Source organism: Polyodon spathula, chromosome 29 (assembly GCF_017654505.1).
Source record: "Polyodon spathula isolate WHYD16114869_AA chromosome 29, ASM1765450v1, whole genome shotgun sequence".
Classification (NCBI taxonomy): Eukaryota; Metazoa; Chordata; class Actinopteri; order Acipenseriformes; family Polyodontidae; genus Polyodon; species Polyodon spathula.
The window spans coordinates 5,845,532-5,904,168 of record NC_054562.1 but is presented as its reverse complement, the minus strand read 5'-3'; the positions used below and the strand labels follow the sequence as shown (position 1 = coordinate 5,904,168).

At 39.7% G+C, this 58,637-nt stretch overlaps 4 protein-coding genes across 6 annotated transcripts; 2 read left to right on the top strand and 2 right to left on the bottom strand.

Annotated features, from left to right (window-relative positions):
• Positions 1-7,418: 7,418 nt before the first annotated feature.
• elmod3 (ELMO/CED-12 domain containing 3) lies at positions 7,419-23,123 on the bottom strand. Of its 2 annotated transcripts, none has more exons than XM_041232404.1 (12): positions 22,930-23,123; positions 20,698-21,651; positions 19,974-20,051; positions 19,421-19,490; positions 18,109-18,171; positions 16,262-16,353; positions 15,737-15,857; positions 15,074-15,196; positions 14,415-14,545; positions 13,566-13,642; positions 13,122-13,249; positions 7,419-12,829 (listed from the first exon to the last, which is right to left on the bottom strand). In XM_041232404.1, the coding sequence occupies exons 2-12, from the start codon at positions 20,722-20,724 to the stop codon at positions 12,591-12,593; spliced, it is 1,149 nt and encodes a 382-aa protein (XP_041088338.1). In that variant the 5' UTR covers positions 20,725-21,651; positions 22,930-23,123; the 3' UTR covers positions 7,419-12,590. The 2 variants fall into 2 exon arrangements, with proteins under 2 accessions (XP_041088338.1, XP_041088337.1); XM_041232403.1 differs by having other exon boundaries at positions 15,737-15,860; positions 22,930-23,118.
• A 1,487-nt stretch (positions 23,124-24,610) lies between these two features.
• On the top strand, positions 24,611-39,732 carry LOC121302412 (set1/Ash2 histone methyltransferase complex subunit ASH2). Of its 2 annotated transcripts, none has more exons than XM_041232368.1 (17): positions 24,611-24,694; positions 25,513-25,579; positions 26,209-26,354; positions 27,841-27,929; positions 28,133-28,227; positions 29,438-29,533; positions 29,930-30,025; positions 31,096-31,168; positions 31,764-31,781; positions 33,509-33,602; positions 33,843-34,060; positions 34,954-35,121; positions 36,253-36,446; positions 37,022-37,114; positions 37,592-37,690; positions 38,861-38,920; positions 39,275-39,732. In XM_041232368.1, the coding sequence occupies exons 1-17, from the start codon at positions 24,636-24,638 to the stop codon at positions 39,380-39,382; spliced, it is 1,773 nt and encodes a 590-aa protein (XP_041088302.1). In that variant the 5' UTR covers positions 24,611-24,635; the 3' UTR covers positions 39,383-39,732. The 2 variants fall into 2 exon arrangements, with proteins under 2 accessions (XP_041088302.1, XP_041088303.1); XM_041232369.1 differs by lacking the exon at positions 24,611-24,694 and adding an exon at positions 24,926-24,985.
• A 1,157-nt stretch (positions 39,733-40,889) lies between these two features.
• LOC121302510 (U6 snRNA-associated Sm-like protein LSm1) lies at positions 40,890-45,630 on the bottom strand. Its single transcript, XM_041232524.1, has 5 exons — positions 45,553-45,630; positions 44,957-45,003; positions 44,094-44,162; positions 42,879-42,994; positions 40,890-41,388 (listed from the first exon to the last, which is right to left on the bottom strand). The coding sequence occupies exons 2-5, from the start codon at positions 45,000-45,002 to the stop codon at positions 41,218-41,220; spliced, it is 402 nt and encodes a 133-aa protein (XP_041088458.1). The 5' UTR covers position 45,003; positions 45,553-45,630; the 3' UTR covers positions 40,890-41,217.
• Positions 45,631-45,792: 162 nt separating this feature from the next.
• Positions 45,793-51,567, top strand: bag4 (BCL2 associated athanogene 4). Its single transcript, XM_041232523.1, has 5 exons — positions 45,793-46,082; positions 46,969-47,094; positions 47,704-47,916; positions 48,652-48,909; positions 50,533-51,567. Exons 1-5 carry the CDS (start codon positions 45,912-45,914, stop codon positions 50,989-50,991), a joined length of 1,227 nt encoding a protein of 408 aa, XP_041088457.1. The 5' UTR covers positions 45,793-45,911; the 3' UTR covers positions 50,992-51,567.
• Positions 51,568-58,637: the final 7,070 nt, after the last annotated feature.

Genomic DNA, 58,637 nt, shown 5'->3' with positions numbered 1-58,637 from the left:
GTGGCCACCCAATCTCACAGAGATCATCCTAATCAGGATAATATATTACATTGCCATAAGACCTGACTTACCTATGGGACACCCTGCATCTCACACACATCCATCTTTTTGTCATAATGCTTAAAACAGAGGATTATAAAACACAGGTGCCAGTAGGACTGGCTGTGGATAAAGTGCTGAGATCAGAGTCTGTGGTGTGCACCTCAAGCTGCTCTGTGCAAGGTAGGGTAAGGTGGAGGGGTCGTGTTGAATTGAGCAGTGGTTGTGGGTTGGGCTGGCTTGGCGGAGACCATCTGCAGATCTGTCTTTCTCATTTTCCTTCTTCCACTTGGTGCGGCGGTTCTGGAACCAAATCTTGAGTTGCGTTTGAGACAGGTGCAGGGCGGAGGCGATGCTGAAGCGCTCGTACACTGAGAGGTAGTGGCTGGAGCGGAAACAGGTTTCCAGGACACGGAGCTGCTGAGAAGTGAACGCTGTCCTTATCCTCCTGGACTTGCAGGATTTGGGTTTGCTGGGGCTGCGCTGGCTGGTCTCTTCCACATGCTCATTTCTAGGGGGGTCCAGCGCTGTGCAGTGTGTTTGCTGTTCAGGGCACCTCAAGATTTTCGTTTCCCTCTCTGTTGAACCCAGGCCAGTCTGTGTCTCACAGTTCAAATCTCCTCTGTTTTGATGTTCATTTTCTTGTGGTTCTGTGGCTGTTTTTTCTGAAAGATGGTAGAGACATGATTTAGGTTCTTTAAATTCTGAATACAGCAATGTTACAGTTAAAAAAAAGAACAATCTTGTGTGCTTTAGATAAGACTTTAGTGAAATTAGCAGGACTGCTGTAGTGCTGACTGAATCATATTGGCTAAAGTGGCTTTTTAAGGGGGAGACGAAGAAAAAAACAAACTCGGAAGGTCTATCTGCAAATTAACAAATTCATAATACTTTATAACAATTTCTCTAATCTTAAGACAATAACATAAAAACATGTTTCTTCCTTCAGCTCTAATGTGCTATATAGACTCTCTTTATCTTTTGGAACATGAGGTTTCTATTAAAGGGGGTATCAAATGAAGCAATTTTTTTTTTAAAGTACACTGCCTGACTTGGCAAAGTAAGTATTTATGGGGGAATTAATTCAACATCCATTGTGATGCCAGAACTCATAAATGCTCCTGTTAGCAACAACCCTGCCAGGAATATACGGCGCGTAATGTGCTTTTTAACAAGGAGCACATTCTACTGTATATTTATATGCAGAATTTTTAATTGGGGTACAGTTATTTTTTATTGCTTTTCACTTCCCAGCATGGTTTTCTATTTAAAACGGAAGTCCTTGTATTAGTACCTGCACATTTGAGAAGTTCTGCTCCAACGGGTAGGTTGGAAGATAATCAGCCAACATCTGCCAATAAAAGCAGTAGTGCCCCTATATGGTTTTTCAATTGTTTTTTTATCAAAGTGGACAGCCAGCAAGGTCTTGTCAAGTAGTAGAGTGCATTTAACTATGAGCAAATGTATTAAACAGCTACAAAGGAATAACATTTAGTGTAAAATGTAACATGATGGAGGGGTCTATGAATCTTTAACACTTTCCTCAAGAGTACTGGATATATGTACTATGTATGCACCCACGTATGTAAGTATGTAAACCAAAATGGTCTCACGGCTCCACCTAGTGGTAACGTTCGCAAACAGGATAAAATCTAATTTTCATTACAGGAATCACATGACTACTCAAAATAATGTCTCGATAATTGTATTAGTTCGGTGATGGTACCGATCCCTACAACTTTACATTTTCAAACGTCATCCTTAATTACACAACTTTCACAAACTGTTTTACATATTAGCAACAACAACAAAACAAAATACGACCAGGCTAAAAGCGCGCCATGTTTACTGCACTAGACAACAAATGTATGGAATCCGACCAGATAATTTGCAAAGTCACAGGATCTTACCTCGTCTGGTTTGAAAGTGGTGTTGTATAAACTGGCCCCCTCTCTCAATGAAGTGTACAGTCAAGCAGCATCTGCAAACCTGTTCACGCTTCCCGTTGAATTTGATGGGATCCAAAATATCTTCTACAGAAAAAGACGTTTTTCTCATTTCTAAGACTTTTGCCGGTGGCATTATATATACATATATGTATGTATGTCAAGAAGATGATGCTATTGCTCTGCAACAGAGCCTTGTACCTTTATACTCTCCTGGAGAAAAAAAAAAAAAAAACAGCGCACGACCCTCACGCTTACAAAATGAACAATTTAAAACACCTAAATGATTTATGAACCAGGGCAATAACAAAACAAAAAAGTAATTTCAAACAGGAAACCTCGTTTAACATTAACCATTTCTTTATAAATGCAAACGCCTGGGCAGATGAGGCGCTTCACCCTTCGAACCGCTGCCCCCCTCCCTTCACATGCTAATGCATTCACACGGGGGGGTTAAAGTTTGGCTTCTTTCTTTAGAAGCATGCACTTCATTGTTTAGAGCAGTGTGATTAATTTGTAATCCCTGTGATTTTAGGCTCGTAGTCACGTGTTTTTTGTTCAACAAAAATTCTAGTGGTTTAAAGAGCAGTGGTATTTAGATCATAAACATGTAGACCCTTTGTTAAAGCCTTTAATTTATTTGATTGGTTTCTGCTGCTGGGCTCCAAGCATTCTTTGGAGATGTTTATCCAGACCCACAAATCAACATGATGGGAAAGCCAGCACACTGTGCCAGTTAGCAGATGATACAACTTATAGTGACCTTGACAACCCACTTCTTTGCCTTGTATACAAGGGCAGGCTTTACCAGCAGCAACCCAGCAAGTGTGTGCTGGTGCCGCTTATGAAATGAAATACAGTCGTCTTTAATATCCTTCTCTTTCCATTAAAAAATATCATCCACTAGTATCATTCAAAAATATCATCCACTATATAATTTTACTTTTTAGATGATATTTATTTAATTAAAAAGGGATATTAATATACAGATAGTTAAACTTATGATGTAGTTGTTATGATATTTCGATCAATGTTTTGAGTTGATTTATAAAAATAAAAATATCACTTAAGAAACCAAACTTAGAAAATTTTGCTGAAAGATATACACAATTTGTCAGATTTACTAACACAGACCCCAAATAGCATTAACCTTGGACTTGACCAGATAAGGTAGTCCAAGATTGTGCTAATTATTTTCTGTGAAATCAGCTATAAGCTTTGGCCAATGCATCTTACATATCTTTTAGCACTAACCTGTGACCATGGATATAACTGGCTATGAGGACACCGAGGCTGTGTCCTTGGCTGGAGTGTAGCGTTTACACCATAAGTCACACATAACAGGTAACATCATATATTGTACTTATTTGGATATTCTTGTCTAACAGGTTGGCCACTCACACTGATTATATCCGCCACACATCAACATGATCTGAATTTGTTCCTCTTTATTTAAATACATTTTTATTCATGTTATAAGCTGACAAAAATCAACTCAGAACATCAAGCTATTGCACAGCACATCCAAGTTGTTTAATATTACATTTTGTACATATGAGTCAGTGTTGGGTTTTACTTAGCTCTGATAATAATAATAATATTTATATAGCACCTTTCACAGCAGAGCACCATCACAAAGCGCTACAAGATACAAGACTAGGGTGGGTGAACTATGCATCAGCTGCAGTCACTTACAACAACATCTCACCCAAAAGACAGAGCACAAGGAGGTTAAGTGACTCTCTCAGGGTCACACAATGAGTCAGTGGCTGAAGTGGGATTTGAACCAGGGGCTTCCTGGTTATAAGCCTGTTTCTCTAACCCCTGGATCACACAGCCTCCTCAATGTACTCTCTTTTTTTACAGCATAAGGTTCAAAAGCTTAAAAAAAAAAATCCTAAGTGTGTAATTCCTAAACAAAGATATCTGAGCAATATTTTTTAAAAAAATTATTAAATAACATTTATAGAAATGTATACAAAATATTTGAAATCAAAACAAACATACTATACCAAAACCCATAGTTAAAGAACACATTGCCATCAATGACTTCAAAAACGCTCAATAAAAAAAAAGTTAAGAATGGACTGATTTGATCAAATGTTCTAAAAGAAGGATGTTCAAGTATTTTAAAAAATACTAACTTCCTATTTATACAGTCAGTATTAGCAATCCAGAGTATTTCATAAAATTTGCCATGATTTAATTTGGTAAAACTGTGTGTTCCATCACTTTCCATGACTGTTAGTTGAAGCCAATCACTTAGAAACATAATTCATGAACCTCTGCTTTTTTTATTTACGCAAATTAACCAAACGATAATATACAACTGTGGGTATTAAAACTTAAGGGTAGGTCTATAAACACACATTTCCCTCAATACAGTCCCTGTCCTTGATTAGAATAGTGTTTTATGAATGTGTACAACCTCAATTCAGCACCAGCCCATTGGGCAAATTAGCAGATGGTACAACTTGTCATGACCTTTTACTACCCAACTCTTTGTGTGGTGCCCAGCGGGAGGGCTTGCTGAGCTGTGTTTGTAGTGAAGATTATGGCCGGTCCGCAGGAGTGTGCCTGCAGCCTGGGGTTTACTGCTGGCAAGAGGCCTGTCTCCACAGGAGGCTTCCTTTACATGGAGATGTGCAGCACAGAAGGGCTGCCTGTAGTGTCATTGAGCCCTGGTGAATCACTGTGACTGAAGCGAGGGCCTGCGGGGAAACAAACTCGGTTTAACACCCGCTAGCTACCCAGGGACTACTCATTAAAGACAAACTGTAAGAGGGGAAAGTTAATAAAACTACTTTATATTCAGCAACAGCTTGAGTTTAAAAGCATCGCTTACGAATCAGTTATCACAATGCTAAGAACAATAAAATGATACAAAGAAAAGGTTGAAAGGTTGAGCGCTAAATGAAGATTCACTGAAGGGCAGTGTTAATGTAATCAAGAGTTAAAATTGGTTACTTCTTATGATAATCGTAGCCAGTCAAAAAATTTTAACTCGTAACAAATTAGAACTACCTGTATGATGAATCTGTATCTCATCACAGTATGTACAAGTTAGATTGGACATACAGTAGCACCTCCTTGTATCTCCAGATTTAATAACTGGTGCTCACATTTCATCTGTACCCAGTTGCTGGGGACATGCATCCCCTGAATAAGATAGTAAGACAATGACAGTGTGTTCTTTAAGAAACTCCTCCATAGCCTTTAGTTTCATTTTGGGTATAACCTATCCACCATCAACTTGGAATAAGGGTCAAATGAAGACATGAAAACAGGTTTACTTTGCATTGAAATTTCTTTACTTTGAAATTTCTAAACCTGAAGAAAACAAATGAACCCATAAATACAAGTGTTTTATAAGGAAGGCAAAGAACAGAAGTTTGATGTATCAGTAGATCAGATCTTTCCAAGAGGTATTCATGGAACTCAACTAAGCATATCTGAAAAACAGCTTCTCCAATTGTGATGAAACTCAGTATTAACATTATTCAGCACAAGGCAGGTCCCCGAGAGTATTCTTATTTGTCCGTCTCTATGCCAACTTACCTTTTTACATGCACCTTAAACACAATAAATTATTCCAGATAGTGCAAATGATTTAAATGTACTCAACCACAATATAAACACCTAATTTCCTTAACTGATGAAGGTGTTCAATACCACTTTTCAAATTTTCATTAAACTATTCATTCCCATTTCGTATTCTATACTATCAAGAACATAAGAAAGTTCGCAAACGAGAGGCCATTCAACCCATCTTGCTCGTTTGGTTGTTAGTAGCTTATTGATCCCAGAATCTCATCAAGCAGCTTCTTGAAGGATCTCAGGGTGTCGGCTTCAACAACATTACTGGGGAGTTGATTCCAGACCCTCACGATTCTGTGCATACTGTTGATAAACATCAGTCGGTCAACTTTTTCATCTAATTTTGAATTTACAGCTGAGACGGGGGATGTATGTTACTGATATACTGTTTTATTTTTTTACTATTGCCACAAAGTAGTACATAGGCATTGCTCCAATCAAGAATTGAGCCGTGCCAATTAGATGCAAGTGGTTTGATTAATTGTGTCTATCTGTTTCTAGGGTGTATTACATGTCATTCAACAGTTTAACTTGTTTTTTGTTGTTGCAGGATGCCTAATCCAACCTGAAAGAGGAGATTAAATGCAGTTTCATTCTATTTAATAGAAGCTACCAAAGTATTTCCATCTGACCTATTTTGTATTTATAATCAGCTACTTATGTCTCAAATGTAGTTTTGAAAGTAACGCAAACATGTTTTTTTTTTTCATTTTACAACAGATTTGGTACTACATTAGGTTAATAGATAGTTTCAATGCCTTACTCAGAACATCTGTTACATTTCCCTAGTCAGTTCACCTCAGCAGTGTTTTATGGCTGAAAGCCTGCTAAGCATTAACAAATCCCTCTAAATCAAGGTGCATCTCTATAATTAAAGGTAAAGTAGTAGATAAAAGGTTCTACATTAATGGTGAGGCAATACCAACAGTGTCCGACAAGCCAGTGAAAAGTGTAAGGAGATGGTACGATGGGGATCTAAAGGACACAGTTCGTGTGGGAGAAGTTAGACAACAAGCAGTGGAAGGGTTGACGAGCATAGACAGCAGTGCTTTACCAGGCAAGCTGAAACTCTGGTGCTTTCAGTATGTTCTACTGCCAAGACTGCTCTGTCTCTATTTCTATTCTACTCTATCCGAGGAGTTTAAGTGCACCAAGGTCCGACTGGAAATTACATTGTTCGTTTTGTTGCTAGAAAGACACTCCAGGTACATCTGTAGAGCGCCATGCAAGTTTCTGAAAACTGAATTGCGAAAGTCTAGCACATACACAAACATTTTAAAAAGTGTTTATGTCCCACCCCTATTACTTCCGATTGGCTAGCTGTGGGAGAAGCTGCTCTTCTATTGGTTACAAAGAAAACAGACAGAAGCTATTTTTATATTTGAATAACTCCCAAGTATTGCTTATTATAGTTGTACTCTTAGTATGTTACTTAAATTTACTAGCAACTGTGTTCCAAACTGCACTGGAAGGATCATTTCCTTAAAGTATGTTATAAATTTGTTGAGGTGAGGGAGGGTCACTGGGAACCTTGTGTGTATCTTGAAGAATTTAGTGAACCCGTCAAGATGTTAATCACTGATTGTGTTCACATTAAATAAAACCAAAATCCTACAAATTATATTCCACTTTGTGCGTGTTTTGTGCGACAGGGAGGGGGCAAGTATTTTTAAGGACTACAAGTAGTTGTTTCTACCCCTGTGGTATACTACAAGTTGCCCTGTCAAGACTTTTGGGGAGAAAAAAAAAATAAAAAACCACCATATATGTATTATAAAAGTATAGCATAGTTAGGAAACTTAACATGGGACAATTAAAAACTCAGTGACCAAAGGCTAGTGGTAAAATATTAATTTATTATTGGATTTATACAGGAATTAATGATATTTACTTTGGTGTACTGTTACGTTAGCAATTATAGTTTTAAACGAAGTCCTTACTGCGCCTTAAAAGCGAAGTCCAAACAAACAAACAACCAAACACAAGTGCGTAGATCTCCAAATACATGAAGTAATTAAAAGTCCAAAATGATCTGCACACTGCTATTTGAAGAGTGGCGATAAAAATAAAAAAAAAACACTAAATACATAAATTAAATTTATTTTGTAGTTGTACAGAGTATATTTCATATTTTTAAGACACACACTTACAAATTTCTTACATCCAATAGATGCTGCAGAACTCTGCAAAACATTCCATCTTATAAATACATACTAGTGCTTTAACCTATAAATGTATCTCGATACTAACCATTTATTTATTCAGGACAGTAAGTGGGTCTGTTTTGGTAGCAGTCTGATCTTCTCACTCAAGAACATAGAATTACAAGACAGCAAAAGTTACATGCAAACTTGATATTTAGTCTGGGAGTATCCAATTTCAAGGCAAGAGGGTGGCAAAAGACAGCCTTTCAGAAGGACTACTTAAAATACACATTAAAACGAGTTAACCCAACAAAATGTGTGAAACTTATAAACAAGAGTGCTCCCCACATACAATGTAAGAATATGCACAATGGCAAAAGACCTGTCCTAAGGTTCGAATGGAGTTTCTAGGTTCAATTCTAATGTTCGATGAGCTATTCCTGTAGTGGCTAAATCAAGTTTACCTTGAATTGGTATTCCCGGAATTACCCTTGCCCTGCGTTAGCATCTTCTAAACTTTGATCAATTCCAAATAAATAATTTTGGGGGTTTCGTAAGTTGGGGACTGGCAGCATTCAAAACCGCTTTACATGGGTGGGAAAGAAATCAATCGTTGTATTTATCCCACTGAACCTGTTATTGCAATGGCAGCCAAATTGTACAGACTTAATTTACTGCATGAATATTATTTTTTAGCTTGATTGAAACTACAGTGCTGAGTTTATAGAATGCATAGACAGCTACCCATTGTTCCCTACACTGGACTGCATTCACACCCAGATCAGATCAAATATGAGTGTGTTAGTCCAGTTGTAAGTATATGTAAACACTCCAAGTCAGATCCTAATCATATCTGTATAAAATTAGTATTTTTGGGGCAAAACGCAGCTTTTCCATATGTAAATGCAAGAATAGATTTGAATTGTATTTACTATTTTTTTGTGGTAGTGTCAGATTATTTCACATTTACACAATGAAGAAATTGAATCAGGTGCTGATCAACTCAAAAGCACAGGACTTTGAATGCATCCCTGTAAATGTTGGCAACGCTACGTTTCAAAATATGAGGTAAGGAATGTACTTTGTTTTAATGCCCAGGTAAAGTTTCCTATTACAATCAATTGTATTTATTTATTTACAAAACAAAAAATAATGAATACACTTTAAACACTACAGATGCTACTAGACACTAGTTACCTATCTTTCTGCCATGTTGCAGAGAGCAGGGTTGGTATACACAAATGCTGGGGCCTATCTGTTGCAATAGGGGTTGTACACCCCCTTCTGCTGGAGCTCCAGCAGAGAAGCTGCTGTTTAAAACAGAACAAAAGGATGTTTCAAATACCCATAGAGAAATGTACAACTGCAACTGAGCAATCTGCTGCTCCTCGAACAGGAAGCAATCCTGTTGAACAATTAATTGGTTAACTATTTTTCAGCAATATAAAAAGCTCTTCCCCTTTCAGGCCCCCCTGAAGGAACAGCCCTTATGCAGCTGTAGGAAGCTTTTGTAGATTTGTTTTAAAGGGTAGTCAGTTGTTTCTTAAAAATGGTACACAGAACAGAAAATAAAAAATAAAAAAAAATACTGTAGACATATTATTTATGCAGCTGGTTTTACACACACGTGTGTTCTGACATGAAACACGCCTTCTTCAGAAGACCTTTCTTCAATTTAGTATTACTTAAGGATTTCCTGTGACTGCCAAGCCCAAGTTTTCTAAAGCCTGCATCCATGCATGTACAGCATATGCTTGGTAAACAAATGCATGATGGGACAGAAGACATTATTACAGAACATCTTTTTTTGTGGACAGTCATGGATGACAGGAACACAGTGTTGATGAATGTGCTAACTTAGTGTCAGGGGCATGCAAGTCACAGGCAAAGTGCTTGTAGTGAAATGTATACAGATAGGCCAGCGCTAAGTTGCACAACAGTGTCCCATGAAGTTGCAAAGTTTTGTGCAAATTACCTTGTGCCAGGCCAAAGGCCGAGTTCAATTTGAACCTGTTCTGTAATAATGTGTTTTTGAGATCTAATAACCCCTTTGGTGTCCCAGAGTGGCTCACCTGGGAAAAGCACAGCCACGTGGGGTGCAGGGAGAGTCATACAGTCAGAGGTGTACAGGTTCGTGTTCTTGCTGTGCAAAGTCACCGGTCTTCAATGGGGATTCCAAAGGGAGCGTCGCATTGGCTCTGGAGCTCCCGTGAGTCGGGAGGCAAAAACAACAGGGACTGTTTCTCCTCATCGCACTACAACATACGCTGCTGGCCAGGCGCCAATTAAACTCAAAAATGGACAACCGCAGGGCTGGTGTTTGTCTTCCAGGGGTTGGTAGCTCACTGGAATCTGCTCGAGTTCCCGGGTATAAAAGAGGAAGCTGGCTTGGTTGCAGGATCAGAGGACGCCCACTGAACTTTCAGTTCTCCCGAGTTGTGTGGGGAATTTCTCTCTTTTTTTTTTTAAAAAAGCCCTTCTTTGTGTATCAAGGCGCAATACCATCTCGGACAGTGCAGGTCCTCATGGTTATAACGTCTCCCACTTTGCAAAGCTGGCTTAACCCTTACTGCAATAACATTAGGGGCGTAACGATCAGCGAGTACTGATGAACTTTACATGATACATTGTATTGTAATGTGTATTATATACATGGCCAAAAGCAGTACAGTAGCTACTGTACTGGTAGCCCACAGCAACATTGCAAAGTGGTTTACTGAGTTTATACTGTAACCACACTGCAGGTTTGTCTAATAAGAAGTTAAACCACGCCATTACAATCATTTGAATAGGCCTCTTAATGTTCTATATTACTTCAAACATCCATGACTAACCCATGCCTGGTGTTCAGAACAGGGAGCAATGTGTGGTCATATACAGATGTATTTATTCTATCAAAGATATGTCTATTTAATATTCTTAACCCAAATCTGATGAGTAAACGTGATAAAAGTTAGAAGTGGTATCATGTCACAAATTAGCGAAAAGACTGCAGTAAGAAAATTCAAAACATTTTACATGTTGTTTTCATTAATGATTAAGCAAGAGCACGTTTTACATTAAATCTATTACAGCTTTGCAATTCCAATCAGAAATTAATGATTATATTGTAAAACTGTCATTTAAAATTACACTATTATTATAAGTATTTTAGATAGCTTATTACATTGGATCTTTTTTTTTAAGTGCATAATAAACTTAGCAGTTCAGAGCTGGTGACACGTTACAAGTCCATAATCCATAATTTTCAGCACAGTCACCAATTGGATTTGGTTTATGAATCTTAAATACAGACTTTCCATCTTTGAAAGAGATTAAATAGTGTTGTTCAGCTTCCAATGAAATAGCTACTACTATACATCGATTCAACCAGTCAAAAAAAAAAATATTGAAAAGAGAAAACCACAATCCTACTATAATGTACACATTTGCAAATGTTTCCAAGATTATTAAAACACAAGTAAAAAGTGTACACATACTGTATAATTAGGGATTCTGGTTTTCAGTGCTTTACCCTGACTTTTACACTATCCTTAATTCAATTCATACATGTTGAGGCATCTCAATCACAACTGAGAAACATGTTAGTAAATTGATTACAGTTTTTTTTTTTTTTCTGTGAAACAACCGAAATGGGCTTTCAAATTCACTTAGGCAGTTGAATAGAAATACCAAATCAAATAGTATTTAAATACGACAGGAAGCAGCAGCAGCAGTCAGTAGTGATGATGGTAGAATAGTGAAGGTTCTAAATGAAAAAGCAGAGTCTGAATCCCATGCGGACACAGGAATCTTCCCAAGAATTACCTCACTGTTAAAAGCCTTGCACTTTATCCAGTGTAGTTAACACCCAGCATGTAACACACTGCCCCCTGTTGATCTACACCAGCAGACTCTCAAACTCAAGGAATGGACATCGCTACCAGTTTAAGTGGCGTTTTTTTATTTACTGTGTTAGCCACGGGTTCAAGGGCTTTCTAACCCAGACAAAAAATAAATAAATAAAACTATTATACTGTTAAATATTTTATACATACAATATCTAAAAGCAAAACATAGACTTGAGGAGGTTGCATCAGTAAAACCTCTAAAAGTGAATGGAAATCCAAGGCTTGGCTAATGAATGCTATTGACCAAATTGTAGGAGGTTTAATGCATGTACCAGTAAGGGATTATTTGGTATTTACCCCACAAGATATCAACAGCATCTACTGTGGTTTGATCGGTCTGGTCTTCCTCATGAAAATTCTTTATGCAGGCATGCCAAGTAGAAAATCTTTCACTTATGTTTATTAATACCATCACAAAGCCACCTACTAACTACAATGTACTGTGTTGCTGTATCCAACACTAATGATGAATTGAGTAACTTTACCACCCATCCTGAACTTCATTTCCCCCTAGGACCATCACCCCGAAAATCATCAATATCCAAACCTATACCCACATGCAAAAAGCAATTCACATTCCAATAAGACAAGTTTTCAGGTGCCATAGAAAGCATTAGACAGAGAATGCCAATAAGAACAGAATGTCTACACAGTGTAGACAAAATAGGTCCTGCATTTGTATTGGCCTTCTATGAAAATTATGCATATTTGTGTGTGTCACTAGAACTGGCATTTACTAACAATTCACCAATGCTGGTGTAGCGCACACACTCAATTATTTTCCCATGACTGTACAGCTATTGCATGGTTCAAGCAGAAAGACAATTGAAAGTCAAAAACAAAAATTTAAAAAAAATCACACATCACATATGGTTTCCGAAACCCATGGTGACAACACACAAAAGGACTAAGGTGGGAGAGCTGTGTGTTTCTACACAGAACTGCTATTTGATTTGATGTGTGTAACGGAAACCTCAGATGAGCCTGGCCTCTCCCTCCATCTCAGGTGGGAGGTCACACACGCCAGTGAAGTTCAGCTCCTTGCCGTTGGAGGAGGGGTCTAGCCGGGGGCTCCTTCTGCCCATGCTGGGAGAGGGATTCTGGGAACAGGTCTCCAATGCCAGGGCCATCCCCCCTGACTTCCGCTCGCTCAGGAAGCTCTCCAAGCGTCGCAGAACCTGCTTTGGGTTCTTCTTGGCAAACACCTCCACCTCTGCAGTGAACAAGCTGGGTTTAGAGTACATTATGTGAGCAATCCACAGATTCAACTAGAATCAAAATGGGCATTAGTTTTCTGGGGCATAGTTAGCAGTATGGTTAAAATTCATAACCGTTAAAGACTGATTAGGTTCTTCCAGTGCTTGTTGCTCATAGCAGGGAGGATGGAAACTCTGGAAGGATCTGAATGCAAATGTATACCTCAGATGTTACTGAAGAAGCAACACAGCCAAGAGAAAAAAATATGGATATTTTAAACTGAAACAAACAATAAGTTTGAAACTTACCTTTCAATACGAAGCCAGAATCAGAGATTGTTTTGTGCTGTGTTTTCCAGATCTGGAAAAGATGGAGGAACGTGGCTACATAGAAATCATTCAGGACCCCAACAACCTGCTGTCTTCGATTGCACTCTCTGAAGAAAAAAAGTACACTTAACATTACAAAAACTTAACTTATTGATCAACTGGTTCACAAATGATTACCACTGACGATAAATCAGATATTTCTAACTGTAAAAGTGACATGAACCATCACAAAACAATTGCCAGAGAACATATGAATTACTTGTGGCTGCAGGGACATTAAATTTACATGCATGCTTGTTAAGGGAACTTTTAGAATAAAACAAAGTTAATACAGAACATATTTAACCTGTGACATTCACACTGAAAAACTGCAACAAATACTATTTTATCTACTGATTCCCAAATTAAGATTAAAGTACTTACTTAGACAGAGTCTCTTCTCGAAGAGCCATGATGGCAATCCGAGTGATATTAATGGACATCACACAGAATGGAAAATTCTGAAAAATAGAGATGTCAACAGGTCATTAGTACCATTCACATCTAAAGCATCTCCTAACAAATGCCCGTGGAGTGCAGGATGTGACCTATAGCCTGGAGATCGCAGGTTCGAAGCCAGGCGATGTCACTGCCGACCCTGACCGGGGGTTCCTAGGGGGTGGCGCACAACTAGCCAAGCGCCGCCCGGGTAGGGAGGGCTTAGGTCAGCAGAGGAATCCACGGTTCACCGCGCACCAGCGCCCCCTGTGGCTGATAAGGCGCCTGCGATTCTGCAGTGGAGCCATCAGATCTGTGTTGTCCTCCAGCACTATAGGTCAGATGGCCTCACTGTGGAACCGCAGTGCAAAAAAACGTCAGACTGGCAGGAGAAAAGCAGGGTAAAAAAACACTGGCGATGACTTAAAAAAAAAAAAAAAAAACCCACAAACAACAAATGTCCATGTAGCACTTCATCAAATACAGAGCAGCTGTGCTGATGGCAACCAATTGAGATTTGGACAAAAACCACACAAAAATACACACCAATTTTAATCAGTGTCAAGAGTATGTAAAGACAATCCTACACAAAACATGAGCTCAAATATCTGTCAATCATTGTGACTGTACATGCGTCCACGATATTCAGACACAGGGATAATAAGGTAATCAGATTGGAGTTTATTTTTTTGGTAATGGATTTTACAGCCAACAAACAGCATTAGTGCTGGAAAGAAGTGGTTTGTTGTTTGTGTGAAAGAAAAAGAAAAATCCCAGTTTGGAGTGGTTGGTAACCTGGGATGGGTGATGGGAGAGTCTGTAGATGTCTCGGGCCAGGGGCAGCGTCTGGGGATCCATCACCAGGTAGAGAGCATGCATGAGTCCCAGGAATCCAGTTCCCCGAAGGTCTGTCGCTGGGTCCGTCCCTAGAAACACAAGATATATGCTGTGAAAAGTCTGCACTAGTAAAATCAAAAAGAAAAAATGACTATCAAGTGAAAAGAACATAGTTGTATGTAGTAGCCATTGAACAAAACATGTGGTCTATTACATTGATCTAAAGACTGGTGGATCTAAATACCACTAAATCTTTTTAGATAATTAAAACAGTGCTTGTTTACCAAGGTTATAAAATGAGGTATGATGTATTTCTGTTTGTAGTGATCTAATAGTCATAGCACCAACCCTAATACTTAAATCAGACAGCCCCAATGTTTTTACACTGTGTTCTATGAAGTTATTACTTATTTTAATTGATGTCAAGCTGAATAAATGAATATCAAAATCTCAGCTACAAGAAAGAGACAGACGTTTCTGCATAAATCAGTGTGAAATGCAATTTTAAAGCTGCTGCAATTATTAAATCTGATACGCAGTCCGATGGTTGATATGAAGAGCTCACAATACGCACCTCTCAGCAGCCCAAAAGAAATGCTAAGATATGCATTCCTTACCCTGAAACCCCACCTGCTCCCAGTGGGATCCATATCGGGGGCAGTCAAAGCGGGCACCTGTCAGCTTCTTATAGATTGTCTGCAGCACCCGCATGTGTACCTTCTGGGTATTATCCAGGGAGCCTGGGAGCGAAGGGGAACAGGATCCCCAAAATATCAATAAAAGGTACAATATTTCGACAATAACATTTCATTTTTTTTTTTTTTTTTTTATAGAGTTGGTTTAAGAGTGTTGGTCAGAATATCAAAATGTAAAGACCTTGTCTAAGCTAAAATAAGTCACAAGGGAGGAATCTAAAGTGGGTCTCCAATGCAAAATGAGGGTGCAATGGGTTAATTGCATGTTAATTATTCTGTGCATAATTATTTTATAAATTTGATACATCCGATTGTCCTGAAGGGCAATTTGTATGATGCATAATAAGATAATTTGAAAGCCAAACATGTAATGAGATGGGGAGAGTGTGCATTCAAACCAACTATAGAACAATCATTTAACTACAATGAGCTTTGTGCTTTTGGTATACAGTACAAAAGATACATACCTCTATTACAATACAATATATCACGTAAAGAAAGTCACATCACGATTCAACAGTACATCCCTACTTCAATGCAGCTCTATGTAGTGTACAGAATGAAGGCAGCTGGTGGGAGACTCACACTGCGCAATGGTGAACACCAGGTCCCTCTCCTCCTGCAGCTCGCGGTGCAGCCGTGGGTGGCCGAACAGGAAGTGTGCGATGGCAGCCAGACCAGTCCGTCGCAGTGTAGGCTGGATCTTCTTCTGGAAAGAAAGTGGATAGAATTCAACATTACCATCTATGAATTGCATTTTTAAATAGACTCCTACCTCAGATGCCTAAACATGCGTTCTAGTTAAAACTCACTTTGATGCAATCGGACCATGTGAACTGCAACAAATGAACCAGGATAAGGGATGTTAATAAGACTCCTATTGCACAGCAGTTTCATCCATTCCAGGTTTCAACACAGGCTTGATCAGCCAAGTGTACAGGTAACAAGCTCAGGTGTGTCTTATTAAACTCAGGAATAGATCAAACTGCTTTGCAATGGGAGTCTTATTTTCATCCTTGAATTGTTTTATTATACAAGAATAATGTTAATAAAGCTAATAGGTAAGAAAATTGACTTGAAAGAATTGGTTACTTTTAATTCCAAGCTTACCATGTAGTCAGAGAGGTCTGTGGTCTGGAAGTGCTGCAGAGCCTCATTGAAAGAGATCAGAGGTGTGTAACCAGCAGAGTCTTCAGAGATCACTGCAGGGGAATATCAGAATATACTGTAGAGTGTGAAAAAACTGGGACGGCCATTTACTTCAATTAGGTTATTGCCTCAGTTGTTTTTACATTGCCTATGTGCGTGCAAACATATTACTTTTAGAAACATCAATATTAACTACCGTATTCCTTCGAATTTAAGATGCACTTCTTAACAATTTTTTGCTTCTCAAAAATAACCTGCGTCTTAAATTCGAGTTGTAGTGATGCGCGTATTAAAAAAAATAAAATAAAAAAAAAAACACACTCTAATCTCTAATCTCCATTTGTGACCCCTGGTCCTTGTTTCTTTTTTCAGGTCGAAAAAATTCCTTTTGACATTGTCAATACCTTTTAGAATATTGAATGCTTGAATCAGGTCGCTGTGTAGTCTTCTTTGTTCAAGACTGAATAGATTCTATTCTTTTAGCCTGTCTGCATATGACATGCCTTTTAAGCCCAGAGTGTGAAAGCATTGGACTGTACCAGCATTGGTATTACTGTGGACCTGACTACCGTTGTCGGTACTCAGGCCACGGACAGCAGCGCCCTCTGTGGGCTAAAATAAATCCCTGCAGAAAGGAAAATAAATAAATAAATAAAAATGGGCACCTGTGCGGTGTTTACAAATACACTTCTGTCTCCTGTGTCAGTGGCACTGCCCAAACAGAGCAGTGCAAACCCAGCGAGCAGAATGGATCCCCAGCAATTCATCACCCTAATGGATTTCCTGTGGAAAACCCTTACTGCGGTGTTGCAGGGGAGTGCAAGAGCTGCGGGACCAGACCCATGGCTACAGTGGCTCACGAAAATGAGGATCAGCCAGAAGCGTACTTGGAGGTATTTGAGGCTATGGTAATCTCTACCGGGTTGGCCCGAGAGCAATGGGCTAGCTGACGGGGGAGGCGCAGGCGGCGAGGACCCTGGAACTGGAGGCGATGATGGAGTACCCCAAACTGAAAGCTGCCATCCTCAACCACGTGGGTGCAACTGGAGGGCTACCGCTGCAAATTCCGAGAGAGCTTCTCTGCGGAGGAACACCCCAGGGCTATCGTGCACCACTTGCAGGATTACACCCAGGGATGACTGTACCCAGGAGCAACCACCACTGCCTGGCTGGTGGAGGTAGTCATAGTTGAGCGGTTCCTATAGTGCTTGGCATCACTCAGGAACCGTTTGGTTTTGTTGTGCTTTCGGTTTTGTATCACAATACAAACAATAAATACCTCTATTACTACATGATATATCCATTTTCAAACCAAACTGTCACCGTATACCCTTAGCAAAAGCTTACGTACGCCTTAAACCACTAATTTCAAAAGTAGGCGATTTGAATGACAGATGCTGTAGCTGGCAAATGACAGCATTCTTGCACTGCTTCAGTCAACGAGACCTATCAGAACAGGGTGAAACTACAGTACTAACGCACCACCGAGATGACCGACAGCGGCCCCAACCATTGAGAGCAGAACAGAGAAGGGACAGACAGCATAAAAACACTACAAACTACACAAACTAGAGAGGATTTGTAAATGATTATTTTTGCTAAGAAAATAAAAAATAGCGAGTGGTTTTACCGACGTTTACCGTATATAAATTTATTTCAGTCCAATGCATATTTTTGGGGCAATTCAATGTTTAACAAGCTTTACCAATTAATATCGAAAAATACCAAGCCTAGACATAGTGTAAAGAAAGATACGCTATACTCCAATTTATAATTAATGTCATGCATTCAGGCATAGTGACTCTCACCTGGATGAATAGACTCCAGTGCAGCCCATTCCTCCTGTGCTTCTTGTAAATCTGAACTCAGCTCTGGAAAAAAAAACCAAAACATTCAATGGAAGGCCCCTGTCCACTAGCAGATACAGCGTAAGAACATGGAACTCTAGGAGCCTGCTACACCACATCATCAGTGTTTCACATTTAAAAATCAATGAAATGCATCACATATCTTTCACCAGACATACATCCATTTTAATTGTTCTTCAAATAAAAGACACAAATATGGTATTGAAGGTACCTGTCGTATTTAATAACGAGAACACGTTTGAACTCTGTCGCAGCTCTCAACTCCCTATTACTGGTGGCGCATGCACTACACATGTCACGCAGCTGCTGAATGCAAACATGCAATCATTTTGAAACTATGTGTTAGCCTATCTGATATGCGTTACACACACGGTGCATTTAAATCAACGTGGGTTTTATTTCGCAGGGAGGTTCAGGTCACTCATCACTGTAATTTGTTTCCTCATAGCTCTGGGTTGCCAACATCCTCCAGAATCTCGGGACACTAAGCACACCTCCCTAAACTGCAATGTATTCAGTAAAGCGAGTGTGTTGTGGCACGTTGGAGAAACCAGAAACATCCGTGGTAACCTTAATATCACGGTATACAGCACATCATGCAAATGATCAAATAAAGGCTCAAATGAAGACTAATGTAAATCACTTAAATTACCGTAATTCACAAAAAAATAAAACCAACAAATCACACTTCCTTTCATGGAATGATTTAAACATTTGGTACTTAGCATTTTACTGTGCCAAACAACTTGGCACGTTTCTTTTTTACAAAGACAATCAGAATAATAATTTTAAAAACACTTTACTAGATCTACCCCCAAGTGTTTTGATGCTTGTTTTTTTATATTTTCATTTTACATGCACTTTGGTACAAATGAATTGATAAACCTGCCAATGTGTAGTTTTACACGCAGTAGAAGAGACATACAGTACTACTGGTGCTTTATTTTCTAGATGACTTGTGTAACCCGCTAATTGTCACCATTTATGCAGTACCTTTGAGCTCAAATTAAAAAGGATTTGACAGTGATATAATTGTTCTGTTGCTTCATAGGCAACTAAGGCAAATGTTTCCCCAAGGGGTAGCAGTGTGTGAGCAATCCTCCAGCCCCAGACGCAATTCCCTGAAGCTTTAGCAGCATGTCCCTTTGGAATCTCCCCCGTCACTGCAGTGTTTCAGACATTGTGCAAAAACAAGAACAGAACAGTTCTAAGCTCTTCTTTACATCTCCTTTAGCTCAAAGAAACAACTAGCCTTTCTTTTGCTCTTCATTCCCTCCTGCTGCGAGAGACTGCAAAAGGCCATTCTGCTTCAGAGATGAAATCTGAAAAAGAAATGCATTTAGTTTTTGTGCATTGGGGAGTGACTCTGTGTGTGTGTGTGTGTGTGTGTGTGTGTTTGAATATGCAACATGCAGTCAACATTGCTTTGCTTTTCACACTAGACAGGTGTTAAATGGTTATTTATTTCCTCTATTTGCCCTACACACCTTTGCACTTATCTAAGCTTAAACACCTAAATTATTCAAACTTGTTTACTTTGTTAGACTGCATACTCTTAATGCAATCTTGCCAAGACACCGCAGGACAGCCTTTATATTCTCATTTCAAGAATTCTCTTCTGTTAAAACTTAATTTCAATGTGCCTCTGCTCCAATTCTTACGTCAGGAAGTGTCTGTGTGTTCCTATGCTTGCACTCAAACATGCTGGCAGGAGTGTGTGTGTGTGTGTGTGTGTGTGTGTGTGTGTGTGTGTGTGTGTGTGTGTGTGCCAGTGTAAACCTATTTGTTAGGTGTTTAATACTCACAGGTACTGATTTGAGTGCCAATTTGCTGCTGGGTTGATCTTCAGTCTTGTGATACTCTGGTGTCAATCCATTTATATCCTTTAAAAAAAATTAAATAGCCAACTAAAATGGCTGACTAAATTCTCAAAGCTAATTAATTTCATTATTTCAGAAAGGAGAAAAAACACACTTAATAAAAGTTACCAAACTAGAAATAAACAAGTAAGACTTCATTCAAGTGCCTGCAATGTATTACATTGCTTCTTATTTGCTCAAACATTAAATTGGTGTTTTTTCGCTCCATTCAGAAATACATTGCGCTAATGGTGACTTTGAGAATCTACCCCGGGATATTTCTGTGAACAAAACAAAGCATTCCCCGGGGGCTTCACATAAGGGATAAGATTGAAGGGCTTGTAAACATGAAGTGAATGGATATTTGACCTGGCACACTTATACAGAGGGCTGCTAGTTAACTCGATTAGCATGTACTGCTGTATCCAAGACAGCACCAATTACTGATGACTCCATGGGCCATTTCTGGAGATAAACTTCCAAACTTCCAGATTTCCTTCTCGTCCCGGTGACAAATGAAACCCCCCTGCAGACTTGGAACACTGACCCAGTCATGATGTCCTGCCAGCCACATAACCAATGACAACATTATAGCAAAAAAATAATAGTACTCAAAATGTACAATAGGGGGCACTAACTACACAGAATGATATGTTTTAAAGATACATACCTCCATGCGATCGGTATCTCCTTCCATGGCTTTCCCACAAAGACATCTATACCCCCCTCTCTGGGTGCTCTGGTTCGTCAGCGCAAGCTGAGGGGCTCTGGGAGAGAGCCAGAACACAATTGGGCTACTATTACTAATAGTGGGACCTGCATAGCGTTACAAAATTGACACCCCCCAAACTGTAGTTGCCAGATCTCTGCATTCCTAGAGTTTCAAGCCCTGGCTGTTCCACACAGACCGATGGCAATGGAGCCACTGAAAGAATTATACTACTAGTGTAAAACAGAAAGCAAAGCAGGTCTGCAGCGGAATATACCAGCTCAATGAGGGATGAGAAATATATATATTTTTAATGGTTTCTTTGGATTGATTTAGAAGAGAACCATTGCAACCAAATTAGTTATTTTTGTCCTGGTATTATTAGGACACTGGAAAAGGGTCCACAGTAGCCTTCAAACAACAATGTAGAGAAAGCAGTCAGTTCTCATCAGGAAGATGCCATCCAAGGCCGTGTGACACCATGCAGGTTTTAGGTGTATATTAAGCTGGAACCAGCAGCAAGGGATTCTGTGCGCAGGCTTCTTGTTCTTCTTGTTCCTGCTGTCTTTATTACACTACCTCCACCTTTACATCTTTGGGTGCACTTAAAAGCACAGGGAGCGAGTTTCACAGATTGAACATGACCCTTAGTACAGTAACTCTGCCCAGGAGAAGAGGTTTGGGTGTTGAATATTAAAACATGTTCATCACGTGCAGGCAGCTAATAGATGTGTGAAGGAGTGGGGCTCATTTGTTAACTATATTAAATACAGCTAGCTCAAGGAGGCAAGGTGCTGGTGTACTCTGGTCCTGGGGTCCTGGGGTCCTGGGGTCCTGGGGGGGGGGGGGGGGTTAGGTTGCTCCTGCAGCAGACATTCAGCTACTGCCAAGATGACTGGGATTTACTGCTTTCAGCTGTAAAAACAAAACAAAACAAAAAAACACATTTTTAATCATAGGCAGTCAGATATTTAATTGTTTCAGGGTTTAATTCATACCTACAGAAGACTATTATTGTACTTCAGGGGTGCAAAAAGACTCCCATTACAAAGTAGTTTGATCTTTAAGCCTGTCTATGCATATGACATGACTTTTAAACCCGGGATAATTCTGGTCGCTCTTCTTTGCACTCTTTCTAGAGCAGCAATACCCTTTTTGTAGCGAGGTGACCAGGACTGAACACAGTATTCAAGATTAGGTCTTACTAATGCATTGTACAGTTTTAACATTACTTCCCTTGATTTAAATTCAACACTTCACAATGTATCAGAGCATCTTGTTGGCCTTTTTTATAGCTTCCCCACATTGTCTAGATGAAGACATTTCTGAGTCAACAAAAACTCCTAGATCTTTCATAGATTCCTTCTCCAATTTCAGTATCTCCCATATGATATTTATAATGCACATTTTTATTTCCTGCGTGCAGTACCTTACACTTTTCTCTATTAAATGCCATTTGCCATGTGTCTGCCCAGTTCTGAATCTTGTCTAGATCATTTTGAATGACCTTTGCTGCTGCAACAGTGTTTGCCACTCCTCCTATTTTTGTGTAGTGTGCAAATTTAACAAGTTTGCTTACTGTACCAGAATCTAAATCATTAATGTAGATTAGGAATAGCAGAGGACCTAATACTGATCCCTGTGGTACTCCACTGGTTACCTCACTCCATTCTGAGGTTTCTCCTCTAATCAGTACTTTCTGTTTTCTACATGTTAACCACTCCCTAATCCAAGTACATGTGTTTCCTTGAATCCCTACTGCGTTCAGTTTGAGAATTAATCTTTTATGCGGGACTTTTGTCAAAAGCTTTCTGGAAATCTAAATAAACCATGTCATATGCTTTGCAATTATCCATTATCGATGTTGCAGGTTAGTTAGACACGATCTCCCTTTCCTAAAACCATGCGGACTGACAACCTATTCTGTAACGAAATGATGTTACAGCATACAAGGCTGTTTACTTAACTTATATTAAACGCTGCAATCGTTTGGCAGAAATTGTATTTGTAATGAACTGCAGCCAGAATCAATTTCTTCCCAAAATCACTTCAAATGTAGATCGCACAGTGTCATGTGCATCATTTTTAAAGAATTAAACAAAACTTTTGGTAATAACACAGTGTCTTTTTTTTTAAACGCTATGTAAAAAAAAAAAAAAAAAAAAAGAAAGAAAAAGAAATCTCAGTTTTTACCTCAGTGTTTCTCACTCCCTCCAATCTCAGCTCCTCTTCCCCTCTCAGTCGCTGCTCGGTGGAGCCCCAACAGCTCACTGGTAGTTGTAGTTTTTTCAAACAACACTTCCCGCTTCGATGTAGAACTCGGCTGCTTTCGGAACTACACTTCCCAACATTCTGAGCGGCCAGGCGATCAACCGGCTGCGACGTGAAGAATTACAGTTAATGTGGTTTGGTGATTAGCGCTTCTTTTGTGTGACGTCACATCCGCTGGCTCAGTGGTTCTAAACAAGCTGGCGAGTCAGTGGCAAAATGCATTGGTGCGCTTTAAAACCTCTGTAAATTAAATTTTAAGATGTCATTTTTTTATATATAAATCAAAAAAAGAGTAAAGTGCATGGTCTAGTGTTGCGCTGCAGACTGCAACCACCATTCAGAAACTTTCTAAGAGAAAACTGCTGTTTCTAAATGACAAGACATGTCTGTTTGTAGGAAACTGTCAAAACATTAGGCTACTAATAAAAATATAAACACCACCATTTGTGTACAGACATGTCATTTGATAATGTTCATTGTTATTATTATATTACTGCATACTACAGAGAACAGCGAAGTAACTGGTAAAATGTACAGCAGAATAATACATCGGTGTTAATTAGTCCACGTATTTTTCATGAATATTATCAACTACCAGTATTCTTGTTTAAAAATACATTTTAAATCGTTTACATATATACTTTACAAATAAATTATATTTAAAAAAAAAATCCCAGCGTGAATTTAGCGAGAAACTTGCCTCGACATCGTAGGTTTGAAACGTTTCGGTTTTCAAGACACCAAATGTACCATCATACACGAATGGTTGTTATTCCCGTGATTTGAAAAAGTTTCCACTTTTAATTCGTTTTTTTTTTAAAGGCTAGGCAGTGAGCGCCATGTTGTTTGGAGCCGCGTAGCAACAATATCCAAGGAAGTAAGCATCCCATCGGCCCACACGTGGCTTAGTTCAGAGCGTCCAACAAATCGGGTTACGGGACGAAAATGTGGTCAACGTGTTTGTAAAATAACATCATAAACAGCGGGAGAGAAATGGGACGAGTGAAATGAACAGGGTTATATTATTACACTGGTTTAAAAAAAAGGGAATATCTTGTATGCAATCCATCACTAATTACACCACTGGTGCTATACCGCACATCTTCATTACCGGTATTTCATTTAGTTATTACCCTCATATCCTAGCTCCAACCGGATTGATTTCAGACATACTGTACAGTTGTGTAAATAATTGCAGTTGGTGTAATTTTGACAGGGTTGTGTTCGCAGTTGAGACCTTGAGACTCAATGAAACAATCCTGGAGACCAATTTATGAGCGGCTGTAGTATTCATGTATTGCACATTGCTGATACTAAAGCTTGCCCTGGATCAAACACACAGTTTGCATTCGAGCTGAGAAGGAAATTAGCTCCACTTGTAGCAGGCATGACTAGAAAGTGAGACTCCACCACACAGCCTTATCACTTTATGACGATCTCAGCTGCGTGTCTGTGCGTGGTGCATTTATTTTAAATATATCACACCGTGTTCCTTTATGATAGATGATTATGTTAATAAATTCTAATTGAATTGACGGGTCATGTTGAATTTTTTCCTCAGTTTGTCTGCTGGCGAAGCACCGCGAGAGTTTTGTTTTTGAAATCTCGCGGGATGTCAGTGATTGAAGATGGCGGCGGAGGGAGAGGCGGGATTTGCTCCTATTGTACAAACAGAGAGTCCAGATGGGTAAGTTGTGATCAAACCGGAGGGATTTTGTGTAGATTAAGGATAATATATGTGAAATCGAAAGAAAAAAAAAATAGGCGGGTTATTTGCTGGATAATTGAAGTTCAAGGCTGGAGCGTATGAACACACAATACAGTTGCAACTGAAATAAATGAATTAAGTTGGAAAATATAAGGAAATAAAAGCATCACTGTTATATTATTATAGGAGAACAGTACGAGAGGGCTGCAGTTATTCATAACGCATTATTCCAATGCACTGTGAATAGGCTGTATAATCTATTTGCTTATGGTAAGTATTGTAGCAACGATCTATCAGTGACAAAGCATGGTACTGCATAACTTTCTAGATTTATCAGAACAGGTTATAGCTAAAGTCAAAAGCTTCGTTTTCAAGTGTCATTAATCTGACAGTAGTAAACCTGACACGTCGAAGTCGCATGCATTTTCAATTCCAGTTCATACTGTATTCTGTACACCTTGTTACTGCTTGTTCTTGCAATGGATGTTAAAACACACTGACCTGCTGAAACTAAAAATAAAGATTTTGTGCGACGTACAGGCTCGTTTGCCTTGTTTGAGATGATACATGGTTTCAATTGTATGAGGGGAACAGTGACCTCTTCTCTATCTGTGTGTGTGTGTGGTTATTGATTCATGTGTGTAAATGGAATATTGTAAAATAGTATTCTATTCACCTGACAACGTACATCCACACATGACAAATGATTACATGTATTGTAGTAATAGTTTTAAGTATAGGTAGAGGATATATTAATCAATTTTGTAATGTTTTGAATCTTTGTTCATTCATTCCAGTGAGGCTGCTTTAGGTAGCTTGGCAGCAGTTATGGATATGGAATCTTCCAATGGGAAAGAAGCCATGGTAAGTTCCAGCTCCTGTTCTGCATGTACCATCTATCTGTGTGGTGGAGCACTCGCACAGTAACACATGCAGTCAAGGAAATCCCTCTGAAACACGGTACCGATCAGCAGACTCTTTACACTGTAAAAATACTGTACTGTTTGGAGTCAACCCTCATCTAAGTTACTCATTCTTTAGCCAAAGAAGGATGTGATGCCTCTTATTGGACTAACTAAAGAATAATTAATCACAAGCTTTCAACACCTCAAAGGTCTGATCATGTGAAAGTAGGAAAAAGAGATTGATGTTTGCAAAACTCCTTTTCAGCAAAATTGGACACAATTTATTATAGCAATGTCTTATATTTTCAAAGGAAAGTAAGTGGGGCTTTGATTAGAGGCCACTTTATTTTAGCTAAGCGGCTTACCATGGTGAAATCACATGACGGGACAAGTGTTTTAAAAACTAGACCCGTTTACTATGCAAGTTGGCTTGATGAGTATTAGTCCCTAGTTTGAATGCCAAATTGCCACCTGCGAAATGTGTTTCTAACTATAAAACAGTAATGGTTGGTCAAGGGGACCACAACCCTGTTATTGTGAATGAGCTCATGCTTTTCTGCTGGTCCTCAGTTATTGTCTTGTGTTCAGGATGGTGCAGGTGACAGCTCTGAGGCCATGGACACTCGGACTGGATCTGTGGACGAGGAGAATGGCAGGCAGCTGGGAGAGGTGGAACTGCAGTGTGGAATCTGTATGAAGTGGTTTACAGCTGATACATTCAGCATTGACACTGCGTATGTCTTAATGTTCTACTTTGAAAGTGCACAGAACACCCCGTAACTTCGCTACCAATTTCAGTGCCCTATATTACATGCTGGAGATCCATTGTGAAAGGGATATAGTGGAGGCGGCTGTACGTCATGAAACTTACATTATTTAGCTCATGAAAATATCAGTTTCGGGGGATATATGGAGGTGACTGTCTGTCTATCTGACCATCTGTCCATCTTTATGTCACACTTACATGAGTGAAAGTGTTTCTTGTGTAGACGAAATTCCACCAAAAACTCGGTCCTGGGGACCTCCTGTGTCTGCTGGTTTTCATTCCAACCAAGCTCTCAATTACTGAACTAGACCCTTAAATGAACTGATAATTTGCTTAATTAGACCTTTTTACTTGTTTTTAGCTCTTGAACAGTTGCATATTCCAAGTTAGCTGTAACATTTTATAAGTGACTTGAAGCAACTGTTTAAGAGCTGAAAACAAGTAAAAGTGTCTAAGCAAATTATTAGTTTAAGGGTATAGTTATGTAATTGAGAGCCTGGTTGGAATGAACCAGCAGACGCAGGGGGTCCCCAGGACCGAGTTTGAGAAGCCCTGCTTTTAGAGTTTATTTTTTCTCCTGTTAAACAGTAACTTGACTGAGACCACAGGCACCTAAACCCATAGGGCACCAGGGAGGCAAACTATATATTTTAATACAGTACCAGTGTTTTTGGTTAAACTGATTCAGGGAAATCTTTACTGGAAAATGTTGGCTATTATCTCACGAGAATTCGTAATGCAAGCAGCGCTAACAACACAAAAGAAAATATTGTCGGTAGCACACAGATTTTGAGCTGCTTAAATTCTGCAAAGCAAGGTTGTGTGGAATCATTTCCTAATAAAAATAAAAAATCTAAAAAGCATGGCTGTAGAGAATCAAACATTGTGGTATGTTGTTTATGCATGAGGAATTGCTGCAGCGCTCCCACCGAGAACGCGAGGCGTCTCGGCAGGTAGAGAATGAGACTCTGGCGTCATGCTGTGTTCAACAGGCTGTCCTCCCGGGCGAGTGGTTTATCACACTGGACCAAAAGAAAGCAGATTCCACATTCCTATTCGTCCAGCACACAGGAAGTATCTCTGCTTCGCCTTACAGGGGAGCGTCCTGAGTTTTCCGTGCTGTGATTTGGCCTCTCCTTAGCCCCCCGCACGTTTTGAAAGTGCATGGATGCCATCCTAGCTCCCTTGTGGCTGCAAGTGATCAGGGTGATGAATTGCCATATAACAAGGTATTGAATTTAGAGAATCAGAGTGTGACGATATAGGGGGGGTTTTGGTGTCGGTACATCTGTCCTTTCCTTGAATTTTATAACGTCGATAAGTGCTTTGTTGCTGATCAGTCTATTAAATGACACTTAGGAGTTTTAGAATTTTCTCAAAATGTGCCAGCAGGTTTTATGTGCAGACCCAATTATGCTTTAGGAAATTAAATTGAACTTGTCTTTTTCTTTCAGAACCTGCCTTCCCTTCATGACAAACTATGTTTTTCACTGCAACGTGTGTCATCACAGCGGCAATACCTATTTCCTAAGGAAACAAGCCAGTAAGTTGAAAGGCTATAAAGTACATGTACTATAATGACAACAAATGCTTGTGCGTGTGAAACAATCGAACCTGGGTTTCCAGTGATGAAAGGTAAATAATTTAGTCTGTAAATGCTCCCTTGCCTTTGGGTGGAACAGTTTACCTCCTCGTGAGTTCTCAGGCCAGTGCTGATGAATGTGTGTTTTTTGTCTCGTTCTTCAGACCTGAAGGAGATGTGCCTTACGGCTCTAGCCAACTTGACGTGGCGCTCCAGGAATCAGGATGAGCATGCCAAAACCATGTTTTCAAAAGACAAGGTAATTTTAAGGGAGTGTGCAGGGCTCTACATTTAGATTTTTAACTACTGGCCCCTTGGGCCACAAAGCTACTGTTTTTACTTTAAAAAGTTAAAGGGGGTGTAGACTTTTTTGGCACTGTGTGTGTGTAGTTACATATATATATAAAAAAATACTAGTTAAAAGTAACCGGCCCAGTCAGGCTTGTAGGTGCTTGTGGGGAGGCAAGGCAGTGCAGGAGCCTTGTAGAGCCTGTTCCGCTGAAACAAACGACAGGGGGCTATAATGCCTGCAGCTTTACCCTGGAGGTAACAATAGTTTTCTCGAGGGGCATTTATTTTTCCACTATGAGCGGAGTCTGCAGTACATATTTAATACACAAGTCAGTCAAAATAATGAAGTAAGGTTGGAATAGTAAATATGACTTTATATACAGTAAAGCCATACATATTTGCAAGCCTTTTTATTATGCTTTAAGCATTTGAAAAAAAGTAAACATTTTTGGCATGAATATCTTAGTGCTTTACATATATGAAGTAATATACTAATATAGTATGATGCCTTATGCTGTTACAGGGTGATGCGTTATGCTGTTGCAGGGTGATGCGTTATGCTGTTGCAGGGTGATGCGTTATGCTGTTGCAGGGTGATGCGTTATGCTGTTGCAGGGTGATGCGTTATGCTGTTGCAGGGTGATGCGTTATGCTGTTGCAGGGTGATGCGTTATGCTGTTGCAGGGTGATGTGTTGCTGTTTTCGCTGTACCCGGGTTTTCAGGTCACATTTCTCATGTCTTTATGCACAGGAAATGAATGGAAGCTTCCTGTTGAATTGTAACGTGCTGAAGCTGAGCATAATGGAACTGCAGTGATCACAGCGCTTTCCTCCTCAGCGTTGATATTTATTTAAATGCTTTTGTAGTCGTGCTTGAACTACAACTCATCCTTTTCTCTCCAGAAATGAAAGAAACAAATAAAATAAATAAATAAAAAAATCAGTCAATACAGCAAAGGAAACAGATTTCAAATAAACCACTCGTTCACCGGAAATTGAGACAGCAGTATCCTGTAATGTGCCATCACTTGGTGAAAGCAGCGTATACAATAGTTTTAAATCTTATCTGCTAGAGATTTCAATTAAAATCTGAATAGCCTCTTGTGTTGTTTCGGGAACAAAAGTCATATTCTCTTCTTACTTTGTTTTATTTATCTTTTTTTTTGTTTTGTTTGCAGGATATAATCCCTTTTATTGACAAGTACTGGGAATGCATGACCACAAGACAGCGACCTGGCAAATTAACCTGGCCAAATAACATTGTCAAAACCATGGTAAGTTCCTTTACTTTATAATTGATTTTATGTAAATACACTATTGTACAGTGTTTGCAAAAAATATTTCTTAAATGTACATAGACAATCTGAAAACCAGGCTTGCAAACAGATTTTTTTTTTTTTTAACCTAGTGGAGTACTATATATCTTGTTTTAAAAATGAAAATAAATGTTTGCTAAAACATGGTTTCTTTCAAAACCTAAACTTGCGAGACCTGTAATGTGAACAGATGTCTTTCCGAATATTACTTGGAAATGGAAACATTTCATGGATTGTGCCCTTGGATCTTAAAATTGTGTGTGCATAGAGACTTCAAATATTGTGCAGCAAATTTTAGTAATGTGCATTTTTGGTTTATTACTAATGAAATTTGATAATTGCAACTCATTTCAGAGCAAAGAACGGGATGTCTTTCTGGTTAAAGAGCACCCAGATCCGGGAAGCAAAGACCCAGAAGAGGACTACCCAAAATTTGGTCTCCTTGACCAGGTACTGTGGTGTCTATTTGGGGACAAAGACACCCGAATCAAAGTGGAAAACCAGTGTTAACAAATCATCTAACCAGATACATTTCCCTGTAAATTGCCCATCAACTGTTGATAAAAAGGAAATATACATTGAAATCAGGAAATGAAAAGTAGATTTGAACCATATAGGCTGCAATTGCATTACAGCTTAAAATTTTGCATTATCTGTTTTACATACAGAGAGTATTCAGAATGCTAACCTGAGAGGAGAATAGCCCTCCTATTTGGAAGAAATCCCAGCACCCAGTGTTGTGTTGTATTTATTTAGTTAGTACTGGAGCATCCCTCAGATGAAAGATATATGATATGTATTCTGTAGTATAAAAGCTACATCTCCCTGTTACAAGCTCATCTCTTACTAGCATCCACACTTTATACGTTAACCCTTTGCAGACCATTTATTCAGCTTTATTCAGTCTTTGAAATGTTTTCTTGACTTCTTCTGGAGACCGGAAACAAGGACCAGGGGTCACAAATGGAGATTAGATAAAGGGGCATTCAGAACAGAAAGTAGGTGGTACTTTATTACACAGAGAATTGTGGGAGTCTGGAAACAACTCCCCAGTAATGTTGTTGAAGCCGACACCCTGAGACCCTTCAAGAAGCTGCTTGATGAGATTCTGGGATCAATAAGCTACTAACAGCCAAACGAGCAAGATGGGCCGACTGGCCTCCTCTCGTTTGTAAACTTTCTTATGTTCTAAGCAGTCTCAGGTCTGAGTTGTAAGCATAAAGCACACTATTATTGTCCAAGAGTGCATCATAAAGGAACTAGTAAAACCTTTTGACCAGTGTTTCAAGTTGAAACGTTTGCTTTACCCAAGTCACTGAAGGTTTGATTACCCTGGGTCTGCAGTGTGTGTAAGACATTCACTTATTTAGTCCTTCCGTTTCCAAGACTCGAATCTGTCAAGGAATTGGAGACTGTAATCCTGAAGGAATGGTCATGTGTCCCTCCAGACAAACTCTCTGCACACACGTCTCATCATATAGGCACACTTTTCTTTTTGTTTACTGATTTGTTTCCTGCAGGATCTAGGCAACATTGGGCCTGCTTATGACCAGAAACAGACTGCTTCCGTGACCACAGCAGGTGGCCTGAATGGTATGTAGTGTACATGTACCTCTGCAAGTCTTTAAAATAGCTGTTCCTGTATGTGCTGTCTTAGGAAATAAAATACAGTGACCACTCCCAGATAAATTAATGAGAAACCGGCCGTTCTCAAACTGGGGGGCGTAGACTATCCTGGAAGGGGGGGGGAGGAGGGGCGTTTCAAGCGCAGGGTTCAGGGTTTTTTTTTTTTTTTTTTTTTTTTTAAATTGCAGCACACGTCTTAACCTAGGCTATAGCGTTTAAAAAAGCAGTTGAGCTTTATTGGCCGTTTTGATTGGATCGCCAATAAGACTTCCACCAATCAGAGGGTTGCATGCAGTACTCGTAACGATCCCGCCCCCTGTCAGACTGATGTACAGAACAGATTAAAGAAGCGCAGGACAATAGAAATAATGTGTCGCATATCAAAGTGGATATGAGAATGGCAGTGATGAAGCCAATGTGATCAGAAACCTACAGGAACATTTATGGAATTATTTTGCTAGCCACAGCACACTTCAAAGTTTGGATGTTACTTTTAAACTGTTGCACAATTTAACTGTGTTTTATTGAGGGGAAACCTAAATGGCTGTAAATTGTATTCCAGGTGGATCCTCTTTCGCAGGTGAATATTTGACATTGTGAAGCTGAAATTAAGTATATCGTCTCTGGTTTTGATCTTCTTTTTCTGCTTGCTTTTTTGATACCTGCAGAGCTCACTAAGTCTGAATCTCACACTGATATTTGATTTAGTTTTGTCTTTTGTCTGTATTGCATACACGTCAATGAAATACTCCGTTACACCTCTTGCCAGTTACACTGTTCCTATCAGTTTTGTCTTGCCATATTCTGCCTGGGTAATAAGTATTTAAGCAGTTTAAATTTGGAGTAAGTTGATGTCTCTCTGCTGCACTTCAATGTCTTTAGTCAGTCAAGTATAATGGTCCACAAATCCAAGAGTAATTACATTTTCAAATATATATATATATATATTAGCAAAACATTAGCAGAATGATCTTTCTAATGACCTTTTCTCTGTAGCCAGTAGTCTTTTTTTGTTTTTGTTTTACTGTTTTGTGCACTGGCTTTCAAAATAAAAGCACACCACTTCTCTCCCATCATTTTTCAGGAAATTTAATGATTGGGACCCACATTACCATGCCAACAAATTAGTGTTCCAACCCTAGTGCCATCTTTTAACATTGCGGTTTATAATTTAATGCTAAGCGGCATAGGTGCATGGAACAGGGTAGCAATACCAGAAGCTCTACAGTATATAATCTGTTTGAGACTGAAAAGGAAAAAAAAATATACCCTTGGATTTGTGTGATTTCACTTTGAAATGAAATGGAATTAAATAGGCAGAATGTGGTATGCACTGATGTAGTATTTTGAAACCCTTTTAATTTAAGGCTTGCAGCAATGTATTTGCAATCTCAATACCTCAAGGTGTTTCTTATCAGAATGCACTCTGTCGAGGCATTATGTAGGGACACATGCATGTAAGACATTGATAACTTAAGGTGACAGAGAGCTAATTTCTGTTAATTCTGTAATAATTTATATATTTCAGAAGACATGGTGTCTAGAAAATCTCCTTGGGACTAAATGGCTGTGGTGAATAATAGATACAGATCAGTAATGTTTGTTAGATGCTGTGGAGGTGCACATGGTATGCTAACCATATAGGAGGCACTGTGCACTCCTGATTTACATAAGTATTGTACTAACAGTAACAGGTTGGGCCAGTTCAGTCACCTTTTGTTAGGCTTCAAAGAGTTTATTGCTTAGAACGAAGAATTCAGTTCCTTGCAGTTGTGATGCTCCGAACAGCTGCTTTACAAAATGCTGTAGTTGAAGAAAGTGGAAATCTCATTGCACGTCATGTGGCCTACAAAATTGCCTTTTCTGCACCATTGCTGTTTATGTCCCAAGTGCCTTTATAACCGCCCTATATGCAGATTACGCAACAACCCCAGGTGGCTAGACTCGGATAAAACACAGGTTTTATCCTTACTGTCACAAAATATTAGTGCTTTTTATATTATTTCAACAGTTAATTCCTAAATTGAATAGTGTTCTTGTGTGATTTGTTCTTGATTGTACCCCACCAGTGTCTGTTGTGTATTGCTGATTGGTGAAACTGTGTACAAATCCCCCCCGTTCCTCTTCCTTTTTACATTTTATTTTAAACCCCAGTGAAGGTAACTGATGAAATGTTCATGTTGCGAGTCACATTAGCAGCGTACATTTCTTGTGTGGAATCAATTACCCTGCTTGCCTGACACACTGCTTCTTCCTCTGCGAGTGAGGTGTGTTTTTAGCAGCGATGTAACTGTGTCTGTGTGTAAGGTGGACTGGCGCCTGGAGGCACTGGGAAAGGCAGAGGAGCCAAACGCAAGCAGCAGGATGGGAGCACAGCAGGAACGGCCAAGAGAACAAGAAGGTATGGGCTGAGGGTCATTCAACCGATTTTAAATGCTCATTGTAAACAGAAAACTTCTGTCAGTCAATGGCGGTAAAGATAATTTGCTAACAGGTGGTGTCAAATTTAAGGAATTGGATGGCAAACGTTTTGGAATCTAGTATTATTAGTATAACATTGTTATACCGTAATGCAGCTACAGCACTTTCTGCTACAATTAGCCTGCACCACATGACTGCAGTTGTTTTTGTTCGTTCACAGTGACCCCCTGTTTTCGGCTCAGCGCCTGCCCCCCCACGGGTACCCCCTGGAGCACCCCTTCAACAAGGATGGGTACCGCTACATCCTGGCCGAGCCGGACCCCCACGCACCGGACCCTGAGAAACTGGAACTGGACTGCTGGGCAGGGAAGCCCATCCCTGGGGACCTGTACAGAGCTTGCCTGTATGAGAGTGTCCTGCTGGCCCTGCATGACAGAGGTGTGTGGCCAGCCAGGGCTGTTGGGTTCTGAAATTGATTTTCCCTGCTTGATTTCTAATCCCTACCACAATTTCGCCTGCAACTGGGGTCAAAAAATGTAGTTTGACCCAACAGATTAATGTAGAATATTTTAATAGAGTATTTAAATATTTATTACAGTAATCCATCACATGTCCACCTGTCACATAGTGTATTACTGAACAGAGATTATAGATCCTACCAAAGTTTCCGTTCGCTGTGTTTGTGCTCTGTGTGCTACCGTTGCTGGTGGTGTCACATGAGCTGTCAGTGTGTCGATTTGTAAATAAATCCTGTTAGTCTGCAGGGCATATCAACCTCCGTCTGGATCTCCTGTCTGTCACTCAGCAGCGAATGCACGCACCCACATGGCAGACGGCTACTCTCTCACAAGCACTAATAACCTGTACCTTTCTAAACAAGGGATTTAGGGGAGCTCCCTAATAAAAGCTGAATCTCCAAACAGTATTTGTATGAAATATAGTAATTGTTTCACCTGTGTGTAATGGTATTTAAAAACAAAATTAATTAATCCGCCTTTTTACATATCTGCCCTTACTCTGGCCCCAAGGCAGTCGGACGTGCACATAACATATACAAAAAAAAAAAAAAAAAAAAAAATGAAACGGTAGAAAATAATTAAACATTATGCAATAAAACTCAAAAAGCCAGACAAATAATTTACATCTATTCATTCCTTGGCAGTCCTAATATCTTTAAGTGTTTGAGATCGGATGCTGTTTAGCAAGCTATTAGATGCTTTTCTGGGTGGTGTCCAGGCATTTGGCCCCTTTCTTAACCTCCAGTCCTGTGTCCAGGGTTCTTGCAGGTAAATAAAAGCAGACGATCTGTAATTGGCTTTGTTTTGCTGCAGCCCCTCAGTTGAAGATCTTGGATGATCGGCTGACCGTGGCTGGAGAGAAAGGCTACTCCATGGTTCGGGCGTCTCATGGTGTTCGGAAAGGGTCCTGGTACTTTGAGGTCACCGTTGATGAAATGCCTCCAGACGCTGCCTCCAGACTCGGCTGGTCACAGCCTTTAGGTAAATATATTTACTTTTATATGCAAATTAGTTTGCCTTATGTCGGTGTCTTATCTCTGGAAATGTTTTGTTGTTATTTGAATCCAGGGCACACGTTTTAAGATTGAGAATATAATCTCTCTAAAACCAAAATACTGAATTAGGCTTTTTTGCACAAATGTTTTGATCACATTTAGGTTGTCTGGTACAAATGTCTGGATATTCATTCATCTTTGTTTGCAAGAACTCTATATTTTACTGTTACTGCTGTCCTGTTAAGTGTTAAAAAAAAAAAATAAATAAATAAATAAAAAATAAAAGCAAAGCACTGTTGTAACAAACTTTGTAGTATTACTACTAGAAACTTCTATAAGCTGTACTGATTCCATAAGAAAACATTCAAACAGTTTGGAAACAGCAAGTAATAACTTACAGCGTGAAAGGGATTTAAAGAGGACCTGAGGTGTATGCTTAACCCAAAAAATGTTTATTAGAAGCAAGTCTGGAATGTGAAAACAATGAAACTATTTTATTTATTTATTTATTAGCAGGGAGGAATTAACCCTCTCCCTGCTCACTAAAAATAAATAAATGTTTCATTGTTTCGTTTAATATTTATTATCCCCTGCACCTGGCTATCATTGTAAACTGTCAGACTGCCATTTACCAGTCACAAAAACTTTCGCAAACACTTTTCACACACAAGTGTAACTTTACACGGTACCTTTCTTTTAACACAGCACTTTGTAAATCAGCTCCCTGATGATCTCGCTAATGGAGCTGGAAGCTCTGTTTGTCACTGTTCATGATTGACACCGATTTATCTCTTTTGGGAACAGCCATGTTCTCACATGTTTTTGGCAGGGACAGGAATTAACCCCCGTCTCTGCCAACCACCACAAAAACACAAACACCCAGGCTTTATTTACACACAGAGCCCTTGCTCTGCCACAATGTATATGTATTTCACATTACAGTTGTTATATTTTTCTGTGTTTTTGGAAGACTTTGAGATTATCAGTATCGAAATTGGTGCACGATATTGATATACAATTTTCATATTGTTGCCTCCCCCCCCAATTTTAGTATTTTGGAATTTTGTTCATCCTTGAATACCTGTGATTTTTTTATTTTATTTTTTTCTTTTTTCAGGTAATCTGCAGGCGCCACTGGGCTATGACAAGTTCAGCTATTCCTGGCGCAGTAAGAAAGGTACAAAGTTTCACCAGTCCAACGGCAAGCACTACTCGGATGGGTACGGCCAGGGGGATACCCTGGGGTTTTACATCTGTCTCCAGGACGGCACAGAGACTGCCAAGGCCCTCCCAGACACTTACAAAGATAAGGTATCGCAGGTTTAAAATACTTTTTTTCTAATAAATGTAAATTAATAAAACTCTATTTCCAATAGAATACACCTGCATGATAGAAAGGGCATCGCTGTATTCTGAGGTTTCTCCTCTAATCAGTACTTTCTGTTTTCTACATTAACATTAACCACTCCCTAATCCCTACTGTGTTCAGTTTGAGAATTAATCTTTTATGCAGGACTTTGTCAAAGGCTTTCTGGAAATCTAAATAAACCATGTCATATGCTTTGCAATTATCCATTATCGATGTTGCATCCTCAAAAAAGCAGGTTCGTTAGACACAATCTCCCTTATCTCCCCATATTGCAATTATTATATTTTTCTGTGTTTTGGAAGGCTTCGATATTATCGATTTATTGAAATACATGCACGATATCGATATACAATTTTTATGTCGATGCCCACCCCTAATTGTAATATTTAAATTTCAATCATTCTGTTCCCTGTGTTCTGACCAGTAGAAATGAGTGAGCTCTCCCATGTTCATAGCGATGGTTTTATAATTTGTTTGTTTTCAACGCCAATGTACTGTTTTTTCTGTTTGTTTGTAGGCCTTGATTAAATTCAAAAACTACTTGTATTTTGAGGAAAAGGACTTTGTAGATAAAGCAGAGAAGAGCCTCAAAGCAATCGACTCCAGCAAAGTAAGTGAACGGCATTCGGTAACGCTGTCTTAATACAGTATATATGTTTGTTGCATTCTTTTAAACTAGCACCTGGCTTGGCGCACAATCAAAAACTAGCTGGATGTAGAGTCTCTAACCAATTATTACTCGAGACATTTAATAGATTGAGAGATTTCTAGTCAAAATGTTTGTCATTCAATTTTAGGTTTCTTTTTAGTATTTCTAAATTTTGCATTACTTAGCGTTGTAATGTCTGTGGAAAATCTAACCCCTCATTTTAAATATCAACATTGTCTAGCAATGACTGTCCAGTAGTTTTCACTCTGTCGTCCATTACAAGCAACAATGTTACTGCAATTTTCAGCTTTTACATTTTGGCAAAACAACGTGAAACTTGATAGTTGGAAACGTGGTCCAGAACGCAGCTGAATCTGGTTTCCGTGAGCTAACTCCTACAGATGTATGAATAAAATGTGTTTTCTTCTATCCCCCCAGATGATATTTTTTAGGAATGGTGTTAGTCAAGGAGTCGCATTCGAAGACCTATTTGAAGGAATTTACTTCCCTGCCATCTCCTTGTATAAAAGCTGCACTGTAAGTACTTGCTGTTTGTAGGAAAAGCATCTCTAGGGTCAAAGATCAGTTATGGGATCTGTACGTTCTCAGTCTACCAGTATCCGTTCGTGGTCTATATGTGACTAATAATGACTGGCTGTAAATGGCATTGCTTTCATAGTTTAGAGTACAGGAGCTAGTTAGCCAGGCATCATGTCTGGTTCTTTTTACAGTGCCTTGAAAAAGTATTCAGCCCCCATCCCTTTTTTTTCACATTTAAGAGTCTCGGAATTCTGACTGAGTTACAGAAGTCAGCTGCTGCGATGGACGATGATGTTCATGCATCGGCAATCTCCAAGGCATTCCACAATAAGGGCCTTTATGGGAGAGTGGCAAGGAAGAAGCCGTGGCTGAAAAAAAAACATATCCTTGCACACAGAGTTTGCAAAACGTCACCTAGAAGATACTGCAGTTATGTGGCAGAACGTCTTGTCTGATGAGACTATAGTGGAACACCATCCCCACTGTGAAGTGTGGCGGTGGTAGCATCATTTTATGGGGGTGCTTTTCAGGATTGATGGGAGGATGAATGGCGCACAATACAGAGGAATCCTGGATAAAAACCTGCGCCCCTCTGCCAAAAAAAAAACTCAAACTGCGGAAGAAGTTGGTATTTCAACAGGACGATGATCCAAAGCACACTGCAAGAGCAACAGTGGAGTGGCTTAAAATGAAGAAAATAGATGTCCTTGAGTGGCCCAGTCAGAGTCCTGACCTTAATCCCATTGAAGAAAAAAAAAAAAATTGCTGTCCATCACCGTTCCCAACTAACTTGACACAGCTTGAGCAATTTTGCAAGGAGGAATGGGCAAATATTGCTCCATCATGGTGTGAAAAGTTAATACTTATCTGAAAAGACTACTGGCTGTAATAGCTGCCAGAGGTAGTTCTACAAAGTATTGACTCAGGGGGATGAAAACTTAAATGATGACATGTCCAGATTTTTTAATTTTTATTATTTTGTTTACCATTTTCTTTTTTTTTTGGGGGGGGGTGACTGTGAAGAAGAATGTATGACTCAAAAATAAAAATTCCCAATTTAATGCATCAAAATCCTAGGCTGCAAGGGATGGGGGCTGAATACTTTTTCAAGGCATTGTAATTATTTGTTTATACACAACGCTGATGTTTTTTCTTCTTTTCTTTCAGGTTTCTGTAAATTTTGGACCGCATTTTAAGTACCCTCCAAAGGATGTCACGTACCAACCAGTAGGTCTTGCATTGCAGTACCTTTTTATAATGTGGGGTTCTATTACTGATCCAATAGAAGTCCTTTTAAACATTTAATTTACATTGTTAGTCCCTAGCACTAGCCCTGCACCCAGTCCTAGGGCATTGTATATTGCTTTAATGGCAGTGCCTGGAATTTTAAGCAATTGGGTTCCAGGAAAATCTTCTCTTGACTGATTATACTAACAGAAGTGAAAAACAGTAATACATCTTGCTTCTGTGACAACCTGGGCATTTGCTATTGAGTGTAGTTCTGAAACCAAGGACTATGTGCAGGGCTAGGAATAGATACCCAGCGTTTTAAGTGACGATTGTCATATCGTTCTTCCTCAGATGAGCGACATGGGCTGGGGCGCGGTGATCGACCACACTCTGGCGGACATACTGTATCACGTGGAGACCGAAGTGGACGGCCGCCATAGCCCTCCCTGGGAGCCCTGAAACCTGAGTGGACATCTGAAACCTCTGGCCACCTTCCAGCTGCTCTGTACTGAGACCTATTCAAACCAGCAGGCTGACCCACGAACAAGTGTACCAGGGAACAACAAGCATTGTAACACAACACATTCAAATAATATTTTTACAAAGGGCTTGGAATGTGAGTCAATCTAAAACCTGTAGTTAATTTTCCGTACTTTCATATATTGCACATTTAAAAGTGTAGTCCCTAGACTTTCAATTCCATTCCCTACCTTTTATCTTCAGTACCTCCTTTATCACTGTGAAGTGGAACTTCTAATTTCTGATACATTTTCACAATGAAGTCATAATAAAGACATTGAAGCCCTCAATTCTGTTTGCTATTCAATTTAGTTCTAACTGGAAAAGGACTATCTGCTTTTACTGACACTGGGATGATGAATGTCTTTTTCAGCGAGTGTTGGATATCAAATACCAGCTGTATGCTTATTTGAAGATTAAGGAAATATATTAGAAATTCAAAGTTGAAATGGGGGTTATTGAAAATGATACTGAAGCTGTTGCAATTAAAGGAAGAAAAATGAGTATGTTGGGTCTCCAATATCCTTAAAACCGCCATGGTCATGATAGGCGGCTACTAGATTCAAATAAACTAGGATTAGGCTGAACTGTCTCTCTGGAACCCAAAATGCTTCCATACAGCAGAACAGATCACATCTGGTGTAGGCACAACTAGGACTCGAACCCTGGGTAGCAGAATAATTCTAATTACACTATGTAACACAATTTTTGTTCCTGGGTAGTAAGTGTTATTTCCTAATTGCTTTTGCCTCAAAAGTATAGAAAATGGCTATTATTCCCCACAAACTTTGCTTTTGTGACCAGGACAGTGATATTTCAAAATATCACTATTTCCAATGGGAAAACGGGCAAATGTGTGTCTTTTCGTTCACATAAAGTCAGAAAAAAACATATGAATCCAAATTAACATGTATTATACTGTATTTACAGTATAATCGTAAATCTCGAAAAACTACTCTCTTCTAAATCTTTTGTAGTAATTTTTGTATTTAGTATAAATACATGTTAATTTGGATTCATATGTTTTTTTCTGACTTTATGTGAACGAAAAGACACACATTTGCCCCATATCACTTAACATTTGTTACATTTACTAAAATACAAATAACACTAACGTGATTTTAAAATGACCAAATTCCCATTGGACTTTTTTATTTAATTTTTAATTTTTTTTTTTTTTTTTAAAGTTTTTTTACAAGAAAAAAATAATTAAAAAAAATTTGAAATAATGATACGTGCTGGACAACCACTATAGAGCTCGGCCTTTATTTAAAATGTGCACAGATTATTAGTTAATTAATGGTATTTAAATTAAATCATTAATTATTTGATCATTCACGAGCTTTCTTTATATATATATATATATATATATATATATATATATATATATATATATATATATAAATAATATAAAATTATACTTCTTAGATTGCTTTTTCTTTATTTATATAGTAACAAAAACAATTATAATCTCAAGCCAACTTAACGTGACTCAATTTGGGGCAAGGTGGGGGGAAAAAAACAAAAACAAAACATAATATCAAAATAACTACAGCAGCTTCAAATAAGTGCGTCTGAGAATGGAAATTAAAAAGGTGCAGTTAGACTCCACTATTCCTTTTCATTAAACTAAATAAGTTTGTTTTTTAGATACTTAATTCAACGCTGTTGCTTCTCTGAGCTTCGTCAGTGTCCGTGTTTGATCTCCAGGACAACACGTCATCTTGATTTAAAACTGAATAATCTGGTTTAAAAAAAAAAAAGGAAGGACAGTTTCAGTATTCGTCCAGGGTGTCTGCCCGCGGGATAGAAAGTCCCCTGCCCTTTAAGGCTTGGAGTTTTAGTTTATCAGCTTCCTGTTTTGCCTGCTGTTCCACCCTCTGCTCTTCCAGAATCTCCTCGATGGATACTTGCTGTAAAGGCGTGTCGCTGTCCTTCTCAAGGTCCTCAAAGCAAACAGAGAACACGTCACACAGGCAACAGGGACTGACTGCTATGATACACGAGATTCTCTAAATCAAACAACGATGCGTTTACATAACTAGAACAAAAACAAAGCATTCCAAGGGGCATTGAATGTGTCATATTAGATTGAATGGTTTATAAACACGAAATTAAAAGGATACGTGAAATCTGTATCTGTCCAATTTTCCACGCAGTTTACAAAGTCCAAACTCTCCACTGTCATGACCCGTGACATAGCACGCACATACCGTGCACATTTCTCACGCTATAGGAAGTGCGCACCTAAAACTGTATGACTATAGTTTGTAGCGAAAGCTAAACCAGGCAGCCTACGTGGCTTTCTATAATGAGCAACTTGAGTGAAGTTGGTTCGGAGGATTTCGATACCAGCATATTGACTTATCACTCAGAGATGAGGATGAAGAGGATGTGGAGCCAAAAACAGTACAAACAAAAGAGCAGGCAGCTACTTTACAGGTAAGCCAACTGCAAATGGGAAGCTGTTTGGTTTGAAATGGTAGTGCTGTGATGAAACACTATCAAAACACAGCACTGGGTACAGGCAATGCGGCAGCTAGATCCATCACAATGCCTGTGCAAAGTAGCTGTGTACACGCATGTGCGACTATCCCTCCAACACAAGGGAAGCAGAGACTGCAACAAAGGTCTGCTACGAAAATGAAAACAAAAGAAAGGACACAAGCTGAAATCGATCACACACACACACACACACACACACACACACACACACACACACACACACACACAAACGGTACAATTCACAAGTCACATTAACTTCTGTTACTATGCAGCTAACTTCTCCAAAGCACATACTATAGGGATATTCCCATATCACTGGCAACACTGTAGAACATATTTTATATTGTTGAAAATGAAAAGTACTAAAACTGTGGGTTTAATTTAGTCATTCCAACCAAGTTAGGAATATTCTATGCAGTGCGCTACTTTTATGCGGTGTGAAAGGCTGGGACAGCCAGATTATTATTTTTTTTCCCTCCCTGAACAGTGAAAAACAAGCAGTCAAATGAGCACGGATCAGCATTTACAAGAATGCTTGATGTAGATTAAATTATGTACAAATACAGAATGAAAAAAAATGCAAGAGAACATTTAAAGTCGAGCTTTCAAATTATAGTTGGAATCTGCAGTGCATGAATACAGCACTCCTCTTACTCTCCTATCCCCACCCCACTCTCTGCCATTATCCATACACAAAGAATAATTTATCAGTTTAATCCTGAGGTCTGTACTAAAGTTGTGTGTCGGCTGATCCCAAACTTTGTTCCCTGTATTTTTTCGTTGCAACTGGCATTAAGAGAGTAGAGTTGGGGATGATCCACAGACAATACCAAACTAGCTAGTACAGAACTAAGGACACATTCTCAAGTCTGTTGCAACCGACTAGTCTAGAGGATGTTTTTATTTAAAAAAAAAAAGTAAAAACACTTACTATTTCTCCAAGTAAAACAACATTTTCTCCCCTTACAATAAATATTCCTCGAGGGATGTCTCCGTACTTTTTGCCTACATGGATTCGCTCCACCGTCTGATGCAAGACTAAATTAGCTGTAAATGAAAAACAAAATCAGAATTAAAAATAGTTTGGTAATTAAGCTCGATCACAGTTACACAATCAGAGTAGCCAGTGTACTGCTACACAGTCTCTTTCAGACATCCTGGAACGCTTCATTCTCCTCTGTGTTACAAACCCGCTATAGTCTGTTCACAACTCATCACAACCCACCCAGACCCAGGTAATTAATCTTTCAACCCAGCCTTCTCATCTTTCACACCTCCCCCCATCATAACTCCTCTTAGTTCGGCCTGGGTGTCCTTGGCTCACCCCACACCAGCGACCCCTGTAGTCTGACTGGGCGCCTGCGGGCTTGCCTGTAAGCTGCCTGGATTTACACTGTCCTCCGACACTGTAGCTCCGAGGTGGCTGCAGGGCGAGTCTGCAACGTGTAAAGAAGAGGTCGGCTGACGGCACACCCTTCGGAGGACAGCGTGTGTTCGTCTTCGCCGCTCCCGAGTCAGCGCAGGGGCGGTAGCGGTGAGCCGAGCTTAAAACTAATAATTCGATATTCTAAATTGGGAGACAATAAAAAATAATTGGCGACTACAAAACTAAAAAAAAAAAGCACATCATGAAAGACCACATATGTAGATAAAAACTGCTAGAATAAAAGTCGCTACATTAAAAATGTGAAATTAAGGGTTTTGGGTAATCTCTGCAAGAAATGACCGTGTCCAGTGTGAAACACAATGCGAAATAAACAAGCAATCAAAGTAGCACTATAGCATTAAAATGTTCAATACAAAAAACGGTGCCCGAGTTACAAGCTGTTGCCGCGTCTAAAAAAAAACAAAATATGGATTGTATCGTAATAGATATAGCATTATCCTTTCGCATTATCTACATCCGATGAGGCTCGAGGTGTTGACCGCTAATATATATATATATATATATATATATATATATATATATATATATATATATATATATACACACACACGCACACACAACACACACACACACACACACACACACACACACACACACACACACACATACATACAGGCTTAAAATGAAGGATGTGAATATATTATGCTCTCAGGTATAACTCAAACCACAAGTCAATCTCACTGTGCTATACTTACATACCAAACTGATCTATGCTTCTCAAAAAGCCAATCAGCGTTCTTCCATCTCGGAGAAGCACCAGGTGTTTTTCTAAAAGAAAAAAAATAAACAAATTTAATAATACTGGGGCAGAGGGTTGTGTCACATGCAAATTAATCAAGCTTTTATTCCATGCAGTATTTTTGAGGAGAAAGTATTTTGCAAGTATAGAACAATAAAAAACCATTTACAGTCAGCACTCACATACAAGACCCTATAAAACTGACTTCAGTGACACTAAAAAGAGCATGACACATAACTGATTATTTCACTGTGGCCCGTTGCAACCCTTGTCCTTTTCAGGGAACACAAAAAAATACACAACTGAAAGGACTGTTTTAAAATAAGCAGGCTTCCATTTAGATGTACTTGTTAAAGGATGCATTAAAAAAAAAATGCACACAAGAACATAAATTTAGCATCACTAATTAGGTGTGTTTGACAGGCACGCCCCCCTATATTAAGCTGTATCTTCTGGAGTGATTTTAGTGTTTTTTGAGGAGCATGACATGTTTTCTACAAATAAAATACATTTAATACAAAACAAACGATCATTTTCATTTTCAACTGAATTTGTAACTTTTATCCTAATTTTGCTATAAAGATAAAATGAATTGATTTGTAATTCTGTGGTGACTATTTTAATCGTTTAGGCATCTGGAACCCCTTAATGGAGACATGATTCTGAAAATATCACCTACCAATTATTTTAAGTGCAAACAAAAAAGTTTTGCGCTTAATGCACTCCTAATGAACGGACGATTGAAACCAACAATGCTATGAATACATGTCAACAGACCATTTATTTACAAAAAACCCTTATTTACACAACCTTATTTACTTACTATCGATGTCCTCAATGAGGCTAGCTGTCCCCGGCATGTAATTCATTCTGCAAAGGGGAGGGAAAGTATTTCTTCTGTTTATTTATGTATTTAAACTGTTTCAGGTCACACGCCATTCAAACTGTGCATCACTTTCTCAAAGGGAAGTGCTGCCTTCAGCACACAACGACACTTCCTCTTCAGTTTAACCCACTCGTGTTATCACTGCTAAACAACCCTTTATGGGCGCAAACATACCGAAGATTTGGTTTAGTTAGACAGTGTATTATTAAATCAAACGCAGCAGTCACGCTAGTAGATGTAAAATAAACGCCCTGATTGCGTTATGTGATGGAGCACAATCTATTGCACACACACACCTGGGGCCGGTTTTTCAAAACTTAATCTGGATCAAGCGATCCAGATTTTGTAATCCTAGAGTTTGTGATCGAGATTCCTTTAAAAAACAAAACGAATTTCGTAAGCATAACTGTTTGTAATGTGGACACAAGTACTCCGGCAATGACATTTTCTGAAAAAGTTTTGAAAAACCGGCCCCTAAAGATTTAGGGCATGGTGAATTAAACATTCACTTGTTTTGTTGTAGCCTTTCATACATCTTGGGGAGATGTTTTGAATATCGCCTTGTCCGGTTTGAATGCTCCCCATGAGAAGTGACACCCGGTCGTGGGGGGGCTGCACCCTTGCCTTTCACCAATAGGCTTCCCTCCAAACCCGAGTCGCGGCCAATTTGCAAACAGCAAAAGCCTTTTGGTTAAAATAAGAGTTAGCCCCGTTGACACATGCGTAGTGCCATCCGGTGAAAACTGAACACAAGGAAAACCGAGCTTCCAAACTTAAAGCGACAGTACCACATTTTTTCATATTTGTCCTTGTTTTTTTTTTTTTTTTTTTTACGAGTACAGTTCCTAGATTGCAACTCTAGTACAGTAACATAGAATAATATCTGCAGGTCATGTCAGGTCTACGGAATCAGGGCTCAAAGCCATACGACGGTGTTGTGACCGACAGAGGTATTGGAAATGGTGGAGATCCTGCTTGGGCAGTGCACCACCATGCTAAAGGTAACTGGCCTCATTGCAACAACTCGGAAACTATGAACTGGCCTGCCCATGGAGTAACACAGGTGAGATACACGTCTAAAGCTGTGTTTGTTTTGTAAAACATGCGTGTGACTTATTTTTTTTTTTTAAAAGTTAAAGTTAAACTGGCAACAGCAGTCCAGGAGACCGGAAAGTACAGATCCGATATCACCAAACGGAGACATTAAGGGTTTACATTGAGTAAATGTGTGTGGCATTGCAAAGCGCGGTTCTCTTGTCCACGCTTCTGTTAATGTAAATGAACAAGTCTTGATGCTTATGTGTGTATACTGTTTTGGTGGTGGGCTTGCTGCTGTTGCTAACCTATGTTAAAAAAAAAAAAAATGGACAACATTTAAACAGCCCTTAAATTAACATTGCAACATTGTGTTTCGTAATTTGTCAGGTCGCAAATATTAACGCTGAAGGAAACTGACAGTAATTCTGCTGTTTTAATATATATAAACTAGGAACACATCATATCCGCGGTGTAAAAAAAAAAAAAAAAAATTAGTTTTTGTAAGTGCTGAAATCTTTTCAAAGTACAACCCAGTCACGTGATGTGAACGTGATTATTGTACTACTGTACATGAAACTAATACACTACAACAATCAAAGGTATGTGGTAAGAGCAATAACTGAAAATTGCACGTTTAAGAGTTATCTAACGATACTGTAATACCTGTATAATCTTCCTGTTTATTAATTTGATGTATTTATTTAAATGTAGCGCCTGTGAAAGGGACAGCGACATGGTTCCAAAGCAAGGGCATCTCGCTGACCTCTCCTGGGCCCTTCAGCCCTGGGCCTTGCTCAAGCAGAGACCAGATTGTACCGTTGTATTTCATATTTACACAATAAATGTTTCTTTGGGGGATCAGTGCAGAGCCAGGTCTCAGACCTACAGTCAGACATGTTGGTCTTTTGCAGGAGCCAGTACCATACCCAGGATATCCTTCCAGTTACTGGTACCCACAAGCACCACCAGCCGGTCCTTATTCGGGCACCTATTCACCAGGATCTGACGCAAACGGGCAACCGCCATATAATCAACAGGTACTGACTGGGATAGGCTTCTACAGTTACAAGTATCTATCTGTAAAACTTGCAAAAGTGCCATAAGAAGTAATACATCAAGAAACGTTTTGAAGACATTGGGAAAAACTTTTAGACATAATGTTTGTCATTTAATTTTATGAGATGCTTCAGAATTATAACCCCCAGCCAGGGTTGAAATCGCCTGCGAAGGGGATTAATGCAGGGCTGTAACGATACACTAATGTCACACTATGATACGTGTCACGATATGCATGTCACAATAGGATGTCACGATAACACTGCGTCGTGATCCTGATTGGCTGCTTGTATGATGCGTAATTAGATCAAATGATCATTTAATAACTATGTTGTTAAACAACAAAATTGCACCCCTAATAGTAATAAATGAAAAAAATAATTGCCTAGATGTCAAGTTTATATATGATTTCATCAATACTGTTATTGCTCCTTGTGATACTATATTGTTCCAAGCAGGCTAACTTACCAGCATCATTGGCAAATAGGAAATATATGATAATTCTGTTTGAAGTGAGCAAGGACATTGTTTTTGATGGTTTGTTTGTTTGTTTGTTTGTTTGCTTACACATTTTCTCCTCTCTTTCACAGGGAGTGGCAGGTTACCCTAATGGGGCCTACAACCCCACACAGTATCCTGGGTCTCTCCACCCTACAAACCCTTTCTACTGCCAGGCCCAGCAGCCAACCCAGCCACCCTACCCTTCTCAGGTTCGCTGTGAGACTGGGCCCCACCCTGTGGCTCCTGGAGTGGGAGGACAGCTAGAGCGCAACCCGTCATATCCTGTCCCGGAAAGCCAAACGGTATGTCGTTGTGACCTTGGTGACAAGGCCAGGCCTGGCTAATGTTGGATAGGAGACCTCCAATGAACCACCAGGTTCTGCAGAGTATGGAGTGGTGGTCATTCCTAATTTTTTATACATATTTAAGAGGCAGAACAGTTAGAAGATGAGATCCCCTGGCACCTTTTGTGAAAACCCTGGTGTGTCCCGGCCATATCAGTAATACACCAATTCCTATTTCCTTCTATTACTACCTGGCATCTGATGTGTGTTGCCTGCTGGCTGTCTGTCAGGGATTGGGAAGCCATTGCAGACTGTGCTCATAGGAGCTGTTTTAATAAAAGTGTCTTTCCTTAGTGTAAAGGGGAAGTTATTGCTTTTAGTGGCAGCCTCTGAACAAGTTTAGTTAATATGCACGTGGGTAGAGTTTGTAGAGCACAGCCAATTCATTGCTGGGGTTATAGACCCAGGAAAAAGGTCAAGGCATGGCCATGAATCATTGAACAGAATTGTATACCAGTAGTCCAGATCCAGCAGCATAGTACACTTTAGTCAGTAGGTGGCGATGTGATATTGAATGCTAACTGATGTAAAGCAGATATTCAGAAAACCTTTCTAGTTTCCTATGTTATTATCCACACCACATAGACTGAATTACTAGGTTGGTATAAACGGATAGTAGTATTGTAGTTACATTTTGAGTTTTGCTTTCATTTGACGCTATATTTTAAATATCTTTTAATTTTTTTTAAACAGTCTCTAGGCTACCCTTTCCACCAGTATGGCAAAAGGGGGGCCGATGTCTCCCAAAACCCTTCCTACCTGTCTCAGCCTTCGTCGTGCTCTGGGCCCCAGCTTGAGACCTGTCCCCAAGCACCTGGTTATGGGCTTCCACAGCAACAGTGGAGTGCAGGGCAGCAAAGACCAGCTGCTTCGTATGAGAACTCCTTCATGAGTTCACAGCACCAGGCCTGGCCTAGTGCGGGCCCCTCAGCACAAACTTGCGATCCAAAGGTAAGTGCTTGGTGGGTGGATAGCTCCTGTACACAGGGTTGGTTTGGGGTGAACTTAGCTTTGTTAAATTTAACAATGGGAAATGTCTTATTCTTTTCAATTCATCTAACACTGAAGGATATAAATTATGGCTACAGTTTTTATATGGTGAGCAGAAATAGTACAATATGGTAGTTCAGTCTGCTTTAGGTTTAAATGGTAGTGGTAGAGAACAGCATGTTGTAGCATGTAGCTGCCTAAATACAAGTTAATCTCAGTCCTATCAGCTGCTGTTTAAGTAGACGAGAGAGACAGGAACATGTGGCACTATGAAGTTCAAAGGAAGCCAGATTTTCTCTGAAGGCAGTTCAGCAAAAATGACTTTGGGAACAGTGCTCAGGTTGTCTGATGAATGCATACAAATAGAAACCGCAGATGTGACATTTGCAACAAGAAGTATTAAAGGTGCAATCAGCATCCGAGTTTCCTATCAAAGCAGACATGTCATAATCAGCAGTAATGGACACAATGAGAACACTTTAGTATTCAAGAGCAAATGCATGGCCTCTTCACGAAATACCACTGAAAGCAAGTATAGGAATGTTATTATTAATACAGTATGTGTAGGGTCGTTACTACAACCTGGATCAATGCAAAAAGAAACCACGTTTTTTTTCAACCGGCTCATAACTTTCTGATGGCAGTGAGGATATTTGACCCACAACAAGTGTGTAGTTTGGATCTGGAAGCCCTCCCATTATATTCTGTTCCAGGATTTGATGCTGACTGTAAATCAGAAATGGAAAAATACCTACTGTATGCAAAAGTAAATGGCAGTAGAATGACTTTGAATGAATTTTAATTAAAGCTGAAAAATTATTTCCCAATTTAGCACAAAAGGCTAAAATATATTTGTCAGTTGTAACCAATTCTGTAGGTGCTGAAAGAAGTGTTTCTTCTTACAGCCAAAACTATGTCAATCTGTGAGAGAAGGCCGGGTTAACCAACTGGCGATGCTTGAGTTTAATAGCAACATTTAATGCATGGGACATTTTCTTTCATGAAACTGTAAGTGGCACTTAATGTGCTGCTTGCAAACAACCTTGTATTGTTGTTGTTGTTGTTGTTATTATTATTATTATTATTATTATTATTATTATTATTATTATTTGTGTTATATTTGTAATATATATCTTACTGCATTGATGTTATGATTTCCGTATTTTATATAAATTGTTCCAGAAATCAGTGCTGTTTTTTTAAATATTTTGTTGACAAATTGTGTTCCTACTTTAATTATTATGCATTATTTATTTACACATTCTAAGAAATAATATTGAATGAGACATATTAGTAATAAAGGGATGCATGACTAAATAAATGTCCATAGCTGCTGTTGCCATCTAATTGAGATGATTAAAGGAATCGGGAGATTATTATTCAATAAGGTGTTTAATTAAGCAGACTACATGACCACCTTGCGGTGGGAGGAATGAAGTGCAGCCTAAGAAAACAGGTCGCGTAAAACGCAGGACCCTAAGTATTGTACTGTGAATACTTTACTATTAAACATTTTTCATTGAGGTCAATAAAAGATGTCGAGATCAACAATGGATTAATTGCTGCATCTTTTTTTTCTAACAGGACCCTCAGTATTCAGGGTACCCCCACCCAGGCCAGTATCCATCCCAAATTGGCCCTCAAACAAGACCACCAAACCCTGGTTCCGGACAGCGGGGTGAATACAGCTCCCCTCCCCAGCTCTACACCCAGGAAGGGAGGAAACCAGAACCCTACCCAGCCCAGAAATCCATGGAGGAAGAGCCACCCCCTCAGCAAGGACCCCAGGTGAGCAATAACCCTGACCTGCCTCGCATACAGCAGGTCACGGAGCGCGTCCGGCTGCTGGAGGAGGATGTGAACGAGTTTGTAGGCCACAAAACAGACAGGAGCTACCGCTGCCTGGAGGAGCTGCTGACCAAGGAGCTGCTAGAGCTGGACTCGATCGAAACCAGGGGCCAGGAGTCGATGAGGCAGGCCAGGAAGGAGGCCGTACAAAAGGTCCAAGGAATCCTGGACAGGCTGGAGAGGAAGGCCTTCTGAGGTAGATGGGCCCACCAGACTCACTGCTGTCGTGACAGTTGTTCAAGTAATTCCACTGTTTTTACAGTCCGGTTCTTCTTTCAATACCAGCCCACCAGACGGAGAGCTCAAAAACAGTGATGATTGACCTGTGTCCGAGCTGGCTGAAAGCTTTCTTGACATGCACTGTTATGAGATTTGGTCGTTACAGGATGCTTGTTAGGTTTGAATCAGGATCATTTTGATGATAAAATTTAATGAGCTTTTTTTTTTTTTTCTAAAAGGAACCTATCTGTTAATATTCTGAAACTAGCAATAACCAGGTTTCTGTAATTTCATGTATTCCTATGTGCACGTAAGTTATTTATTTGTTTTTTAAATGTTACCACCTTGCACGTTTAGCTTTGTAACATACAGTTTAGTTTTCCTTTTAGACACAAAGGGGTCTATTAAATTGATCTCAACGGTATTAAATTGATCTTGACATGGTTTAAATCACTAAAAGATGGGGACTTTGTGAAAATCAGCTTCTGTAACTGTTTTCTTATGGCATTTTTGTGTATTTGGAATTGGTAAAATTTTGTATTTAAAAACTTTGCACTTGCTTCAAATTGAGGCTGTGTTTTGTGTTTGTGTACAGTACCTGCTTCTCCTCTCACATCTGCTTGGGCGTGTCTGATCTTTAAAGCAGCTCTGCATTGAGGACAAGCCCTGGTTCTGAGCAGTGAGCTGACACACGTCATGAATGAGACGAGATCTCCTCATACTGCCAGAGTGCTCCCTGGAGATCCGCCCTCCCTCCTCCTGCTGCAGAAAGAGGCACAGCTGCAGAGTTTGGGCGTTGGCTCGGCTAAAAGAGAGAGAGGGGGGGGGGTAGAGACAGGCACCGGCATGACCAAGGGGTCTGGAGGATTACAATCCCACAGAGAGGGGGGGGTAGAGACAGGCACCGGCATGACCAAGGGGTCTGGAGGACTACAATCCCACAGAGAGAGAGGGGTAGAGACAGGCACTGGCATGACCAAGGGGTCTGGAGGACTACAATCCCACAGAGAGAGGGGTAGAGACAGGCACTGGCATGAAAAAGGGGTCTGGAGGACTACAATCCCACAGAGAGAGGGGTAGAGACAGGCACTGGCATGAAAAAGGGGTCTGGAGGACTACAATCTGAGAGAGAGAGAGAGACGTTTACTTTTCTGGGAGAATTGCTGCAGCAAGCATTCACGCTAACTGATGAAAGCACACCAATTATGAATCACTTTATTTTGCATAAGCATCTTAAGCACCTGAATTAAAAATACAGTACTGTGTCAAAATACATATCAGCATGTTCTAACTCCAGTGAGTTTAAATGGAAACAAAAGCTTTCTAACTTAAATACATGGGATGGCAGTAGACGGAGGGAAAATGAACTGAAATGAACGTGCCATCTCTGAGAGGCTGCCAGAGGTGCATTTCTTACTGGTGCCAAACAGGGTTTTTTTAAGCCCAAATAAAAGATCTTTGACAGTTTTTTCAGCTAATTTACTGTGCTTGAATAGTTGTATCTTTTTGTTCTCTCGCTGCTTGTTGTTTTGCCTGTATGTCTCTCGCTGTCTGGGTCTGTTGACGCTAAATCACTCTTTACCTCATGCATGTGTGACAGGGTGGCCGAGTGGTGATGTCAGCCCAGAAGCAGGAAGACACAGGCAGTGCAGTACCGCAGGGCAAAAAGACGCTGTGGCGCGGTTTATTTTTGACCCAACACAAAAATAAAAGATTTAACAAAAAAAAAACACTGTGCTCACAGAGCGAAATAAAAGGTTCAAACAAAAACAAAACTCGCACACAAAAACCATACTGGTCAGGCTGGGCAATAGCCTTCACTGTTCCTATATTTTACTTTTTTCTTTTAAACTCCGCGCTCGCTCCGTTCTCTCCTCCAAACACCCGCAGAGTGCAGCGAGATGCAGGGTTATAAGCAAGTGACCCTCTCCCGATTAGCAACAAAGTAATCAATTAATTCAGGAGACGGCAACCTTCTGCACGAGATTTTTAATTAATGTAGATGAATCAGTTCATCTACATTTTAAACTTCTTTTTTGTTTTTATATATGCCCTGCAGTGCACAATTAAGTCTTGTGTGTTTCTTTTCTTCTTTTAAGACAGAGGTTAAGCAGTGAACCAGTTCCCACAACCTAATAAAGCCTATTGTTTCAAAAGAGCCGCATCATTCCACGTGCCAATCCTTACATAAGCAATATCCCCAAAGAGTACAACACATATGCAAACTTGGGAATATCAAGTTACATAGAATCAGGAGCAGAGGAGCAGAAGGAGCTCAATGAATGAAGAGCACAGCGGCTCAGGTCAATGGGACTAAGGTTCCTCTCCTAGATTTAGCAGGGTTCTTTTAGCACATTTCCTGTTTACAGAAAGCGGTGATTCATTTACAATATGCGCACCTTAGAGTTGTCCATTATTGAACACTTGCATTTTGCTGGTCTGTTTCTGCAAAACACGTTTTGTCATTGTAGGCCCGCTTATTTTCACAGAAACTGCCCACAGTTACCCACTGGGAGCCGCAAAGTATTTTCCTAAGTTCCCATGCTTTATTGTACATGCCCGTGCTTTACCATGCTTCCACAAAGTTTATCTAGACTTATTTTGTTTATTATAAGTGCCAGTGTCACAAAATGACAAATTAACCATTCTCATTCTATAACACGATGTTATAGAAAATGCACACTAAAGGAGTCCAATCCAAGACTGATTATTTGATTGCAAAGAGATTTTTATTAACAGACAACAAAGTGCATCACTGCTCAGTGCTCAGTAGACATTGCAAAGCATACACGGAAATTGGTACCTTTGCTAACAGCGTCCAGTGCATTTGCAAATTTATTCACATTTATTTCACATTTTGATCTTTTGTGAATGGAGCTGACTTCACAGAACTAAATAACCTCAAACTAGAGAGCAGTTTAACCAGAATGGAGTGCAATTCTACAGCAATATTATTAAAGCTGCAGAGCAGTGGGTCAGTACCTTGATATGTCCAGCAGGTGGTGATTCAGTTCTGTTTGACTAGCTCTTTAAGTTCGAACATCACAGGAGCAGTACAATCTAAGCTTGCAGATAAATCCACGCAGGAATGTAGATTCTCCATAAAGAAGTGGAATTAGAGCCACTTCTGGGATAATGGCCCTCTTCACAGAGCTTTAATGATTTTTTTCCCCCAATATTATAACAGCAAGAGAACATTCAAAGGAGGAGGTAAAATGTCTAAGAGACAAATTGCCAAACCATAGACAAAGAGAAAAAAAATAGCAAATATATTAAATGATTACGTTTCACAATTTTTTTTATGAAGGAGGATATGGATAACTGCCTGTCCACTCCAGCGGCCTCACAGAGACCCTGTCTCTGGCAGCTGTCAGAACATGTGCATGATCAGACTGCTCAGCCCTTCTCATCAGGAATCCCCTTGTTATAAATCTTGCACGAATCACTGCTTTCTGCCCACTCAGCTTCCTTTTTACTCAAGGCCTTTATTCATTTTTCAACACATCACTTTCCCCTCCCCGAGTGTTTAGAAAATTAAACCTTCTGGGCTTCCAATCTGAACAGGGTTTTACCTGGAAAACCTAGTGAATCTAGAACCTAGCCCTTTAAGTTATGATGCCTGTTATATCATAACTTTTCAGGAAAGACAAACAAACCTATACCATGAATCACCTCAGAAAGTCAGGAGAACACTAAACAACTGAGCCCCTGATGCTTAAGTAAAAAAATCCCCGACAGGTAACCCTGGGGTTTCTGAAAGCCAAAAGCTCCACATAGCAGCCCTGCAAACATTTGCTTACATACTGAAGCCTTATCAAAAATCATTTCACACGAAAATAAAAATCAGTTAAGAAGTCTGAAGAAAGAGAATAAATACCTGCATTGGTTGTTGGCATGGCTCCATTGTTAACGTAGACATGGTTTCAAAGGTAATAGAAGTGTGCAACCCCACTTGGACCTGTGAAACAGTGTGAGGTGTGTTTCCTAACCGATGACCTTAGTCTAGCTGGGGCCTATGCTACACCACTTAGACCCTTTGCTACTTACATATCTTCGTGGATCATCGTTAAATATCCTCAGATTTTAATGAGCAATTTGTACTATAACTGCACCCCAAATAATTCTAACGCAATACAACTTGGAGAGTTATTTCAAAAGACCATTATTGGCCAAAATGTTAATCTAAGTTCCACTTTTCAAATGCATCGTCCATCAAAATCATTTGCTCATTTCTGAAGAGGGGCCTATTTAGGCATACAGACATATTTAATAAGCAAGAGATCTGAGTGGGGTACCTACCTACCTGGAAGTACAGGACAGGTAAGGCTCAGGAGGTATTATATAGTGAATGGAAGTACAGGGCAGGTAAGGCTCGGGAAGTACTACTTTAATGTCACCGCTCAGATTACTGTAAGGTTTAGTAAATCCTTTCTGTCATTGCAAACTGTCTTCTTTCCCATTCTGTGTAGAGAGAAGATGAATCTCCTTGTAACCGCGTAGCTTTTACAATGCCACAATGACACCATGACACCTTCCCAATCCCATCCCGGAATACTCTCCTGAACTCTCCTGAACTTGCTTAATAGGGAATGGAAAAGCGATTTCCACTTAAGCAGGACTTGTTCCAGCATTTCCCAACACAGGCAGGAGTGACAAGCAGTCAATCTTTTTAATTTCATAGAAGGCCAGTACAGCAGTGTACACAGCTACCTCCTAAAACTGTTAAAACTCAGGCTTGATATAAATTCACTTCCAGTGCGCAGATATAGAGAGCTTGCTGGAGTCTCACGCTCACTTTCTACCCAGAGACCTTTAGCACAGCAGATAATGTTGCTCATACTGATAAGAGGCAAGATTTTTAAACCTTGCTTAGCACGTCTTTAGAATAACGGCTGGCACTGTTTTACTAGACACAGAGACACACACAACATCGACAGAGCTTTCTGTAAAGTAGAAACTAAGGAAATGAAAAGCTAACTGCAAATGTAATATTTCCTAATTGTAAGCGATTTAAGTGATTGTAGCTAACAAAATAAGATAGTATATTGTATCTTGCACTTCCATTAGGTCTCAAATATACAGTTTGGAAAGCAAGCACTTGTACTTCCTGGGTCATTTTACATAAGCAGTGTCATCTGGTACATGTTACTGGCTAAAAGCAGGGTTGACCTGGGTGACAGACCCAAGTACACAAGCGCGTATCAATGCCTTGTTACAGACGCTTAATTAAAAGAATGTAAGCACACTAAAAGAGCAATGTTCTTGTATTGAGGGTGTGCTATAGGCTCAAGGAAATATACAGAATGTTGTTAAAAGCCAAGCACTCACCAGGAATCTGCTGTTAAGCTTATATATTTATTATTAAAACATCATTATTTAAAAACAATGAAGCACATTCATTTTTTTTTCATATGGAAGCGGCTGTTTGTTATGGCGTTGGCTCATGAACGGCCATCAAGCATTTTGTCTTGCTCAACCCGGGTACAATTCACACGACGCGGGATTGTGACCCGGATAGCCGGGTCCGGACCCAGGTAGGAGCGCCGGTGTGAAAGGGGCTTACGTTAACACTTGGATCACTTGTTTGGAAATAGAAAAGCACATCAATAGATTTATTATTTGCTGTTATGATTGCATTTGGAAAGGGTTTGACACATCCTGTTAAACATAATTTAGTTTGGTCTGTGTCGTATTGTACTAAACGTTTCACTGGAAATGCCCTGTTTTGTAAGTTAAAGTTTCATCATAACTATCTTGGTGCATTGGTAAACCACTATAATTGAATACTGTGCATGGAAGTCAGTGTAGTATGTAAGTTAGGGGAACAAACTATGGAATTCAAGCTATGTTGCAGCATACTCCATAGTCATCAAATGCATACCATACTTTACAAATTCTGTGCTGTGTGGATGTGCCCTGAAGGCAAAAGCATTAAACGTTTGGTCTGTGAAATATAGATTTACAGCCTTAGATTCTAGCCAAAATATTTGTCAATTTGATGGACTTAGTCTCTGATTGAATATAGCATCATCATTTTAGTGGTAGGTCTATATAATTGTAAATCTTGTTGCTACAGTTTACAACTTGTTTCATAATGATTTGCTAATATATTTGACAAACATTAATAAAAATGACAGCTTGTGGGATTAGTGACCCCTCAGTATGAAAATCAGAGCACTGATTGGAAATAACTGATTCCAGAGGTATTGGCTCCACTTTAAGGAAATGCAAATGCACACACACACACACACACACACACGCGCACACACACGCGCACACACACACACACACACACACACACACACACACACACACACACACACACACACACACACACGTCTCCGGGGACATTCTGAATAATACTATGCCTTTCACTCTGCCTGAGTAATTCATTTATGGAGATTCGGTTGGGAGATTCTTGTGAATTTCCTCACATTAAACAATGGCATTGCTGCTGCTGCTGCTGCTGCTGCTCTCAAGAAAAGCCAGAAAAGTTTCGCCCTGTGTGATTTGTAACTCTTCCTTGATGTTTCAGCAGAGGAGAGAATGATGTCAGTTTACTGATAACAAGAGGCCATCCAAGGGGAAAAAAATCCCTCTAGGGCAGGACATCAGCTGACGAGACGACTGCAGCATCTCTGATCGATGCATGTCTGCAGCTCTCAGAGAGGTGTGTGTGTGGTTGTGTGTGTGGGGGGAGGGCTTCTTAAAAGGGCCTTGTAAAACAAATTAAATGTAGAAAAAGCAGAGAGCATAATGGATCACTGTAGAGTGAGTTGAATGAATGTGTGACAGGGGTACCAGATTGGGCAAGGCCCTTTGGAAATGAGTGGAAGGCCCCATACAATGGCGGTCGTTCATTAGTCAGTAAAGTTTGTGACCTCTGTGAAAGCGTATTTTGGAAGCTGATTTTGAAATGATATTGATTCTCATACTATGTATGAGTCCCAGCACCTGAGTGCAACAGTAAAATTATTGTGGATTACCCACAAACTAGTGTGTGCATCCCTTCAATCTCCATAACCCTGGATAGGACCTCTAAACTAGTTCTTCACAACACCCACACATACATTATGCACATGTCCACACGTATTAGTGCATTCAGTGGTTAGACAACAGACGAGGACTACCGCAGTGCTGCATGATCCCCATGGGATGCAGAAGAGTCTGTGAGATGCTTTCATTGGTTCTTTGCTTTGAAACCACTCTTCCATTACACATCTCCAAAATGACCCTCTTAAAACACCAGTCTCGGAAGGGAAAGCATATTTGAAGTGAGCCCTCGCAATTAACCCTGAATTAAAGCCCTTTATATTTTACAGACTATATTAAGGAACCCATCAGCATACAATCAATCAGAGTGCTTCATATGCCAGGTGTTTCCTATAGATATTTAGCATAGTGTCCCACTGAGCTGGGGGGATGGGGAATTACACTGTCCAGATACATATCAACTCTCTTAAAGATCTCCTCTGAATTGACATCGGTCAGCTCTGTTCAGTGCAGACAATCCCTTTTGCCCTCCGCTGGTCTGCAAGGATGTGGGAGGGGTAAGGCTACACCCTGGGGACAGCATCTCCCCCCCCCCCCCCTCATCCCCTACAGCATTTACAACCTAATCG

Coding starts and splice junctions, on each gene's coding strand:
- elmod3 (XM_041232403.1), bottom strand. CDS start 20,724: ATGGAAGGAGATACCGATCGCATGGAG. Junction 20,052..20,697: donor GAGATACCGATCGCATGGAG/GTATGTATCTTT, acceptor TTTTTTTTAAAG/GATATAAATGGATTGACACC. Junction 13,250..13,565: donor CGAGAAGAGACTCTGTCTAA/GTAAGTACTTTA, acceptor TTTTTTCTTCAG/AGAGTGCAATCGAAGACAGC.
- LOC121302412 (XM_041232368.1), top strand. CDS start 24,636: ATGGCGGCGGAGGGAGAGGCGGGATTTGCTCCTATTGTACAAACAGAG. Junction 29,534..29,929: donor ATAACATTGTCAAAACCATG/GTAAGTTCCTTT, acceptor AACTCATTTCAG/AGCAAAGAACGGGATGTCTT. Junction 33,603..33,842: donor ACGGCCAAGAGAACAAGAAG/GTATGGGCTGAG, acceptor GTTCGTTCACAG/TGACCCCCTGTTTTCGGCTC.
- LOC121302510 (XM_041232524.1), bottom strand. CDS start 45,002: ATGAATTACATGCCGGGGACAGCTAGCCTCATTGAGGACATCGATA. Junction 42,995..44,093: donor GAGAAGCATAGATCAGTTTG/GTATGTAAGTAT, acceptor TTTCATTTACAG/CTAATTTAGTCTTGCATCAG. Junction 41,389..42,878: donor TTGTTTTACTTGGAGAAATA/GTAAGTGTTTTT, acceptor GTTTGCTTTGAG/GACCTTGAGAAGGACAGCGA.
- bag4 (XM_041232523.1), top strand. CDS start 45,912: ATGTCAGGTCTACGGAATCAGGGCTCAAAGCCATACGACGGTGTTGTG. Junction 46,083..46,968: donor CTGCCCATGGAGTAACACAG/GTGAGATACACG, acceptor GGTCTTTTGCAG/GAGCCAGTACCATACCCAGG. Junction 47,095..47,703: donor AACCGCCATATAATCAACAG/GTACTGACTGGG, acceptor TCTCTTTCACAG/GGAGTGGCAGGTTACCCTAA.